The sequence below is a fragment of the Dermacentor albipictus genome, chromosome 5, assembly GCF_038994185.2.
Source record: "Dermacentor albipictus isolate Rhodes 1998 colony chromosome 5, USDA_Dalb.pri_finalv2, whole genome shotgun sequence".
NCBI classification, from domain to species: Eukaryota; Metazoa; Arthropoda; class Arachnida; order Ixodida; family Ixodidae; genus Dermacentor; species Dermacentor albipictus.
Window position 1 is genome coordinate 128332220 of NC_091825.1, and position 72089 is coordinate 128404308.

General features: G+C 47.4%; 1 protein-coding gene across 2 annotated transcripts; it reads left to right on the forward strand.

Moving 5' to 3' along the window:
* The first annotated feature begins 8479 nt into the window (after nt 1–8479).
* Nucleotides 8480–19985, forward strand: LOC135906411 (neprilysin-2-like). 2 transcript variants are annotated; one of them, XM_065437795.2, is made up of 3 exons: nt 8480–8864; nt 15032–15639; nt 17302–19985. In XM_065437795.2, exons 1-3 carry the CDS (start codon nt 8669–8671, stop codon nt 19378–19380), a joined length of 2883 nt encoding a protein of 960 aa, XP_065293867.2. In that variant the 5' UTR covers nt 8480–8668; the 3' UTR covers nt 19381–19985. The 2 variants fall into 2 exon arrangements, with proteins under 2 accessions (XP_065293867.2, XP_070394986.1); XM_070538885.1 differs by lacking the exon at nt 15032–15639 and having other exon boundaries at nt 8829–9570; nt 17302–19984.
* The last annotated feature ends 52104 nt before the right edge of the window (nt 19986–72089 follow it).

Sequence of the window (72089 nt, forward strand, 5' to 3'; positions counted from 1 at the left end):
TGCGTCGTACTAGAGGAAGCTGTTACACTGGGCCAACATCGACGCGACCTATTTAATTGCGTGAAAAACGCAGAAACGTGTTTATAAGACAACCGCTGGAACAATTTCAGCGAAAATTGTTGGAAACGGGGGAGAAAGTGAAGTTATGTAGTGAATGTAGAAGCAGAATTTTGATCTGGGCCATGAAATTTTCTGTACGGAAATTCCCGGAAATTTGTAAGTTGAAGAAAAAATGACGCACGAAGTTTACAAATCCGCACTTAATTTGCTGAGAACAAATGCAGCAGTTCTGTAAAGTGCGTTCGTTAGAGCGTATAAAGCGGACAAACTTGGTGATGAATGCGCGCGAAATCGTTAGTGTGTTTGTGAGGGTTTTGCAAAAGTCCGACTCACAAATTAGTGACATATTACAGAGCGGTGTCCACATGAGTTTTCTCCTCTGTATGTGCATTATTCCGATAGCAATTATATGGAGATTCCATGCGCATTTCTGCCGTCGGCGTCGCTGTGATGTTCCGTATGAGTGAAAGCGCGTAAGGGTGAGCCGGCGAACGCGCTTCAATCTCGCGTGCGCGAGCGAGGAACGCGGCCCGGAGAGAGAGAGAAAGAGATTCTTGATGGGAAGGAAAGGTTGGGGTAAAGTGCAGCGCAGTAACTGTCTCTCAGCAGACGACACCTCAACCGCGCTGCACAGGGCGGTTGAGGTGTCCTCTGCTGAGAGACAGTTGCGTGCCCTCTCCTGTGGCGCGCGAGGCAAGGGGGTCAGGCGAGGGAGGAGGGGCGTTCTTCTCCGGCGGCTGCTAGGGTTCCTGGATGCCCTCTTCGCCCGCCGTTCCGTGCAGAGCGGAGACAACCGCGGCGTCTACCACGGTGATGGCCACGCGAATCGCGGACGCCGTAGTAGTTGCAGAAGAGTACGCATTTGGGCTGGTTGGTTCATGATTACGAGCAATAAAAACAGCGCTATATATCCTGAAGACGCCTTATATCCGAAGCTTTCCACATTCACGTTAGTGGCGAAGCATGTGTAAGCCTGCCGTCCATTTCCCTCCTTCCGAAGGAGATTGCCTTCTTATCACATTAATTGCGATTCCCCCTGCGCATGCCCAATTCTGTAGATTCTGTGGTTTCAGATAGCGGCGGAGCATATATATACTGACTGAAGGAATAAAGACACTTTGGTTGTTAGTCAGCGCTGTTGTCTGTGTCCCTTCACTCGTCCCATCGTTTAGCGCTGTTTTTATTGCTCGTAATAGTTGGTTCTTTATTCTATGGTAGGCGCCTTTGGCGGACGCCGTAGGGACACGTTGCCGGCGCTCGGGTGTCTTGAAAGCGATCTGCGACGGGGTGAAAGTACGCGCCCGCGCGGGCCTCATCTTCAAAGCGATCTGCGATGTTTTTACAGAGTGCGCGGAGTGCCGATAGCTTCGTATGCGCTGTGCTTTCGACGTTTCGTTCGCGTTGAAGTGACATATGCATGGAGGTCAATTGGCTCGCGGCTGCACCCACGATTCCCAACTCCAGCGTTGTCGCAGACAGTTTCCGCTGTCATCGAGCGAGATGTGTTGGTGTTTACCATTGCGCGCGTGACACCGTGCTGGTTAAATTAGCTAAAACACGTTGACGGGCTAGTTGGTTTGAATCCAAGATAGAATGTGTAAGCGCGACTGAACAAGGACGTAGAAACAAGCAGACAGAGAAAGACGGCGCTGTGCCCGTGTGTCTGTTTCTTTCTACTTCCTCGTTGAGTCACGTTTACATATTCTATCATTGTTCATTTAGTTAGTAGGCGAATGTTTACAAGTTTATGCGGCCAATAATACCACTATCTTTACTTCTTGCAGCTATCTACTGATTTGCTGTCGCAATCGGTGCTTTGCCTTTCGGGCGGAACTGCGAACTTTTATTAGGTGCAGTTGACATAACTGTGTTATCAGGTTTTATTGGTGATTTCTAGAGTTGTAAACTTCATAGTTTCAGTTCCTAAATTTCTTTTTCAATTTCCAGCAAGTTTCGGAAAATGTTTAACCACCTTAATCAAAAATGCGCTCTAACCTAATCAAATTTTTTATGAAATTCGGTGCAGTGGTTGACAAGAAAAACAATTTCTCCGTATCTACGCATTCATATATGAAACCATCTTGTTGCAAGCTTGCGCTTGCTTTGTCGGCCATAAAAGAAAGATAGCGACGACGCATGCGCCTTGTTTGAATTACGCCTCTGGGTAATTGTGCGACGTGTAATTGTGTCTTCGATTATTTAGCTGGCACTTCTCCTCCAGGTGATACGGTATTTTCTTTATGCATAACAGTGTCTAGAAATTATGCACGGGTCATGTATATAGATAGCTTTGTATGCTGTAAGTAGCACGAGAACATTATAGGTGTTTCGTGTCCTTTTCTGTGCTGCATGTTTCGAGCAGATAAATTATAATGGCCACGGGTATGACCTACAGCTAATGCGCTGCATTTAGATGGGGACACCTTAAAGAACTCCGTAGTCAAATCTAACTCAAAGTGCTCCAACTATGGCGCCCCTCATGCATAAGTAATGACCCACTGTGTTGCTTCGGGACAATTTAACATCGTGTACTGACACAGTGAGGCTTTTTAGTCCCCGAAACAACAGCTTTAATGGCTACGGCAGCAGCGCAGGGAAGATGAGGACCCAAGTACGCGAAAAAACAGACGCCATGAGCGCGGTTGTTCGCGCTTAAATTGACATAAAACATGCACTAGGGAATCAAGATCACATATGAATTATAAGTTCGGATACCGTTTGTGTCCTTTGTTCCGAATGATTTCGAAGCGTCAGCGTGGATGCCCTTGTTTTATTTTAGGAAGTGCGTGTTTTACTTCGAGTTCGATGGTTTCTTCTACGGCAGACGGGATTCCGTCGCGAACTGGACTATATGTACGTGCTTCTTCATTACAAATTCTAGGTATCACTCTGCTATGATCTCTGCCGTGAATATTGCCGTCTCTTTAGGCGCAACATGTGTTACAAACATAATATGGGCAAAAGCTGCGAGTCCGTACGTGGTGCAATATCAAAATACGCGTGCGCACACGAGCACGTGCGCATGTGTACATGTGCACATAAACGCGCATGAACGCACATAAACACACGCGCACATAAACGCACATGAAGACACACGCACATAAACGCACATGAACGCACAGAAAGACGCATGCACGTAATCGCGCATACACACAAAAGGAAAATACACATGCCTACGTGTGACGTACGCCTGCGTCGGATTGCCACAGGTGGGTTGCGCCTTGCGCAAAAAAAAAAAAAAAAAATGACAAGAGGGCTGACGGCGCGACGCCTGCACTAACATGAGAGGCTGAGCCGATGCCGTACGCCGCGATCACTGGCGATGCGCCTGATGGACGATAATTAATTCCGGTAGTCGGCGGTGCAACCGGCAAAAAAAAAAAAAAGAAAGAAAGCAACTGGAGGTCGTGCCATGCGCGCCATGCGCTCGATCAGGGCAGGTTCATACGGAGTGAGCGCACCGTACGCCGGGGGATGAGGTACCTGAAATCGAGACCCGTCCGTATATAAATCATTGCGTTAATTTCACTGCCCTTCACGGAACACTGGGTTACTGATGACGTGTAGAGCAGTATAGCAACGTTCGTGGCGAGATCTCGCGACGCTCTACCGAAACACAACGTGTCTTTTTGTTACTCCTATATTTTAATTTATTCAGTTATAAAGATCAGTGTAGATCTCGGGAATAGCAAACATAATGCATAGCTTAGATAATGGGGTTGGTCCGTAGCTGTCACGAAATGGAGCTGGCAGGCAGCGTATTCGCAAGGACAGCCAATTAATTACGTGCGCTGCTGAAATGAAAATTCAGCGCTGGACAGTGGCTTCATAACACGTAGAACAGCTGCAAGATGTTTGGCCGAAGCAGGGTCGGTATTCTGGACATTCCGTAATTTTCTTTGAGGCGTGACATATTAATACGCCTCATGGGAGCATCACGAAGCCGTGACAAACGTAAGCAAGCTCGCAATTCGCTTTCGTAATCTGACGTAACCTTCCCGTTTTTTCACAATCGACTGCGATTCAAGCGCGTAATCTAAGGCTCTCGATCAAGTGAAATCGTCTACGTCCTCAGCTCTAAATGATAAAAGAAAGAAAAAATAGCTCCCGGTCTAAGGCGTAACGTAAGGTGCGTAAGGTTCGTTAATCAAAAAAGTTGTGATTTCGCCGACACCGCGAAGCAGTCAACCGATAGATGGCGCAGCAATAATGCAAAATAAGTCTTGGGCTATTGCGTTTCTTATCGGTTAGAGTAAATAGCACTAGATGCGCACGAGCGATCTCGTAGAAAAAAAAAAGTTTTATTTAGTGGCACACCCCGGTGGTCGAGAAGCGAGATACACGATCCGTTTTTCTTCGTCGTTTCTATCTCGCCCTTATATTTAAGAAAATTCTGGAGATTCACGTCCCAAAACCTAGATCATGCCGTTTTACGTGCCAAAACCGCGATTTGATCGAGGCGCGCCGTAGTGGGAGACTCCAGAATAATTTGGACCATCAGGGGGTTCTTTAACGTGCTCTTAAATCCAAGCACACGGATGTTTTCGCATTTCGCCCCCATCTAAATGCTGCCGCCGTGGCCGGGATTCGATCTCGCGACCTCGTGGTTAGTAGTGATACGATGTCGACCGGGTGAAGTGGGTCATCACCGCAAGAAGCAGGAAACGATGACGAAGCCGGGCATCGTGATGATGAAAAAAAAAGTAAGAACTAATGTATTCACTTTATTGCTACATGGTTGCAAACCTTATCCGAGTCTCTAACGCTTCTGATTACCAAGGGGCACAAGGCGGCTTTAAATGATCCCTTGCGGTCCTGTGGTCGTCGACGTCTTCTCGGGTAGCCTGTGGAAGTATTAGTGCTTTCGTCAGCTTCTGCCGTCGACGAGCTCCTGCCCTTAAGATTTTCTTCCCTTCGCCCTTTTCTTTGTGTCTGTTCAAGGAATAAAGGTGTGACGCTTTTCGGGGAAGAGGGCAATTATGTCGACATGAGACGGCCGCTTGAACGCTTCTCACAAATGGCAGGTCGATGTCCAGGCCTTATTGTAACAGCCTTTTCTGGGACGAGGCAAATCATCTCGCCATGGGAACGTACGCCTGAATGTCTCTCACACTTGACAGGTCGATCGTAACAACTGTGCAAAAACCTCGATACGATTAAGAGGCGCACCTGAATGGGCAGACTCCGGATTAATTTAGACCACCAGGGACTCTTTAATGTGCAGTCAAGCCATCGCCATCTCATAAAACGCTCGTAACTATAAGCTTGCCGAGAAGTGGCCAGACTTCACCGATCCCGATAGGCGCGCTCCGCGAATTGCGTGGACGTTAAATAACCCCACGTGGTCAAAATGAAACCGGAATCCTCCACTACGGCGTGCCTCATAATAGTATAATGGGTTTGACACGAAAAATGTCACAATTATATTCGTAATTTTATTAGTGACACACGCGCTGAGGCACCCGCCTGCACGACGCAAGTGCCAAAGCGCGGCCTCCCAGATGACCGTGGAACACCTTGTTGTCGTGCCGTTGAAATGGCCAACTTCAAGTCCTCGCGTATATAGCTATTTACGAATTGAAATAACGGCGCTTGTTACGGTTCCTACGAAGATTAACTAACCTTCATTACAATACGTGGGCCGCAATCAAAATTGTGAAAATTCACAACAGGTTAGCAGTGTTCGACAGCTGCTAATACACAGATGAAAAACATCTTTTAAAAGAAACGTTTACTTAAAATGCACCTGAGAACACCTATCTGAAAGCGATGCGCAGGCTGCACAAGAGAACTTCACGTACGAAAACAACGATCAAAATGCCAAGCACTTGCCTTTTGGCTGCAACGGCATGTAGATGGCCGCCCATTAGAATTTCTTGCGTTTCTCGTCGCGCCACAAGCAGGAAGCACAAACTTTGTATGCCGCCCATTGGTCGTGTCAGATCGCGTCACAACTAACGTCACGCAATGATCGTCACAATGATCCTCACACGATCAGCGCCAGTTCCTCCCCTGGCTGTGGACGGCGTAACTATTAAGTCACAAACCTAACGAAGGTGGCGGTGAAGTCGCGTTCGCCGTCTCTTCGCCTTATCTTCCTTCGCCGGTCGCTCAGCCTGCATGGCTGCGACCGGCGAAGGAAGATAAGGCGAAAGACTCATAGTTACGAGCGTTTTATGAGATGGCGATGGCTTGGGTGCACATTAAAGAATCCCTGGTGGTCTAAATTAATCCGGAGTTCGGCCATTAAAGTGCGCCTCTTAATCGTATAAGACTTCACATACGCACACACATGGTTCATGAGCCAATCGCACCAATAATGCTTTTGCTTTGCGTTGATGTCAAGCGGAGCAGAGTCTGCTTCTTTTTTTTTTCTCGTTTGTTTATTTTTTTTGAAAGTTGCGTTACACGGAGCGATGGCGTCTGCGTGTTATTCATGCAGCGTCTCAGCGAAGGCGGGCTTTCTTTGAAAGCCGAAAAAAAAAAAGAAAAATCACCGCGCATCATGTACATTGCCACCAAAAAAAAAATGAAATGGGTTGGTCGTTTCTGAATCCCCTCTACAACGTAACGAAACGCACATGGCCGTGAAATGAATATTGAACATCTTGTATAATTGATCTCAACTAATTACGCGGAGAATAAAGAATACTCTAAGGAACATGACGGCAAACCTTTTTGTCGTTGGTTTCATTCAGCTGCGGTTAACCACTTTCTTAAAATCCTTGTTCAAGTTACATGAAACACCCCGTATATAGGAAGTACTGCATGTAAATATGTGGTTATGATATGCAGCCTGTCTGTAATTCACTGCAAATAAGATCGTTTCTTCGTATGACATGCTGCCGTTTAATACGCGTGCTAATATTTTGAACTCGAAAAGCACTTCACATACGCACACACATGGTTCATGAGCCAATCGCACCAATAATGCTTTTGCTTTACGTCGATGTCAACCGGAGCAGAGCCAGCGTTTTCTTTTTTGCTCGTTTGTTTTTGTTTTTTGTTTTTTTAGTTACGTACCACTCAATTACCCGTAACTCGACATCTTCACGCTTGTTTTCCGGATTTCCGTTACTCCGAAGGAACAAAAAAAGAAGATTGGCGGCAGAAACCAACCTCGACAGTTATTTAAGTGAAAGTGGTTCGTTAATTTCTCCCTTGCTCGTAGCGCCAAGCCCGAATTAACTCACCGACTCTTGGGGAAACGCTCACTCGGGGACCGCCACATATGCGCGCTCGGCGACGCGCTGGTGACGTATACCATCGGAACCAGAGACGGTTCCAGACGTGGTGCGCCGCACTAAATTCCCGCTTCGACAAAAGTGCTTGTTGAAAGTACGCGTCTTCTTCACGCAAGTGGTGGTCCTCCTATCGGTGCAACTTGGTCCCGGGGGGGGGGGGGGGGGTGCTGTTAGCTTGTCGTGACACTGCTCTGCGCGAAGCTCTCATAGAAGCCCACACGTCAAGGAAATGGCGGCTCGTTGCAACCGTCGCCATCTACGCGTATCCGGGAACAACTAACAGCAAGCAAAAAAAAAGAAAGAAAGTGACGTCACAAGCGGAAATTACGGTGACGTCAAGATCTTGTGCCGCTAGGCGCGAATGTTTGAATTTCTTTAGCGTTCGGAGTTTCGACCGCTATGCCAGCAGTTATTTTCGTTTGAGGCTGAGGCGAGGTTCCGACTCGCCTCAGATGAAGCGCCAGCATGTCAATAAACTATAGGAGTGGCGTATATATCCTAATGTGATCATAATTAGGTTGCTCCAATAGGTTCCTTTGGAAGGTGAGCAAACAAGATGGAAATAAATGAAATAGCCCCAGAGATTTCGAAAGCAACTTCACTTTTATTCGTCTAGAATAATTGCAACCTATATAACTGGATAAACCAAACATGTTTAAATGGATGAAAGGTACTATGGCCAGCACACATTTGTAAGGTATAGGAACATATGTGAAACTTTTTCACAAGATTATTCGCAATTCCGTGTGACACCATGTATTCATATCCAACGGGCATCAGACACGGTATCTACCAACGTTATCATATAGTAAACATCCGACTTACTAATTTTGCTGCACGTCGGACACTCAGAGCCTGTGTTCGTTGAATCTAACGAACATAGCACAACGTTTCTTCACATTTATCGTCGCGACGAGGCACAGCGCATCGGATGCCGCAGCTTGAACTTGCACGATAACAAAAAGCCTGCACTCACGCCTTTCGCCAATGAATGCCGTGCGCTAAGTGGCGCGCACGGCATGAAAAATAACGGACTACTTACTCGTATGACAGTATTCTGATTTAGAATTATTTTTCACATAGGTTTTCTAGTTTCAGTGTTGGTTTCCTCTCTCTCTCACACACACACGCACGCACGCGCACACACACACAATTTTTTAAAGTTCAACATAGATTAAGATGTAACGGTACAGCCGTAAAGTAAACAAAGGCCAACATATAATATGGAACATGCCATGTCCAAAGCAATAAGAAGAATAAACAATAATGTTGACAAAATGCGAGCCTGTAGCGACTGCTTGGCAACTGCGGAATCGATGTCGTCCAACAGCTAAAACGAGGACAGAAGGAAAGCGATAAAGATCATGCAAATCAACGAATACGTTTGTTATGATGATTTTCTAGCTACGTCAAATAATGTGCACCTACCGGCCGGATTCATCGGGGTGTGCGGCTTACAATTGAACGCCTCTGCAAAATGTGGGAAGTTTCTAGCCGGCACGTTGCACTCGTCTAGCTCCCTTCTTGGGTGGTTTCTTGGCGCACTGTACGTAGCAGAAGGTGAGAAATAGTACCTGCTCGTCGTTGTACTCTTCCAAGTGTGGGATCCTGAAGTCCACCAGATCGCGAAAGTCGTTGGCCTTTAAAGTCTTTAGTCTTTAGTCTTTAAAGTCTAAAGTCTTTAAAGGCGGCGTAAGACACCTCGAGAGCGGCAACGGCCGGAATCAGGGCCACGGGCTCCCCATCGGTGGGGCCCGTTGTGGTGCCAAGCTTGCAGCTAGTCTTCTCAACGTACCCGGCAGCGGACCGCGACGAGGAGGCACCCGTCATCCACTTAACCTCGCTGCCGTTGTGCGCAACGCCAATTCCCTTTGCGTCAAGCACCTTCATTATCTCCCGTGCTGCGAGCGAGCCCCACGCGCCGTACATAATCGCTATGGAAGCCCCCACGTAGAACAACGGCGGGTACAGGCTGGCCACTGCGATCTGCAACCTGTTCGGAAGGTACAGGTACCTGCTGAGCCCGTAGCGTGGAAAGAAGCGCACGCTGTAGGTATCTGCGAAGCGTGAGTCGTTTCGCAGCATGCGGCGAACCACCGAAGTGCTGACCAAGTTCGCCACGAAATTCTTAGCGATCGCGTCGGTGAACGAGGCGTACAGGTGCTGCTCGCTCTTTTCGCGAAAGAACTCGGGCGGCGGCGGCACAATGCGGGTCATGTGGTCCATCTTGAGCCAGACCTCCTCCTTGACGGCCTGGTCTGGCCAGGTGAGGTTTTTGACCAGCTCCTTCGACTTTTCTTTGATCTCATTCCCTAATACATGCAAATCCGCAATCATGCCCGTCTACTTCGAAGTAGCACCGTTATACCGAAGGCGCGCAGTCGCATCCAGACACAAATCCCCGCTGGACTTCTTTAACACCGCGCACGGAGCGCCGGGCAATAATTGGCATTCAAAGCCGTGTTCATGCGGTGTGTTTATGACCGCACGTAGAACGCGGCGACCCTACGCGGTGTAGGAGCACGACCGCAGCTTGCGCGTCGTCCCGTGGCACGGATCAGACCGGCGGCAGCTCGCTAATTGAAAAGCTCTCCGCGTGCGACCGCTCACAAACCGTGTGCCCGTGTATAGTACGCGAATCGTGCCTCGCGCACACCAGGTACGCGCATATACGCGCCGCGGGAGCTGCGGAAACGAGATCACGTCGTGCCGACGGAGCCGCCCCGTACGTGAACGACGGATGAGCGTGCGAGCATCCGTCCCGCCCGTGTAATTTGAGCCTTCCGGGGCAGTAGTCTCGTGTACGAGCACGGGGCGCTTCCTGCCGAACCAGTGCCCGTGCTCGCCGAGTTCCTTAGCATATGCCACCGGACAACAGATGGCGAACGTGCTGGAGAGCATATTACGGGCAGCGTCATAATGCGGTCGGTCGTGACTGGTGCCGTTACAAGGCTTGTCCTTCCTGGCCTCCTTCCTGGGGGGCGACGTGCTGTTGAGACCCTCAAGGTTATCCCCGGGAGCAAGTTGAAGAAAGGCGGTAGCCACGAGGTGATCGTGGGGTTTATATTCGTCGGCTCTAAATCTCCTCCTGGCCGGCAATAAAAGCGTCTTTTCGAACTCTAGGCATGTTAGGTGAAGCGGGTACATCTGCGTGTTGGAAAATACGATAAAACGTGACAACGTCATTCGCGGCGCAGTCATAAACGCAGCCATAAGTTGTTCGTTAGAGCACAGTCCTGTGAATCATGATATTGGACAAATTATTAACTAAGGCGTCCGCCTATATAATGGCGAACAGATTTTGCAGTGTGGCGTCTAAGTATAGTTTGACTGGCACCGTCGTTCTTCCTATTAACCTTGACACATTTCACAACACAGATAATGCTTGTTATTCCAAGGATAGCCGACTGCGGCTGACACTGAAAATATAGCCGTTGAAGCGGGCGCCTGATTTTGTTTAGGGTCTAGCACACTATGACTTTCGTTCCACGAATTATCTGAAAGATAGGCATAACTGCCTTCGAGGCGTGTGATTCCGAGTGGCCTGTGGACATGATAGGCGCTTTCATGTAACTCTCCGACGGCCGGCCGCTCGTTTTGCAGGAGTAACTTCTCTCCTCATATTCAACTTTATTCTCGGCAGTTCTTGTGCTTCCCAATGCAGCACACGTTCGCGCTGTGTAAACATAATTTTCCTTTCCAACGTAAATTCAAATTCTCTTCCTCCTTATCGTCATCTTCATCATCATTAACACTTGTATCAGGGTTAGATCGCCACTCCCCCCATCCGAGGAATTTTCCAGGACGGAATTCGTGCATACATCACCGCGTCGCACTTCGTCCTACCGTAGAGCATTGTCATCGAAACTGCGGTCTAAATTATGTCTACTTGTATGAACGCCCTAGGCCTACACACTACTGAGGCGGGTCAGCGTTCTGATTGAGAACGCCGAAGCAAAGGCGCAGCGAAACTCAACAACTGCAGACTCGACGTGTTCGCATGCACAAAATCGCCAAACGGCTCTTTTCTAAACTCATTTCACGTCCTTGGCGCCGTTAATCTTTCTCTCCAAAAGATCGCCTCCCCCCACCCACCCACCTCCCTTTCTTGCTTAGGTCGCCCCATTTGCCACCGTTGTTATTCAGGGAGCAGAGCTCGATTAGCATATAACCGACGCTCTTGCGCCATTTCTGTGGAGAAATCAAAACACAGCCGGCCCCCGCGCTGCAGATCCCTGTATAAAGAAATTACGCCGATAAATTTTTTTTCCCTTTCCTTGCATTTCCTTCCATCGCAGTGAAGAGCGATCCGAGCACGGCCGGAACCATTAGCGGAGCTCCGTAGAAACAATGGAAGCGGACTGCACATTCCATTTCCGCCCCAACCTTGTGTTCGTATATTTTTTTTTTATTATTTGCACCGCACGGCGTTCCATTCTCCTGCGCTATAATCTCGAAGCGGTGTTGACTTGACCGCGCGCCCCGGGCACTTTGATTAAAGATCGTTCAACCCTCCTTCCTTGGACGAAAGTTGAAAACGTAAACATTGACGTCTGTGGCGGTTACACCGCAGGGCTCGCCCCTGGTGAAGCACATGATAGGTGATACCGTACAGCTCGCTTTCTGGCGCGGAGAACGGAGGCCGATTTTAATTTTCAGCGAAGCGCAGAGACCACTCTTCGAAATTATGTAGCGGAAATTTCTGTTGGACAGAACGTGCGGCGAGATGACTAACGATAACCAAAAAAAAAAAGAGAAGTTAACTTTGAGTAGCTCGAGTGGCAGCTCGCCGAAGGTGTAAGTACAACTCTTCAGTTAATGAGAACATCTTGACAACCAAAAAAGAAATATTAACTTTGAGTAGCTCGGGTGGCAGTTCGCCGAAGGTGTAAGTACAACTCTTCAGTTAATGAGAAGCTCTTAATAAACGTCAATCCCCCCCTCTCTCTCGCTCTCTCTCTCTCTTTCTTTCTTTCTTTCTTTCTCTCTCTCTCACGCGAAGTAATATGTACGAGAAGCACGACTAATGGGACAGGAGGTTGCCGGCTCATGTAGAAATCCGTGAAAAGGACTGGAGACGTTTCTGCGTGGGGCTCAGGAGTAGAACGAGCGCGACGCTGAGAGGTGGAAAAAGAGCAGCATGCACTTTTAATGAATAGCAAGAGAAAGATATTGCGACTGAGAGTAAAAGGAAGAAGTGCTTTTGAATGAACGAAAAAGCTTACTTTTAGATAGGACTTGGGGACTGCGCCTTACGTGAGGAGCTGGGTTATTGAAATGGACAACTCAACGTATCGTGCAGGCACTTGTAAACAATGACGAGAATACGCGATGATCTTAATAAACAGCAAATTATATACTGAGTACTTTTGAGAAATAATAAAACTCGGTGACGAGAAAGAAAATCAGTTTTAGCAAGGGGCTGATAAGAAAGGCTTTATCTTGAATTCATAGGGACTTCAGCTATTCCTCATTTTAAATTTATTTCTGATTTTAATTTGTTCTTTTTTTCTCCCATACTTATGCTCTTTGGCCAATCTCTCGTAAGGAGTAAAGGCCGACAAGAAGAAGAACACTGCTTCGAGACGAGCTTCATTTTTTTTTCTTAAAATATGTTTCGCAAGAATGTCTAAATATCTATAGATTCTCTTAGTGCATACATTTCTTTTTGGTCTCACTAGTAACTATGCGGACATATTCCATATAGTATTCCAAGTTTTAATTAGTTTTTTATATAAGTAGCTAAGTGAATATTGAAACCTGCTTCTTGGCCGATTCCCCTTATACAGTGGGCAAGCACATGTGCTTGGTTATAAGAACACCAGAAGAAGAGCCTGGTGGTTATATTGGTCCTACGAAAAGTGGCCTCATCAATCTCGGAAGTTGTTATAGTAACGGATTCTTTATATCTTTATGTCCAGCTCTCACTGCAAATAGTGGTTCACATATTTCACGTACATTTCATTGTCTAATACCCTCAAAGTTAATTCACACTGATTAGATTGGCATAGGTACCCGGTCACAAAAGGACTAGTTATGAATGAAATAGCAGACAGCTTGACGAAAGTGGCCCTTAGTAGTCCTATTATCTCGATCCTTCCTGTGTCAGCTTTCATAACAGCTGCAAACATGCAAACGTGGGATAAGATAACATGCAAACTTGGGATAAATTTCCGCGCAGTAGAAAATATTGTATTCGAGAGATCTTGAGCACCTTGAGTGCTTTTTGCCTGAGTTTTGTAGCGGAAGAGAGGTCCGATAATCACTAAGACGTGAAATATATATTTCTCTCCGATACTGCAGTCTCTCAGGGCTTCTGGACTTGGACACTCACACAGGAATGCATGCATCGTCATGAATAAATTCATTGTTAGTAGTGTTAATCGCTGCATTCTTCCCTCATTGTCTCATTTATATATATATACACATATTTTCTTTCATTTTCTTAGTTTTATTAGAATTACTGTTTACTGAATCGTCTTGTAGGTCACTCGCTTGAACTTTTTCGCCAGAATTACTGATATGTAAGTTTATTCCGTTAACACATATCCAAAATCTGCCCGACCCTTGGTCAAATCACCCTGAATGAGTGTGTGCCAATGTCTTTAAGGACGTCGTCATTATCATATATTACGAGGCTGCGCTGTCGCACACCAGAAGAACTTCAGTTTGGCCTAGTTGGTATTTACTGCAAATCATATTGACCGCAAAAAAGACGGGGACGTATATATGCCTATATATGCCCACTGGCTGCTATGAATAAAACAGTTGAAAGTTACCGCCTGTGCTGTTTATGTGTTTTCTTCCTATGTCCCCGTCTTTTTTGCGGTCAATATGATTTGTCGCACACCAACGCCGAATTTCGATGTAAGCAGGTTACATGTTTCCCTCAGAACTATGGACATTCTGAATATGAAAGGGGGGAAAAGAAACCGTGAGCATTACGATTTTTTTTTCAACTGCAAAGATTTCATTTCCGAGAAAGCCATATGGTTTTCTGAGTGCTACATTCGGTTGGAGGACGGTTGGAGGACAGAACTGATCTGCGACATGCTCATTATGGGGTGAGGCAGAAATAATAGATCATTTCTTGATGTCCCGCAGACCGTTTCTCTGCAATAAGAAATGAATATTACAAACACTGCTCCGCAGTCTTGGACTAGATTTATTTCCATGTGTAATTCTGCCTTTCGGAGCATCCATTCATGCGCTGTTTTTGCTTACAATCCAAAATTGACTCACTGAATACAATTGGTTACCCTGCTAGACTTATTCCTATCTTTTCTCTTCAATTCAGCGTTTCGTGTAGATTTTAATTAGTTCTGCCTTTTCCTGCACACTTGAATTTTTTTTATCTCTAAGCGGCAATTTTCGGGATTCAGGATAATAACTTCTGCTAGTACTGTAGGTACGCGACTCATTACTACTTTTTATCTTAAGTTATCTCATCTCAAAATTATTAACAATAGATATATTTGTTTTAATATCTAAATCTCATTTCTATACTCCCGCACTGTACTATTGAAATTTAGGTTTGTTTTAATTCTAAACATGCTGGAAACCACCTGCTTCTTGGCGAATCCCCCGTAGTGGGTATGCACCATTATTGGAAACAAGACAAGACAAGGCACGTGCCATATCTTTGGGAGAATACGAAGAAGAAGCTCGATGATTGCGCGCTACCGTCGTGACGCCCTGTCCTCAAAGTCGACGTCCCGTTCTTCCAGCACTGCGAGAAGAGGAACACTGGAGAAGCATGCAGCGTTCCGCTAGAAGTTCTCCTCCTGGTTGCTGCCAGCAGAGCCCGCCAAAGCAAGACGTCGCGACAGAACAGGAGCCTCGGAATCGAGAGAGAAACAATCAAGCGTCCCGCGAGCAATACTTGCCCGACGAGGCCCTGCACCTTCAGGTCTCCTCTAAGGACAAACTACCCAAACCGAAAGCGCGCAGCAAGGACTCGGTTCGTCGACAGTCATCCCGGCGAAGCTTCGCCAACGAATGCTTGCCACACGAAAACGTACCCGTCCAAGTCGCGTCCGAGCCTTTCGCAGCGTTTCAACACCGGCACCGCCGAGGTGTGTCTCCTGAAGGTCAAGAACAGGACACCGGGTGTCGTCACGCTGTTTCCGAGGGTCGTCTACCGGGTTCCTCGTCCCAGGCCTCGACACGCCAAAACTTCGCCAACGAGGGCTTGCCCCGCGAACAGCAGCTACCCGCAGGAGTCATGCATCAGGATACTGTGCGCGATCGGTCCACGCCTCCTCGACACCGGCAAATTGAAGGCGCGTCTCCTCAACGCCAAGCATCGGACACGGGGTGTCACACTGTTTCCGAGGTGAAACTACACACGAATCTTCTTAAAACTTATTGTGCATAAACAAACAGAGACGAAGAATAGAAGAAACACAAGGACGTCCTTGTGTTTCTTCTACTCTTCGTCCCTGTTTGTTTGCGCACAGTAAGTTTTAAGATGAATCTGTTCCAACTAGGCCGACTCGCAGTCTTGACACAAATCTTTATGCGAGAAAGAGTAGCGACAGACCATTTTTGTTGATGCGTAGTATAGTCGACAAATGCAAACTAATTACGCTCCACCCTCCGACAGCGCGTTTCATATTACTGGCGAGTGTTGAAGCTATTGACGGGAAAGTTTGTTCCATTGCTTCAATTGTTCCCAGATTATAACGTTACTTGTGTCCAAATTATGTTGCTTATTTCGAATCGACGGGCATGGAAGTCGTCGGCACCCAATTCCTGCCACGGCACTTCGTGATCGTGTTAAATGCATGGACAAATATGTGCATATTTTTTTTTTTCGCAACAAGAATGAGCCACGTACGAAATGTGCTGTGTTGACCGTGAAGTCCACATGTATTCTACTTTTTTTTTGGGCTGCCAGTGATGTGGCATAATAGTTCCTGAAAGGTTTCCAACGCTACGTAAGACTTGCTTCATGACGAAATTGGTCATCAAAAGCGTACTTACCATGTTTCTTGATGTCATGTGCGTGCCCTAATCGAACTGACTAAACTCTGTGGTTTTACGCGCCAGAACCATGATATGATTACGAGGCAGGCCGCTGTGGGCTGACTGCTAATCAATTTTGACACCTTGGTTTCTTTACCGTGCACTCAGTGCACGGTCACCGACGTTTTTGCATTTCGCCCTAATCGAAATTCGGCCGCCACCGCCGGGATTTGATCCCACGCCCTCGGGCTTATCAAAGGGCAACACCAAAGCCACTGCGCCATTATGGCGGGCGTGTTCAGGCCTGCAAGTCTAACGAGTAATCACTGACAGCGGAAAGGCGACTATCTCGAAAGAGTGGCAAGGTTTCTCAATCGAAATTCTAGCCGATATCATTTAGCTAGACTGGAAATGCGGGTCTGCTCCTCACAAAGTGGCAAACCGACTATAATCATTAGATGGGGGACGACCAGTAATAATTTCTGGTAAATGAACACAGCGCTGAAACAAAAACATATTTCTGCGCCTTGCTTCACCATATTTCTCCTAGAAACCTGAATGTTCTTCACGTACTAGCTGTTTGCGGTGTGCGGAACGAGTTATTGTACTTCCTGGACTTGAGTTATGGTTGCTGTCATGTAATGATGTTGCTCATATTTCACCGGTTTCTTTCTTTCTTTCTTTCTTTCTTTCTTTCTTTCTTTCTTTCTTTCTTTCTTTCTTTCTTTCTTTCTTTCTTTCTTTCCTTATTTCTTTCTTTCTATCTTGTTCCTACTCTCTCGTGCTTGTCTATTTTTTGCTCAATATCTTTTTCCGAAGCATTATGGACCAACTAGCCCAACAACTTTCATCCAGTGCCGTTCGGTATATTTGTCATGTTCGAGCAAACACACGTGACAAGCAGTTTGACCACACGTCATCGCTCGTCACAATTTCGGCCACACGCTGCTCGTTTAGGTTGTCGCGATCACTTCGTACCCGACTGTGTGCAAACGTCAAGAGTAATCATTCGTTTTGCTCTCTGTTGCAGGAAGAACACGAGCCATGCAGCCTAGACAACCGAGATGGACATATGAGCACAATATCGTTGCTTGCGCTGTTCACGATAGCTATCGTGGTTATTGGCATCCTACTATATATCGCCGCTCGGAGAACCACCGCAAGGCCAAGGTCAGGGAAAGTGCGCGTCAAGGCCTGCACCAACGCAGATTGTTTACGTCACGCCGCTGCCATCAAGATGGCGTGGAACACTTCGGTTCACCCCTGCGATGACTTTTACTCTTTCGTCTGCGGCTCTTGGGCAGCGGAAAAAAGCCACCGGCGGATGGATGACCTCACCGTGGCTGCTAAACAGATCGCTTTCGCAGAGCTTCTATCCCACAGACCAGCGCCGGGAAAAGCGAGAAAGTTTTTCTTATCCTGCATCAATGCCGCTGCAGACGTCCAGTCAAACTTGGATGTGTTAAAGACGTGGGCCTCATCCATGGGCATGATTCAGCCACGAGCTCAATCGCAAGCACAAGCTGTGAACCGGCACCCGTTGGACCTTCTGCTCGACCTGGCCATCAACTGGCGAATGGGACCACTGAGCGTGCAGGCCACAGTGCATCCCGGTAGAAACCAATGGGTCCTCATCCTCAAGCCTGTTCTTGGTGTATGGCGCGCGCTGCTTGATGGAGAGGACTTCATGTTTCTAGTGGACCAGCATGTTACGCTTCTCGATGCACAACGTCCTAGTAGCTGGCTTCAGTGGAATGAGACCGTGGCGGCCCTTCGCGCAGCCACCTCTGGTACCATTGTAACGAGTGCGTCGGATGAAGTGGCATGCGTTGTTGCTGGTTTGGACGACCTGACGCGGTGGCTCCCCAGAGGCGTGTGGCTTGACTTTATCAATGCCCACTTCAGACCCGAACTGACATTCGACGAGAGCGATCCAGTTATCGTGTACGAGACGCCGGCAATGGTGAATATCGGGAACGTCTTCAAGCCGAGACGTTTAAATACTCTTTCGGAGGTGTTCTCCTGGCTTGTCCTGGAGACGTACCTCGGCGTCATCGTTACGCAATATAAGGCGCGCGATACAGTGGACAAGGCGTGGTCGACCGAGCACAATTGTCTGTCGCACACAAGCTCGTCTTTGGGACTGCTTAGTGTTCGACGGTACCTCCAGCGGAAGTTTCCCTCGTGGAGACGGCAATCTGTAGACACGTTTCTTAAACATGTACGCACTACGTGGGCTTTGAATGTGGAAGACGCTCCTTGGATTGACGAAGATTCAACGCGTTCAACACTGAAGAAGGTACGAGCGCTTAAGACGATACTCTGGCCTGGCGATGAATTTTTTGACAGACAGTCCAGTGAAGCTCTGTACGGCATCTTTCCTGACATGGACAAGCCGTTTGCGGCTAACCTGATTGAAACCGCGCTTGCGCTGCGACGACTTGTTAATAACTCACTCTACGCAGACGTATACACGAAGCAATTCGCTGACGGGTCCGACGCCGTCGCGTACAAGTACCACCTCAACGAAGCCCACATCGCACTGGCAGCGCTTAACCCTCCGGTCTACTACGACGTAGAAATGTTCGCAATGGCGTACGGAGGCCTGGGTTCGCTTTACGCCAAGGAAGTGTCAAAGATGTACGACTCTATCGGAAGATCTTTGGATGCGAACGGAGAGCTGCGGGCTGGCGCGTTCAACGAGGAGTTGCCCGAGTACAAGGAGAAATTTCGCTGCAACATTACGAGCCGGTTCCCGTTTTACGAATATTTCATTCACATTTCCGGTCTGGAGACGGCTTTCGAGTCGTACAACGTCGCCGTATCGAGGGACTCGTGGAACTACGACTACAGGTTGGAGACCCTAGGAGAGTACAGCAGCGACCAGGTTTTTTTCATGACTTACTGCCACATTCTGTGCGCGCCTCGAACCGATTATTCCGCTGAGCAATATTGCAACGTCCCGCTTGGCAACTTTAAACCATTCGCGGAAGCCTTTCGTTGTCCCGTGGGTTCGTACATGAACCCCGAAAAGAAGTGCCCCTTGTTTGTCGCGGAAAAGGGGCATGACGGTGGAGACTCGTGGCTGCATTCTGGTAGCATACTTTGAACGCGTTTGATTATGCGGTGTGTCTCTCTATGCCATGTGGGTCGATTTCTCGATCAGATTTAAGTGTTGTTGTATATAAAGCTTCTTCATCTGATTTGTGCGAAGATTCTTAGAGAAGCCTCGGTCGCTCCCGTTTTATTAGACAGTTGTCTTGAACGTCGTGGTTCTCTTCATAGCTTATATACAAAATTTTGCAAACGCTCTTCTCTCCGCAACGTTCGTTTGACGTAACCTATAGATGGTGAACCTCACGCGATATTTAAGTAGTTAAAATTATCTGGCTGCAGTGACTGCACGTAAGCTCCCAATATTCCTGCAGCCACCCTTTCCAGAGTTGTTAGAACGCTAGAGCTCCCACAGCGACACGACGATGAACCAAGTATCTTTGATGGCACGAGTTTATTATATCTAAATAAGCTAGCTTGCGGAATTTCGCCCGACATCTGTCAAGAAAGTTTCAGAGAACACGATTTCAACCGTTGTTAAAAAAGTGTTTAGTCGCATTTCATGGACGACTTCCGCGTGATGCGTATGTGAACCAAGCTCGCCAAATGTTTTTTTTTTTTCGGCTGGCTAACAATATTTTTCTTCTAAAAGTAAATAGTTGAATTATTCAGGAAAGTTAGTCTCACTGATGCGTTGTTTGTGTTTCTCTACAATACATCTAGACCACGAAGACAAATGTTCCAGAAGAAGCTTTGCGTGTTGTCTGTGTCCGTGTTCTTCCTTTACAGTTGCAACACCGCGAATATGTGCAGCTGGTTGTTACATCACTCGGGAAACGGTGCTAAGTACGGGATAAAGAAGAATACAAGACAGCGAACGGTCTTGTTTGTTCTTGTTTAGACCATTGTTTGTCTTGCAAGTAATTTCTAGTCTTTATGTCCATTGTTCTAGCGACAACGTATCGACCATCGCAAATCATACGAGCGCACTTTCACTACCACCACTGCACCGCAATTCCAAGCCTGGCGCGGTAACAATGACAGTGCAAAGGCAGACGACACGGGGCCTTTTTGGCTCGTGAAAAAGTGGCCAATGTCCCAGCGCCTTTGCCGCCAATTAGCATCCCGTCGCGGCACGTACTGTAGATATTAATCGAGTCGTCCTTGCGAGACTGGAGCGAGAAACCGGACTCTCCTCGCCAACGGGCACGTGCACGGTTAGATCGTTCGGTCCAATTTCTCTCGCAGGGAATTCCTATCTTCGCCGTCGTGATCGTCGCCGCAAGAAATATCAACGACAATGTTTCTCTTCTTCTTCTTTCTTTTGCGTGCAGGACGGAGCCTACCACAAACGATATACCCGATAAATTAGGAGGCCCAGTTTCACACGGTCGTTAGTGCGCAGTAAGACTCGTCGATGTCGCATCGTGATGCAGAAGCTGGTAAAATGGAAGGTGTATACCCTGCTCGGCTTACGAACTAAAAGTGTTATCATTCGGGGCACAGAGTAGCGACAACACCTGAGCATCGGGATGGTGAGTTCGTTTCCCGAGTGTTGGGGCATTCTAAGAAGTAGACATCAGCATGCTGTGTGTTCTCAACAGTAACTGGAAGAGGTTTCAGTGGCACATTCTGCAGGAAGCGAAACGCACATGCGCTCGTACACATAGATTTAGTTAAAGAAACGCAGAGAGAGAGAGAGAGAGAGAGATTTTAATTAGAGAAAAGTGCAGGTCAGGTTGAGTGATGTGACTCTAGCTTGCTGCTCCACGCTGGAAGAAAATTTTGTAGGAGTGACAGAGATAGGGTAGGAAGATGAAGGTGGTATGGGAAAGATGATGATAGCCGCTGCACAGTCTGTTCGCGTGCAACCTGCAGGTTACGCTTCACGGGAAGTGGCATGATTAATTTGGAACACCCCGCAACTGCGTTTCTCTGAGTGTAAGTGTTGCTCTGCGATTCTAAACTCAATCAAATAATGAATGTAATACTTTTGTCTAAGATCAGCCCAACGGCAAAAAGAAAAGAAATGAAAGACGGCACCATCCGTTACATATTTGCGTAATATACTCGTCAAACGCGGACGCGACCAGATGTTCTAGGCATCGAAATAACCGAAAGGTTCCTCATGCAACAGTGCACTTAAACCGGCTACTTACTTTTATACCGGAGACCACATCGTCATCGGACACTGTGAGAAGTCACGACATGCACTGATACATTTTGGAACGTATACTCTCGCAGCGAAGCGTCCCTCTGGCTTCCCTAGTGTGGCGACTGTCACGTGCATGCTGGGCTACGCAATTTCCGCTTCACTGCACAGAACTAAGGGACGCCTCCGAAAGAAACGTAGAGCAAGACCCTCGCGGTCCGCGGAAAGAAATTAATGCGGTCTCGAAAAACGCAAGAGGTAAGCGAACCCGGCATCGAAAAGAGTCGTCCTCTATCGCCGCTTCTACAGAGCGCGCCGAACGCTTTTCAACGCGCGTCCAGTCCACCCGCCGTCCCTCCCCCTTCTCGGTCAGTCAGTCGGCGGGCAATCGCCACCGGGTCGCTACAGGAAAGGGCGACAGCGTATAGCTAGACTAATGACTGGGGACGCTCGGGCCACTGGCAGTATATAAATGCCATCCCGGGCAAGGCGAGGGCCAAGGCCTACCAACCTGCCTACCTACCTGGCCCCCCCGCTCAGCTTAAACGATATCTCCACTCGCAACAAGAGACCGCGCACGGCGGAGCCGAAGAAATATGACGGGTTGTCATAACCGGACCCGGGTGACAGCTTTACTTGGGCTAATCCGGCTGAAAAATCGGGGCCGGCAGTTGAGCATGCGATGCAATCGTTGAAGACCTATTTCCTCGCCGCCGCACTGCGCGGACGATGTCTTCGCTTTTGTTTCTAACCCCACTTTCTCTGTTTGCTTCCGACATTCCGCGAACTTTCCTCCTCACTTTCTCGAGCAGTGGCGAGGCATGCGGCGCACATAGTACGCTGGCTGCACACGTCGAAGGTGTACGACCCTCTTAGCGTGACCCGAGGCGACCTATGTGGCAGTGGGCTAGACATCGAAGCGGATGGAAAAGAAAGAAAGAAAGAAAAAAACCTAGTTCGTGTCTTCTTCTTCCTCGAGCCGGTATTCTTCAACTTTTATAGCTCCACGAGATGCCTCATGATTCATTGAGATTGAGGTACGGGTGGCGGAGACCAGAATGGAAGGAGGGCGGGGAGGCCACCTCTGCTGCCCTGTGTTGTCCAAGGGAAGAGGAGTGCAACGGAGGCAGAGCGCGACTCAGTTTCCAATGGTTTCCAAGCTTACAATCGGAGCTGACAAGCTCAGCTGGTTCACGCGCGTGGTTTCGAGGAAAAATTCCGACAGGGAGTACTTGGTGGCCACTTCACGGGCCCGCTGGACGGCCCATTGCTGGTCGGCGAGTAGCGAGCCTCTGCGGGAGTTCTCCCATGCACTTGTCCGAGGTAGAGACGGGAAGGGTCCGCATCGTACGTACATGACATTCATAGTAAACAAAAACACATTGCATTTCAAGGAACGGCTTTTATTAGCTTTCTTAGCCCTTTAAGGACGGAAACGCGACTGACGTCGAGCCCAAACTAGCAAAAAAGACGGGACGAGAGCAGCTCGTGCAACACTTTTTTGGTCTTTCGTAGACGCCTGAAGACGATCTGAGCTCCTGTACCACTCTGCGCCTCATTCAGATGGCGGGCTTTATTTCGTGCTTGTCGTAAATAACATCAGATGGTGCACCGAACTGTTGAAGTGTGAAGTTTGGAGCATAGACTCACTTGTGTGCAGTGACGCCCACCTCTGTTACAGTGTGGAAACTCTTCTTCTTAGTAAATTTCACCATTCTGACAAAATTTCTTTGCATCGTCTTGCTTTATATTTCGATCAGAATCGTTTGAACGTGATGTTAGGGAGGTACACTAACTTGGTGCGCAGAGAAGTCCACTTTTGTTACAATGTAAAAACAAAACAAAAAAGAATTATTTCCTAGTAAAATACACCATTCTGGTAGCACATCTTCGCATGGTCTTGCTTTACATTCCTGAGGTCAAAGGCGCGTAGACGATGACACACATAAGAGAGGTACACACACACCCTGTGTGTCTACCTCTCTTACGTGTGTCGTCGTCTAAGAGCCTTTCAACTCAGAATATGCTAAAATAACACGCCCAGTTTTCCATCCTAACGTCAAATGATTTACATGATCATCGAAATCATCTGCACGGGGAATAAAATTCCATCTGTTTTGCAAGTTCTCGTTTTTCTTTTTTTTTTTATCGTCCTTAGTGAGTTAAAGACGGTTCGGCTCCTCCTTAAGGGACACTAAAGAGAAAATCTCAGTCGACTTAATTTGATAAAGTAGTATTTAAATACTCTACTTTCGTTGATTTAGCAGTAATAGATTCATTACTATAGGAGAAATTAGGATGGTTTAGAAGTAACTTACCTAAGCGACATTGCGCACGCAGGAACCCGAACTCCTTTGTAGGCCCTGTGGGTTCTTTTGTATTTTCTTTGCGTTCTTTCGTAATGTCAGTGGTTTACGCCCCCTAGCTTTGAGTATGCATTATCTAAAGCTCTCTAATGATAGTCAAAGTTTCAATGTTGAATTTCGCGCCGAAACCCCAGGGCCAACTCGTCATAGTGACGTCAAGAATGACAGTATTTTCTTATTTCTCGAGCTCAAGCTCAGCTCAAGGGGTTACACTCAGAATGCTACAGACAGACACATACCCCACTCAAAACAGATTACACCATTACATGCCCGAGCTCTACGACAAGTCTCATTGCACCAATTGCAATACATCCCTTAACGTACATCATTTACTCTGGCCGTGCTCGCAAGCTCACGTAAACTACGACCAGGACAAGCGCAAGTTTGAAGAGGCAATCCGGAGTGAAGAACTCGCTCTCCAACTCTGGGCCGTGCAGCAGGTCCACGACGCCGCCAGGAAACTCAACCTCCCGGTTCCGTCGTGGGAGACGCCCACTCCATGAGAGCCCAAAGCTCTCGTGGCCTGCAGGACCTGAATAAAGTTGATTTCCTTCCTTCCTTCCTTTCTTATTTCTCTTTTCTTTTTGCATTTCAGCCATTGTGATTTAGTAAAAATTCTTAAAACTGCCTAAGTTCAATGTTTGGCCCTTTCGGAATACAATGTCATTCATCTTTGCCCATAAAAATTTAGCTATGCTCGAGGAAACGACGTTAAAATTTGTTACGTCATGTCTAGCTTGTGCGGAAATTTCAGACAGCGCGGCGACCCTTCTTTCATTTTTGCGTCTTTTCTGGCTTACCAAGCGTCTTCTCGCGGTCATGGTGATGTTCTTGGTATATTTGAAGGGTAGTTTACGAACACAGCTGAATATTTCTTTCTCTCTTTATTGTCCCTGTAAAGCCTTGTTCGTAATAAAATCTAACAGCGAAGAACGCACGGTTAAGTGCAGTTAGAAGCAGGTGTGGAAAAGTCCGTTTCGCTCGTAAAAACGGCCGGAAAGTATGAAAACGCTTGTTGCAGTTAGCACAGCTTTAGCGATAACAACAAATAACTGCAGCTTTCTTTTTTATTTATTTCCTTCTCTACGGAGTAGCGATCTGCAAATTGCCATCAACGATTGCGCAACCTGATTGCTTTAGGACGCTTCCGTGGTCTTCGAAATTTGCCACCAATTCGACGTCTACGTGCGCACGGAGGTACGGGAACGGAGACAACGGCATGATGCCCGTGGCGCCATCTGAAGGCGAAGGAGCGCACCACGGCGCAAATAGCAGAGCGATCGTTCTGCGCTTGTAATAGCTCGCGGCACGGAAACTCAATTAGGCAACGCTCCGAAGCACCATTTGAGTTTATTGTCAGATGACGTCATGAAATAGATTTCGCAAATATAATATGTGTGTGCGTGTGTGGGGGAGGTCACACAGGGACTCCACAGGTGTATATAACGAAGGCGGAGGGGAGGGGGGAACTTTCGCTTTTTCAACGTGGGCACCCGTAGCCAGCACACTGTCGAGTAAAACAAAACAGATGAGGCCAATAAAGCTTTTTTATTATGAATCGCCTGCTTCTGTAATGAGGATTGTTTTGCGCAGAGTTACTGTACATGCTACCAAAGGTAGCATTCGTACCATATACAGTAACTCTAGTCTTTCGTGCTTCGCAGAGACGTCACTTGCGTTTCATGCAAAAACGATGATGGTACCTTGGTCTGAGTGTCGAAAGTGCAAATTGCCTGGGGCCGTCTAACGATGTTTGAAAACACTAAAGCTGCATTGCTATATTTAACTTATGGTATGGAAAGAGGTTCGAATAAACAAGCCTAATTTAACCGATGCGTTATGGTTCACAACTTATAACTGATAATCAGGTATGGTAAATATAGCAACTGCTGCCGCTGACGCTTATTCAAGCACTTCAATTCAATGCAATGGCAATCCGAAATGCTCAAAATTATATACAGGTTCCTTCGTTTTCTGGTAAAAACAGATAATTCCCGATTTTGCACCCCGAACAAGATTTATGAAAGTTGGGTTAAACTAGATTTCTCGACGAAGTTTGCTGTTTCGTACAGGATAATAACAATGAATGAAGGGAAAAACAGACATCCACCCATTCGTAGCTATTGCTACAAAGGAAACCCATACGGGTTCCTCGAGAAAAAAGCCTCAGGGTTGAAGAAAAATTCGTCCTGGTCCGGGACTCGAACACGGGATCACCGCCTTTCCGGGGCAGCCGCTCTACCATCTGAACTAAGCAGGCGGCTAGCAGATGGCAGGGCGAAGTCGAATTTGTCGACAACACGAAGCAAAGGCAAGTGTTTGACGTAGTAGTTCTGCGGAAACCCGCAAGGTGGAGAGAAGTAATGAATAAAGGGAAAATCAGACATCCACCCGTTCGTAGCAATTGCTACGAACGGGTGGATCATTGTAGCTCTGACGTTGGTCGGCATTTCGAAAGGTAGCTGTGATGTTGAAAAGACGTTTACTCAACTACGTCACATTCAGGCAGGGGTAGCTTAATCGTCTAGTTGGTGTTCTACTATTGTTGTTGCAAGCGCGTATATCTGGAACCAGTAAAACAGGACGACAACAGACAAGTATTAAAGCCGGCATGTCTACGATGGACGTAGAAATGCTCCCTGTGCATATTTTCCCAACGCGTTTGATCGTGTGCACATTGCCGCCTCATATCAAAATTATCTGCACGAAAATTAGACTCGTGTACATTGACATGGATACGTAACTTTCTATCTAATCGAGAGCAATTAACTTCTGTTAATGCCTTCAATTCCCCCAAGTCTAACGTTACTTCTGGTGTGCCACAAGGAAGCGTCCTTGGGCCTCTATTGTTTCTAATCTATATAAATGATCTGCCTAACAACATATCGTCTTGCATACGAATATTCGTCGATGATTGCATAGTCTACCGTCCAGTAACTAATAGTGATGATCATATAGCGCTCCAACGGGACCTAGAGATAGTGAACCAGTGGTGTACAACTTGGCTCATGACAATAAACGTGTCAAAATGTAAAACAATGTCTTTCACCCGTAAAACTGTTAATTCGCAGTTTATCTACCACATTAACAATAGTATTATATCCCCGTCTACAAAATATAAATATCTTGGCGTGCACCTTACGCCTAACCTATCATGGTCTAAGCACATTACGTGTGTCTGTGCCAATATTGGTCAAATAGGAAAACTTTAAAAATTGCATCCTTCCTATTTAAAAGCCTAAATTTACCCGCCATGTCACGCGTAAAAATTAGTATCAGGTCCACTCGGACATTTCATATTTATTTTTATCCTTTTTTTTCTCCCACTCTCTTCTGGAATCATTTAATCCCATTCCCCATCCCTATACAGAGTAGCATGCCAGCGGTTATATACGCGCCGGCAAAATTCTCTGTTTTTATAATAAAGAGCCCTCTCTCTCTCTCTCTGTGCCAATGCATCTAAATCATTGGGTTTTTTGCGCTGGAACTGGCGCAGCGTTCCATCTGCCTTTCGCAAAATGGCTTACTTAACGTTCGTTCGACTACAGCTTGAGTACGCGTCTCCCATTTGGCCTGCACACCAGCATTACTTAATTGAAGCGCTGGAAATCATACAGAATAGGACAAGTCGTTTCACTATTCATAATCACAGCGCCCAGTCTATGTAACGCATAACGCAGATCACAGCCGAACTATTATTGCAGTCTTTGAGCACTCGCCGTGATATTGCATTGCCATCATTATTCCATAAATTCATTCACTCTGACGGATTATCCCTGCCATACTCGAAACATCACGTCTTCATGTCGCACAGGCTGCACAATAATGTCAGCTATGTGCGCGTATATGGAGGGACACAAGCATTTAACTTTTCACCACTGCCTCGCGCTATCCGTCTCTGGAACAGCCTTCCGGGTAGAAATCATGATGCATTTTGCAGTAATTTGGTCAAACATTTCTCTCCACACTGTGCGTCAGGTTGAGTTAGTACACGGGTACTTATCAATCCCATTACGTTTGCGTTTTCGATGTATTGGCACACGTTATACCATATGCTTGTTTTCTGTTTTTTTTTTACATTACGCTGTGTATAACGTCCTAACGGAAAGTATCTTGCAGCTTTTATGTAATATTTCTTGTTGTTGTTCTTTTTTTTTTGCAATGCTTATCTGTTCGTTCATTTCTTTCATTTGTTTTTGACATCTTTCTGTACATATGTAAATTTCATCGTTTTGTGCCAATGTTTGAATCCCTTCATGCATCGGTATCTTTTTACCGATTCTATGTTGTGATAAACTGTACCATATGCCCCCTTCACGGTGTTCTTCGTAGGCCTGTTAGATCTTTCTAAATAAATAAATAAATAAATAAATAAATAAATAATGTACACCAACAAGGGCTCGTAAGACGAGAAAAAACACTACAACTCCTGCGAATCATGCCCTTGTACACTACAGTTTGTGCTTTCTTTTTTTGTTTACTTGTTTAAGAACGTGCAAAGAACAAACTAAAGAATGGATACCCAAATTCATGTCTATTTGTTGTTTTTGTTAATGAAGTTTCTTTTAAATGTATTATTAATGTATGATAACGAGGAATCGTTGAGATGAGTTCGTCACATGATTTGCCCGGACAGCTCTCTTCGTAATTACGCCTTCCTGTGAGTGATTTCGCTTGTTCAAAAAGAACATGTGTGTAAAAAAAGGAGACCATTGCTTGTGTTGTTTGTTTCTAAATGTGACCAGAAATATCCCGAACTTTCTTTCGGCTATCACACAACGAAGCCTCCGATTTCTTCTCGATTTTCGTGCGGGAGAACAAAATCCTTGATTTCTCCCCAGGCATGGCATGGCATGGCAAGAACTTTATTTTAGTCCAGAGAAACTAGGGTCCGAGGGCACAAGCCCCCGGGCTATGTTGGTGGCTCCGCCCACGTAGGCACCGGTAGGCCAAAGGCTTTCCCGATGTCGTGAGCTCTCCGGACGGCCAGGAGTTGATCTTGGAGGACATCGCTGGATATGCGCCGACTCCAGTCCTCCTCGCTGTTGAGATCCGAAGCCCTTTGGTTGGGGCACAGCCAGAACATATGATCAAATAGACACGGAGTGTGTCCGCAACTTTTACATTCCGCGGGAAAGTCCCGGTCAATTTTGTTAAGCACATAAGGTGTGGGATAAGATTTAGTTTGAATCATTCTTAATGTGACTGCCTGAGCTCGGTTGAGCTTCTGATGGGGGGGAGGAAAAAATCTCCTGCCGTCCCTATAATGTGAGGTGATCTCGTGAAAAGTAGTAAGTGGGTCTTTGTAGGAGCCGCAGTCATCCTGGAGCAGTTCCTGATCTGATGCGCGGCATGTGAGATCTCGCACAGCAGAGTGAGCTTGCTCGTTAGGATTGCAGCCACTGGGGCTGACCGAGTGGCCCTGATGAGCCGGAAACCAGACTAGGTGTGAGCTATCCAGTTGGTCGTAATTATCAGTATTAATACTGTGTTTAAGTAACTTGTGTGCTTCAGCTGAGATGAAGCCGGCTGAGTAATTCCTAATAGCTGTACGGGAATCGGAGAAAATTGTGGAGCCTCTCCTCATTGTAATTGCAAGTGCTATGCTTGCTTCTTCGGCGGCATGAATGGAGCTCGTTCTTAGTGACGCCGCACTTATTAATTTACCGCTCTCATCGACCACGGCAATAGCGTAGCGGTTGCCCGATCCATAACGAGTCGCATCGACAAAAAGAGCTGAGCTGTGTTGTTGGTGCAGTTTACCCAGAATGCATTTGGCCCTGGCGTCCCTTCTGCCTTTGTTGTACACAGGATGAATATTTCTAGGTATGGGGTCCACAACTAATTGTGTGTCCACCTCCTTGGGTATTTTGAGCTTAGAGACGTCTCCTCCTCGAGGCAGTATTCCGACTTCATCTAGAATTTTACACCCTGACTTAGTGTTGGAGAGTCTTGCAATTTGTGACATCGAATGCGCCTCAATGAGCTCATCTATAGTGTTATGTAGTCCTAACTTGTTGAGGAGTTCGGTACTCGTTCCGTGCGGGAGTCCCAGAGCCCTTTTGAGTCCGGAGCGTATAAGTGCGTTTAGCTTAGCCTTCTCTCCTTTTCCCCAGTTCAGGTATGATGCAATGTACGTCACATGACTGATAAAAAATGCATGATATGCTCTGATGAGATTGTCCTCCTTGAGGCCTGCATTTCGGTTTGAAACCCTGCCCAGGAGCTTTAAAGTACTGTTGGCCTGACCTGTGAGACGGTTCAGGGCTGTAGCGTTACAGCTCCTTGCGTCAATGAGAAGACCCAGAATTTTTATTTGCTCTACTCTGGGTATGACCCGTCCTGTGTTGTCTGTGATTTTTATTGGCAGAGTTTCTAAAGGCACAAGGTTTCTAACACCTTGTCTCCCCTGTCTAAAAAGCAGCAGCTCAGATTTACTAGGTGATAGCCTGAGTCCGGTGCCCTTAAGGAAGGATTCTGTGGTGTCTACCGCTGCCTGTAGTGTCTGCTCTACTGCTGCGAGTGACCCCCTTGGGACCCACACTGTGATATCGTCAGCGTATATGACGTGCCCCAAGCTCGGAATTTTGGACAATTCCTCCGAGAGCCTGTGCATGGCAATGTTAAAGAGGAGTGGGGACAATACTGAACCTTGTGGTGTGCCGTTGTTGCCTAAATTGTATGGACCACCTGTGACTATCCCGAGTTTGACCCGAGCTGTCCGATTAGCTAGAAAGGACCTCACATAATTGTAAAAATTGCTTCCCAGGTTCAAGGTTGAGATTTCATGTAGGATATGTTTATGTGCAACCGTATCAAATGCTTTGTTAAGATCCAGACCCAGGATGCCCTTTACGTCCCTGCTAGGGTCGTCAATAATAGCCCGTTTGATCATGAGCATGGCGTCCTGTGTGGATAATGCCTTCCGAAAGCCTATGAGATTGTGCCTGAAAAGCTCCTGGTTTTCTATGTGTTCTATTATCCTGTTATGAATAGCATGTTCGGCTACTTTGCCAATACAGGATGTAAGTGATATGGGCCTGAGGTTCTCCTTTGTTAGTGGTTTCCCGGGTTTCGGTATAAACGTCACCTTGGCCTCCCTCCATTCCGGTGGGACAGTGCCGGATCTCCAGTGACTATTAATTTTGACCGTGATTATGTCTATGGCATCATCATCCAGGTTTCGCAAAAGTTTATTTGTGATGCCATCCAGACCCGGGGCAGATCTCCCATTTAAATTAAAAAGTACATGCCTTACCTCAGCTGCAGAGAAGTCACTGTCCAAGTCCGGTTGCGATATTCCGGAGTAAGGTTCGCTTACTTCTTCTTCGTTTTCATATTCATCTTTAAGTGGCAGGTACATGTGTGCGAGGTCGTTTGCGACCTCTCTTGCTGTCCGCCCTATAGCTATCTGTTTATTGACGAGTCTGTTTATGGCGAGGTTTGTAGTACCTCTGGAGAGCTTGTCATTAAGTAGGCTCTTCAATAGATTCCATTTGCCTCCTCTGCGCAATCTGCCGTCTGTTTCTGAGCAAGTTTCGTCCCATTGTTGACATGAAAGCTGAGCCGCGTATGTCTCGATATCACGATTAACTTGGGCAACCTTGGCTCTAAGTCTTCTATTGAGTCTGTGACTCTTCCATCTGGTTAGGAGAGAATTTTTCGCTTCCAGCATGTGAGCTAGCTTGGAGTCCATTTTTGGGACTTCGATTTCTGTTGAGACTGCTTTAGTAGCTTTCTTAATCGTTGCCTTTAGTTGATCTAAGAGCTCCTCATAAGATTCGTCATCTATGCTGGTTTCCTTACGCAACTTTTTCTCCCCAGCATTGTCTTAAAATACCGATCAATTTTTACCCTCTGAATTGCAACGAAGTATAGGATTCGTAAACGAAGGACCTTAAATTGAACTCTGTGTGATTTGCAATCGCACTCTAGGTGAAGGCCGGACCCCGGCTGAAACATCGAAATGAATTGTTTGTTCTTGCCTTTTTACGTGCGTCTACACTTTTCTTTATGTATTAAACACGGATCCGGTGATCTACTTCCTTCACACACACATATATATATATATATGGAAAGAGAGAGGGTCAGTGATATCCCCTATACTCCCCCCCCCATCGAGCATTAGTACTAGTTGGTACGCCACTGCGGCACAGAAGGTTCTGTGATTGGTCTAGCCGGTACACATTGAAGTGCTTGAACAAATGGAATAAAAGGATCAGGGAAATACTCCCCTACTCCGGAGTCATAGCTACATTTATACTAAGCAGGATGGAGATCACACCCCAGCTTGCACGGTATAAACTTCGAGTGTTTCTCCAGCGCTGTGGTGTCGTACTCTTCATTTTGAGCCGTGTTCTGCTGGTCTAGCTTCTCAATCTGTATGTGTGCGTACGTGTGTGTTTTCGGCTTTTGGTTACTGATAGCGCAATTAACTGCTCCTTGGAATAGGGAGTGCTACCTGCTAGAATCAGTGTTCCTTCAGAAGACGCCTAAGCAGTACGCGCCATATGTACCTCGTCTACTTCTCATTTAACCGAAGTTAAGTCTTAGTACATCAAGTACTACAACATTGCCGGATACGAATGTCCCGTTTCACTGCTTCGTAATGTACAGTCGACCAAAAAAGTTTACGGACCATGGGATCTCAGTAAATTCAAAATATACGAGCAGCCTTTAAAAGCAGCCAGTAAAATTGTGCATCACAATGTTGTTCGCATATGCCACAAAAGGCTAAAAATGGGAATACCAGGCTGTGTTTTGAGACTGAGGAGACATTCAGCTTTGTGTCAGATCTCTTGGCCCGTGAACTTTTTTGGTTGACTGTACACAGCGAGGTCTAGCAAACAGCACACATGTTGTCGAGAAAATAGCAGAAAATACCGTGAAGTGAAAAAAAAAAGCGCATGAGCCTTCTCGTCGAATTATGCCCCACTACGTCAAACTATAATTGACAAGTGTGGTGCGTATTCTGTCAAGTGCGCTTCTGCTATATATTGTATATTCTAGAAGCAAACGAAACCCATATACTGGCACAAGTAAGAAGAAGGCGTAGCCTTTCGTGAAACTTACCCCTCAGAAGTGCTTTGGAAAGGCTTCCAAGATGCAAAAGCAGCATTCTCGTCACGTTGCCATATGGTTAACTACATACTAATGCGTACACGGTCAAGCATCTTGCATTATATAAGCACGAGTAAAATTTCTCCTAAGATCTCTTAAGAAATCTATTAAGGTGTTTTGTCTCTCTTAATTGCGGTCCTGCCTTTCCGAGGTGTGTGTCCCTTCCCAACAGAAAATAAGCGTGGAATCTTTCCTTTTCTCTTGCTGAGAGTAGATGACAGAGGCCAAGTAAAAAGCAACCCCAACAAACACATGCGATAAACTCTGACGCGTTTCCGCAGAGGCGACTTGGCCGCCTCGACTTTGAAAGGCGAGGTGACTCGCGGTCTGTCACTCATACTGCACAGTGCCCCCCACACTTTATCAGCTAGCGGTCCCGGACGCTTTTGGTCAAGGGTGGCTCGGCTTGAGGGGAAAACAGCATTTATTCGGCCGGCACCTGATCGGGTCTGCTATCGGCTCGAGAGGGACTGACTCCCAGCTGGACTCCGGCGTGAACTTTTTATCTGCGCGCGCGCGAAACGCCGCGCCGTTTGAGTGACGGGACCGGCGATTTCCGGAAGCAAAGTAGCATACTGGATATCGCGTATCCTACCCCGCCGTTCTGTACTTCTACGCTATATATCAACCTCGCATCTGGGCCGGGTTACCACTGTGGTTTATCGAGAAGTTCGACGGGGCTATAGTTCTGCAGAACATATATATATATATATATATATATATATATATATATATATATATATATATATATATATATATATATATATATATATATATATATATATATGGAGGTGCAGTACCAGCTTCTTCTTCAGATGATAAGCAACGCATGGTTTCATTTGGCACCCACCGAAGGAGAATTGTAATGGATTCGCTACGTCAGCTTCTTATGTTCAAGAGTATATGACAGTGGAATACCGATGCGTCAAGCGTTCTCCGAGTCTCATTTGAAACAATTAATGCCGCAAACCAAGGGGTTAAGGCACTGAACACGGTACCCTAAGGTAAGAAAATAAATTATTGGACCAAACGCTCATCAAAGGGCTTCTAAACATCACCACGTTCCACCGTCCGCCAGGGGCACGTGAGTGCCTGTCGCAAAGAGGAGCGCCTTTCTTGGAAACATAGACGATCGTCGATGGGCGACCAATAGCAAAACCTTTATCTAAATAAATGTGTTTATAAAGTGGGCGGTTTAGTTTATGTTTGATCGAAGCAGCGTTGTGTTGTGTGAATTCAAGGTAGCTCTCAACAGAAAACGCAATTGAAGAAAGGACTCCCGGAATGAGACGCCTATAAAGATGTGTGAAACGTGTGGAACCTTGTCCTTCTTTACATATTTCCTAAATTTTGATTGCATTTCAAGGACTGATAACACCCGCCTTATCCATGTCTTTATCCATCGACACTAGTTATCCTCTACAACAATGACATGGTTTGTGCATTCCTAAATTCAATCGTTCTCTTCATTTCTATCTCGTCAATGCCCGTTTAGCGCCAGACTGCAAGCGAGAACCGTCAAGCCTTTTAAACTTACAAACAGGCGACCCGCAGCTGCCAAATGGGCGACCCGCTGCCAAATGGCTTCCGAATTGCCACTGAAAATGCATTATGCAGTTATCCTTTCCCACACCTTCATTACCCTCCCGCCTTTTTTTTTTATTTTAGAACAATAGCACCGCGTACACGGAGACAAGCAATCACGCAGTGGCGTTCAGATTTCTAAGTGCAGCGCACTTGGCGTATTCAACGGCGATGGTTCCCGTGAGACTCGCGCCGGCCTCGCAACCCGTAGCTACCCATAGCAACCGCCGCGTGACAGGGTTTGACGTGAGCAGACAGAGCTGCGACAGCAGGCCGCGGCCATATATGTCCCTGCATATAGAAACCGCACAAAAGCCGCAGCGAAGAGACGCAGTCGCTCATATTCGCATAACAATGGAAAAGAACGCGCTCCTTCTCTTTCCGTTCGCGAAGCATCGAAAAGCACGGCGCACAACCGAGCGCGGACATCAGCTCGATACCGCCGTCACGCCGATAACGAAGCGGCGGTCCAGCGTTTAGCTAAAGGACGGCTAAAAAATTAAGACAAAAAACATACAGCGATGCGTATGCAGATAAGGAACATGGGTTGCGCAGCCAACGAGAAATTGCAAAGTCACACGCGACGTCACGGAAGAAAAGAAACACAGAACTGAAAACGCCTGATTTCATACGGACGCTCCGTTGGAAAAAGGGGGGGCGGATTGGAGGCACTCTTCGCAAACCTCCCCTTCGTTAGCGCCGAATTGTCCCGACAGTCCGTAGTGAAGTCCCCCTTCACCCACCACCACTCACTACCACCGGGATCCGTCTCCCTTTCTGTCTTTCTATCCTTGTTTTCCTTCATTTTTACGTTTTTTCCCTTGAAATTTGTTTCTCTCCACGCATGAGCTGGCCCACATGGCAGACCGCTACTCAAAAAAGTGAGGCTCAAGCGACAGCAAGGGAGAGAGAGACATTACAAAGTCCCCGAGTGTCCCGGGGGAGTGCTTCTCGGGGCCACTTCCTCTCTCAATGAACGGTCGGAAAACGACGGCGGCGGTTTTTTGAAACGAGTCCTCAGGGAACAAACCGAAGCTAAGTGGTATACCGGCGTTTCGGGTCACGCCCTCTAATTGTGAATTCGGAAATGGGAGGGGAGCAGTGGGCGCGCGGAAGCGATCGGAGCGAGAGGTGTACTATATCGAGAGGCACGGATGGATGCGGTGAAGAACGCGAGCGTTCGAAAACGACGCGCTAAAAAAAAAAAGAAAAAGCACGAAACGGTATAGGGGAATGTCAACGCCGCTTCTATGAAGAGGCCAAGCCGGCGTCGTGTCCTATTTATCTTTTTATTTTTTTCCCTCGCGGAAGAAGTCATGCGAGTGCCTTTCTAGGCCCCCTTCCGTTAAAACTAGGTTTAACCGCGACGGGGGAGAGCTTTCTCGTTCAGAAGAGGCAAAAGAGGGAAAAGAGGAGCGTCAATGGCACAATGAAGTATAGCAGACGCGCACGGCCTGCCCTCTGTCGGCGAAAAGACGTGAAGACAGCTCTATAGTGAACCGGCTACTTGTAGTTCACTTCTTGGGCAGCAGGGAGCGCGCCAGGCGCATTCCCCACAAACGGCTGTGAAGCGGCCGCTCGCTGTTGTCATATGCAGGAACGCCGAGCGACAGTTTCCTGCATTTTTTTTTCTCTTTCTCTTCTGTGCTTGAGCTGTGCATGTCTGTCAACAGAAACGAAGGGTCATCCGTATCTCAAGGGGGCGTATCACGCCCCACCTTCTCCACGCGTGACTGCAAGCTGTCAGCTCTGGACAGCTGCACGCCGTGTCGTTACAGCGACTTGCTGGAGAAAGCGCAGTACTCAACGCAGAGTCGTATTGGTGTTTGAGGCCGCAGATGTAGCAGTACGGTAACTTTTGAGTGCTCGCCGCCTAGTCGATCTATACAACGAAATGAATGGACAGGAGGAATAAGCGGCACGCAAATAACTATTTCAAGGCACTGTGTGTACAACACACAAAGTGCCTGAATTGTTCGTATGCACACCAAGATAACACAGCGAGGTCGGAATTGCCCATCGAAAATTATTCGCATTGAAGGCGTGCTGCACATATGTTGGGGCGCTTATGATTGGATCTATTCTGCAAGAAATATACGCGAAGTATGATGAAGAAACACCGTAACACAGGCCTCTGAGTGTTTTCTTTGTGGCACCTGTACGTGGTGATGTGGTGTATTCCCTTCTGTCGTTTTTGCCTTCTTTAGAGTAATGATTTCCGTCAACCAAATTTATCAAGTGGATGGCTCAGTTGGAATTCTCTTGCATGCTTGTGAGGTAAGGCTTAGCGCTCACATTTGTGGTCACAACCATCCCCACAGAAAATGTTTCTGAATTTTAGTCTGCTCGTCTGCGGTACGCGCTTTTATTGATGCTGAAAATCTAAGAGAAGCAATAAAATAATATTTTTCACAGACATAATTAGCTTCTGAATGGAATAGAGAAAAGAGACAAAGTGCGTGTCTCTCGATGCCCTAATAATTAAAGAGGCACTAAAGGAATAAATTAAGTCGAGCTAGATCAATAAAGTATTCATCCAGAAGTCTATCATTGTTTTCTGTGTCTTATATATCCCTTCGTTGCGTAGAAAATTGCCACCGAAAAGCTTGCTACGGCTCCTCAATTCCAATTTAAATCACCCGCGCCAACCCGAAGGAGTTGACGCATCTCCGCGTGACCTCCCTCTATACCACTCTCTACAAGTCAGCCAGTGCTGACGTCACACGAGAGGCTCCATACTCCACAACCAGCTGACGCCTCTCTGATTTCCCATTATCGTCATGTGCTCGCTTACGAAACCTTCATTCTCTCTACGAAGGACCAATTCGTGATTACAGAAGCCAAATCTTAAAACCTTGCTCCACATAATAATTTCCTTTAATGTCCCTCGGTGTCAAGCGCACGACCAAATTTAGCGTCCAGGTCCAATGGTGCCCAGCAGAATTCGTCATGGTTAAATATGCTAAACTGACAAAGAGCAAAAATAAATAAATAAATAAATAAAAAAATAAATAAGAAGGTCTGTGTAGACGTTTACAACTTGACAAGTCTGTGCTATATAAGCAAATGTGTAGAATTATTATTATTATTTGTTTTGAACACATATACAATTAACAGGAAAGGTAAAGCGAGGAGCAGGCTGGCAACTGCCACCGGAAGGGGCAAAACCCCTGCCTACTTTTCAGAAGCGAGGCGACAGCAACACAGAAATGGAAGATGGGAAGGAGGGGAGGAAAGAGGAAAGGAAGAGCAACAGGACAAATCTAAAGAATAAAGTAGAAAAAAATTTAATTATGGGGATTTACGTGCCAAAACCACTTTCAGATTATGAGGCACGCCGTAGTGGAGGACTCCGAAAATTTCGACCACCTGGGGTTCTTTAACGTGCACCTAAATCTAAGTACACGAGCGTTTTCGCATTTCGCCCCCATCGAAATGCGGCCGCCGTTGCCGGGATTTGATCCCGCAACCTCGTGCTCAGCAGCCCAAGAATAAAGTAGAACACAGTGCAGATCACACACGGTAGGGCCGGTCATTAAGGTCACGCTACTACAGAATCTTGAATAGAATATTTTCGACGCTACAAATGTGAACCTAAGTTAGTTCTCTCTAGAAAAGTAAGTAGAGCGCGATGAGCCTGATCCCGTTTAGACGCACAACCACTGGGGTATAAACATTCCTCGAGTGTCGCACACCGCAGGCCAAGGAGATGATAGTCTCTCACTAGGGACATGCGCTGCGCACTGAAAGCGGGACACTCAAATATAAGGTGCTGCAGTTTCTCACAGCAGCCACAAGACGTGCACGATGGACTTGCCACATGTCCTTGTCTGTATAAACGTTCGTGCACGTTCACGCAACCAACCCTCAGCTTGAGCAGTTGTGCTCTAGCGCAAAGAGGCAAGCCTCGACCGCGAACACGGGGCGGGCGTTCCATTTGCGACGCGCTGGTCTGGATGCTGCTTGAGTAGGTGTCGACGAATCAGCAGACGAGCGTCATCAAGCTTGCACACACATTCTGGGCAGTCACAGTTGTTATGAGCGCAAGTTGAAGCGAGCCGATCAGCCTCTCCATTTCCGATGATTCCTACGTGTGAAGGTATCCATTGCGCAACCAGAGATACCCCACGTGATGTAATTTTGCTCGCAGAGTCAGTAATGCTGCGCACAAGTGCACAATCAATCTCACTGCTTTGTAACCTGCTAAGGGCAGCACGGGAGTCCGTAAAGATGGCAACCTTCGATGTAGTTAACTACTCTTGCACGTATTTCAGTGCAACATTAATCGCTGCTAGCTCCGCAGTTGTTGACGAAGTTGGATGAGGTATTTGAAAGATACGCCGGTACTTGAGTTGAAGGGCAGCAAAAAGCTGCAGAGGCACCTTGAACGTCGTTGTGTACAGATGCATCTGTGAATACTTGAAGATAATCTGGAAACTTTTCGAACATGTGAGACTGAGTCAATTGGAATATTGCCGATGCAGGCATATCAGACTTTTTGTGCATGTCAGGGATTGTGAGGTAAATGAGGAATACGTGTTTCGTGACATCTTTTGGAGGCGGAGGCGTAACTGAAGCAGCATGTTCAGAAATGTCAGTGATATTCATAAATAATGCAGCCATTTTTCCCATGCCAGATAACGGGCCGTGAATGAGACGATCAAGAAGCGATTGACCACTCGATGCGCTGTGCAGACGCTCAATATGATACAGAGCTCTCTGGTCCGCTTGCAGCCTCAGGGGTAACTGATGCGCTTCAGTGAGTATTGCAACAGATTGCGCCTCACGAGGTAATCCAAGCATTAGTCGAAGGGCAACGCGATGATCTCGCTCCAGTTGGGCCATCAAACTAGGCGGTATGTTCAAAACTGGTAATGCGTACATCATGCCTGAGAGTACAGATGACTGGTACACCTGAAGAGCCGTTGTTTGGTCGCAACCAGCACCTTGAGCAGTCAAGGCGGCCACACACTTAAGGAGGCAGTGCGGTTTGCGTCGTACAGATTTAACGGCAGGACGCCAAGAGATGCGATCAGCCACAATTAACCCCAAATAACGGTGTTCGCACCCAGTTTATATTATTATTATTATTTGTTTTGAACACATATACACATATACACAGTTAACATGAAAGGGAAAGCGAAGAGCAGGCTGGCAACTGCCACCAGAACGGGCACAACGCCTGCCTCCTCTTCTGAAGGGAGGTGACAGCAGCACAGAAATGGAAGATAGGAAGGAGGGGAGGAAAGAGGAAAGGAAGAGCAACAAGACAAATCTAAAGACTAAAATAGAACACAGTACACTACGCACGTTGTTCTGCCAAGTTTCGACTATGCAGCCGGAATTAAAGTGACGCCGCGTCGAACAGCCTCCGCAATTATGAACCACATCCATGGCTAGTTCGCTATGCGGCTAATTGTGCTCTCCACGATGTGACGCCAAGTACAGCTGCACGCAACGGAAAACACGCATAAATATTGCCATGATACTGGCAAGGGTACAGGTGAGATTGACCCAAGCAGTCCGAAGGATTCGACAAAATGTCCGTACATATGGCACCTAGATTCGATACGATTTTATATATATGCACTGCTAGAGAAGAAAGCAGGAAAAAAATTTTTTTGGGGACTATGCTAGTATCCGCATGCAGTAAAAACACACTGAGCAATAATAATCCGTGGTTGCAACCGTTCAGTTTCTTCGAGAGAGTTGGCGGGAAACTCGCCCAACTGTCATATTGCAAATTGCAGCGCTCACGGAAATCTCGGGAAGGTGATGAGAAGCAACACTGCATTACTTCACGATTTATTTCCTTATATTTATTTACCTGGCATCAGCCTCCGCGTCTGGCAAGTCGCCAACGCCCAACCATGCATAAAATAAAACTCAAAACCGCGACGCACCAAAAAAAAAAAAAGAAAATGTATAGATTCTCGACAGCCGGTGTACGTACTATATAGTTCCAAGCCGCTGGACCGTTGCGTAGCGACCTACCGATGCATGTTTCCGATAAAGCAGCAGCTTTTTAACATTCGCGCCGCCAACCAAAAACACAGGCAAAGAGGAACCGGGAAAACGAAAAGCGCCGAAGCCTCAAATGAAGAGAGGATCGAAGGCGAGAGAATGCGCATAGTGAGCGACGGGGGCGGCGATTTTAATTTCCAGAGTTCAGCCAAAGGCGTACACCATAGCTTATATAGTATATGCCCTCGCCGCGCAGCTGAGGCGCAAGCCTTCGGTATCGATCGCGCGCATCGCACAAATTACCGTAATTATCGCGCGTCGAGCAGCCAGACGCACCGGATGAGCAGCGGACTAGAATTAACGTCCCAACGCGTCTAACGCTTCTTCGACTGCTTCCTCTCCACTTCCTCTTATTTTTTTTTGTAAACGTTTTGTGTTTCTTTACGAGGGTGCACTCTTCAATTCCGCGTTATGCTGCAGCTTCCGAGCGTGTCAGGGCTTACACTCTGTGTATGACTGTCTTCTCCGGGGCTTCGGCTTCGCGCGTCATTACTCCGCAGACGTCGAGGCTATCTGATCCGATCAGGCTTGAAGTGCGCGCGCACTTTCCTCGTCGATGAGAAGGAAGAAAGAAAATAAAGAAGATGAAGGAGAGATAGGCAAAGTCAGGAAGGAAAGGAGCTGATAAGAGAAGTTGAGGGGGGGTTGACGAGAGTGACGGTGGATGTACGTGAGACGCGGACTCGGGTGAAAATGTTTGAGTGTGTGTGTGTGTGTGCGCGCGCACAAGACTGGCGCGTGGACTCGCAGGAACGGAGATAAAGGCGAGACCTGATTGCTCGGGGCTCACGCTTGCGGAATGTGGAAGTGACAGGCCTTTGCACGTTTGGGGATGCGCGGTGTCTCTCCGCCAGGAGAAGGCAGGGAAGGATGGAGAGGGGGAGTGAAAGCAAGTGTGATTTGGGGTGGGCGCAGACACGTCCGCTGATGCGACCGCGAGATTAACATGTCACGCTTACGGAACGTCCACTACCGCGAGCCCGCGGTGCCACAGAGGTGCCGCTTGTGCTTGTGCGAAGCCGGAAAAGACGTCTTAATTTTAACTTGTCTTCCGGTTTTAAGACGCGTATACAGTCGGGGTGACGGCTAACGTGGGCGGGAATCGGCGCTCGTGTTCTGCGGCTTCGCATCGACTAAATGTCTCGTCGCAAGGAAGCGCTGGAAGCTCACGGTAAACCGGGTTCTGGCAACGCTTTACTTGAGCCTCCGTTTCGCAAACAAAAAGTATGCAGAAAATCATCTAAAAATCATCAAAATTTCTGAGGAGTATCACTTAATTGTGCATATGCGTGAGGTGGCCGTAGGTAGAGCGTGCCTAAGTAATGTCAAAGCTTGATGCGTGACGTCACGTTATTTAGAATTGATAACAAAGAGATCATAGCGATTTTCCTTGAGGCTGATCTGCGAAAGCTTTACCAGGTTCTTGGCTCAATAAAGGAAAGGTCGTTTCGTGGCTTAAAGGGATACTAAAGGCAAATATTAAGTCAAGATAAAGTTTTAGATTAGTGCTCGAGAATCTCTAAGGCGTCAATATTATTGCGAACAGAACCTTAATAATCGAGATACTGAGGTAAATGCAGGACATGATTAGGGACTCCCACGGGGCATTCAAGTACTTGCCCGATGACGAAAGCACTCCTCAGTTAAATTGTCACTAGTACTCAACCACTTGTTGCATAAGCATGATTGTATTGTACTATAAGATGAAATAAAATGGTACATGTACAGTTCTGTTTCATTTTTAGAAAAAAAGAACTCATTTTAATTACCCTCGACAATGGCGCGGAACGTCGAAAGGTTTCGTTATCGCTCTATTCTGCACCGCCCATGCTTTCACGTTTCAGCAGTTTCGTTATCGCGTAGTGCTGCGCTGGTTTTGCTCGCTCGCAAAACTCGCACAAACTGCCAGCATTGCAGGGTATTCAAGTTCCTTGTTATGTCGCGGGATGCCCGAACGGTCTACGCCACTTGACAAAAAAGCAGCTGAAGTGGCGAATCCACCGCTCTTTCTTGGCTCGGTGCCGCCGTCTGTCGGGCGCCGTTTCACTCACCGACGGCAGCAAAGGGTGGTGATGGTGTTTGCAACGTCACCACTCCCCCCTGGTTAGATGGCGGGAGATTTGAATTTCGAAAAAGGTATTCGGACTCTTCAGATGCAATCTTCTCGTAAACTAAGTCCTTTCTTGGCACGAAACAAGCGTTGCGAGGTTTCTTGAACGGTTGTTATTTATTGGCACGATATAATAGGAGAGGTGGCATCGGTGCCACCTTTAGGTGGCAGCGACTACTCTTGTCGCTTGGCAAAGAAAAATGTTATCACAAAGTTTGTCAAACAATGTGTCACAAATGCATCTCAAAATACAGTCAGTATGAACACAACGTTACATGAGCCCAGGAATCCACACAGAGGAAACATGTAGACAGTCGCATATGTAAACACATTAAACACAAGTACTTCGAATTGTCCGAAAACACATGCCGAAGTCCACAGTTTCGCAGACGTGTGTACAAAACATATGCACACATACGATATATACTATACAACACTAATAGGCAACACAAGCTCAGACTTTCTCTTTCAGAGGACCACTAAAATTTAATATGCAGCATGGATATTGATATTTTTATTGCGTTCATCCAACCCATAAGCACATTTACTGTGACGTTATTACTAGAAACCGGTTACAACAAAACTTCAGCGGGCGAGATTTGTTTAGCCGTATTGCCCTCCCTTTCTTTCTGGAGAGCGCTGCCCCTAAAGGCCGAGAAAGAATGGCCTTTCCTTACCGTGATGATTCTGTACACCGTACATATCGCGAAATTTGTTAAAACAGCCGAAGCAGTAAAAAAAAAAAAAGTGTTGTGCATGTCGACAGAATTTCCAGAATGGAATTTTCTGTCTACTTGTAAGGAATGCACGCTAGCTTTTCCAATCATCGCGCCGCACATTAAATTTAGAAATTTGAAGAATAAACGAGCCGATTTCGCAATGAAATAAACGTTCATGTACGTGACATTCTCAGGTGAGTGAGGCTATGATAAGTGAATCGTTACCATTCATGCTTTCCTTATTTGATCATACTTCCAGTTCGTAATCCCTTCCCGTTCCGCGAACTTCTCTCAAAGTGAAAGAATAAACGATAAAATCCGACAAGATTTACGGCGCTCTTCTTTCTTCTTCTACATTTGTCAAGCTAAAATCTGAAGCCACCCAAAGCCGAGACGGCACAAGGTGCATCGAGAAAGTTTGAACCCTACGCTCACAGAGTTTTCTAGGTGAGGTTTTCCAGTGAAGGGATAGCAGGAAGAGGGAGGGGGGGGGGGCAATTTATCTTTCTAAACTCCAAGTTCCTCCTCAGTGAGAGGGAAAAAGTCTTCAAGCAGGCTTTTCTTTTTGCAGCTCTCTCTCTCTCTCTCTGTACTCGATGGCGTATGAAGATGGGAACCGAAGATAGCACATACGATATAACGCTAACCCTATAGCTGCCAAAAGGGGTTTTGAAGGAGCACGGAAAAGCGCGGAGGAGGCGAGAATCGTCAGGAAATGACGTGGAAGACCAAAAAAAAAAAAACTGCAACAATATTTGGAGAGCCGCCGTAGAAGGAGCGAGTATGAAAGCCGTTCGGAAAGAATCAAGACAGATATGCAGCCTTACAGGAGCGCGGTGTATTAAGAAACACGAAAAAAAAAAGAACACACACGCACAAACAAGCACATTTCACTTTCTTCAGAGCCTGGACAGGAGCCAGAAGATAAAATCACCTCTTTCTATTTTCGTTTCTTTTACTCGAATACAGGTCGCAATGCGTGTCTAATAGGCGCACAGCTTATGCGCAGAAGTATTTATTAGAAGAACGATACAGAAAGTGAATCTTGATTTTGTCCCTGCGCAAGATTCCAACAGTTTGCAACAGTCGAGACAATAGCGATTGATATTGCTAATCAATAGGAGAGAATCCATGACTTGAAACGACAGGCGTACAAAACAAGGACACGAAAGAAACTTTCATCTTGTGGCTGCGCTCAGTGCAGCTGTCTTTTCAAACCACGAATCCCTTTGCCCAACCTGCCCGGCGTACAGTTCTAAAAAACGAGATAAACCTTAGCGTCAGATGAAAAATGACGGCACATGGTATGCCAATGATCCCAAGCTATCTGCCTTCCTTTAAGCCTGTAACTTCGCGTGCACTTTTGAGTGAGGTCAGTGTATGAGCAGTTTCGTTAAGTTAATGGGATTTGCTAAGTGAAAGCTCATGCTTGCAATCGCGAGAGATATGGCAGCTTACAGCGTATAATATGCTATTCTAGTGAGCTGTACAGCTAGATGATTAAAGCTGTATGTATGGTAGCCACATTTCTGTGTGTTTCAAATCATATGGGCCAGTCTGGCCTGCAGTATTGCGAAATGAATAAATTTAAAGAAGGAATGTCACTCTGGTGAGTCTGAAGTGGTAATTGTTTATGAATGCTTCAAAGTTCGGTCGCGGTCAAGCAAAAATTCGGACGTTTCATTGATTCTATAATGTCTGAGCGGAAAGCACGTGCAGGGCGCATAGAAAATCTTGCAACTTTTACGTCTCTCGTTTCTGCGGATGTTTAGCGTCAGTTAAAAAAATATATATATTATACTTCGTCACATTAGCAGGAATGAGGCATTGAAGCCGGCCCAGTACGCTCATTACACTTTCTCTAGTTCGCTTCATATGTCTGCACTTCTCGTTTTTTTTTTCTTTCATGAAAAAAAAAAGACAACGAAACAAAATTGACGAAGACAAACCCAATTAACTCTGGGCGAAAGAGCCGCTATTCCATGAAGTTCAATCGACTGTAAATTGATTTTGACTCCTCTCGCGCCGCTGAATTGTGCAGCTATACAGAGTATAACGCCGAAGGAGAAAAGGCGACACACACACGCAAAAAGAAAATTCCCCAGAGGGGCTTCCTCCGATATGAACTTGAAGGGAACCGAAGCACGATAAATGCGGGAGAGACCTTAAAAGAGCGCCGTAGTAGAAAGTAAGGACAGGAACTGAAGAACAGCAAGAAAAGTGAATGAAAGAAACAAGTGTCGGGAAAGTAAGGCTTGAGGGAAGACTGAAAAGAGGGCTGGTTTTAGTGGCAGTAGGAAGGGAGGTGGGTGGTGGGGAAGCATGGGGAGAAGTGTGACGCCTACGGCTGAATAGATTGCGCGCCCCCTGCGCGATATCGAAATTGAGGTGGTCGAACTGCTCAATCGACCGAATTGTCCGTTCTTTTCGGAGGGTCCTATAGGGAAAGGAGGGAACGACAGAGTAGTTGGCGACAGAGGGAGGTGGGGAAAAAGGGGGAAGCAGCGGCTGCCGGAAGGAAGGTGGATGAGCGCGATAGCGACGAGATACGACGCTCCATATGAAGCCGAAAGGGAACGCGGGGATTCCCGAATTACACACTGCGGCGTCGAGCAAAATGAACTCACTCGAAAGCCAGCTTGCGTGGGGAGGATAAGGGATAAATAAGGGACAAATAGACGGCAAATGAAAAAAAAAGCAGGACTCGCGCTCACTGTTGGGGACTATCTCCGCCACATATGTGATCTCTACAGAGGAGACGATAGAAGTACCCGGTCTTGCCTAGCTTTATTGCTCATAAGAGATGATAATAAAAAGAGATTAGGAAACGCGACGTCACAAGTGACACCTTTGCTGGGAAGCACATCTGCCTTCTCTTTCATGATAACGCAATAATTTGTCTTCTTCCTAATGCCAATAGTTGCCCGACTGTCTGAAATATTCTAATTACACTGCCTAAAAAATCAAGACTATTTCATGGTTGAGTTCCAAGGAACGCGCTCATGCGATGTTCCTTAAGATATAATTATTTCTTTCTTCAACTTTCGCCGCATATACGTTTGATTTCAATGTAATGTGTTCTAGTGAGTTCCCTCATGCTGTGTTGCAGGGACAAGCTTAGGCCAGGCATTATATTCGCATGGTGGCTTAATTCTACGTTGGGTATAGGATAACGGCAAGATAAGACAACTTCTTCCATCAGCTCAGTTTAATATTATTATAGTGTCTCAGTTCTTGGTAGGTGCTTCCTTTTGACCCCACATTACTTATCACTCGTTCCTAATTAAGCTTTTCTCATCAAGAACACTTACTCCGTGATCAAAATCTACCGCGTCAGCCTGCTGCCGCGTCCAACCCCGATGCCATTTCATCATACGACCAGGATCGACTTTCACTGAGTTCTCACCGACGCAGCACCCCTCACTTCTCATTAAGTGCCCAAAGCACGTCAGTTTTCCCCCGTTTTGGTATTAGTCATTATGACCTTATCTAAGGTCATTCTCCTGTTCATTACAATTTCAGTTACCACCAAGTCTCTCAGGATATGACACAACGCTAATATGTCGGCTGTGGGTCGAAGTAGCCATAAATGTTTCGCACATCAATATCGTGTCGGAATGTCTAACTCGGCCATGTGCGCTCAGTGCTGATGTGAAGAGACTGTCGATCACCTGTTCTGCCACTGTTTTCGCTTCGACGGCCAACTTCAGTTTCCTGGTGAATGAAAAAAAGCGGCGAGAGAGAAGAGAGCGCGCAGAGAGGAGCGGAGGAGGAGGCTATGGCGAAAGCGTGAGATTTACGCGCACGAGGAGCTTTGCAGCGACGACGGCTACGAGATGGCGCCAGAGTAGCGCGTGTCGTCTGCATGGAAACAAAGCGTTGCAGGACACAGTGTTGCCAGGTTTGGCTATATATAGCCAAATTGGGCTACAGAAAAAAAAAATTTGGCGTCGACTTGTGAGAGTTGGCTATCTGGCTATATTTGGACTGCTGAAAATCTGCGACTTTGCTTTGCCTGGTCTATAAGGGGCATCCTAATACCCGCTCCTGAGATGGCTCTCATCGAGTAGAAACAACTCTTAGGCGTCAGCGCGGCTGTGCGTGTGTGCGTGCGCGAAATCCGCCCCCCCCCTACCCCTCCACTCAGTACGCCGTTCTTTGAGCCGATGGCTTTGATCTTTGATGCACTTAAGTGTGCACCGCGCTTCTACCGTGCTAACATTTGCTCCAGCAACATCGTCTCACCTTCGTCTCATCCGGACACCCGATCGCAGGGCATCGGGATGAGATATGCTCAGTAACGGAGGGCAATAACATTGGGTGGGCCGATCGTGGCGCCGGCATAAAAGAAGTGAAGCACGGGTAGACGACACGCTCCAGTGTGTTCACGGCCAAGGCTTCTGGTTGAAGTATCACGCCGTGCACAACTTTCGACCTACTCCGCGTTTCTCGCGGTAAGCTTTACTGACATTTTCCATCGCGTGCGAGATGAATTTTAACGCGACAGCGTTAAGGGCCCCGTGTCGCAGAATATCCGGTGACGGCGCCGTTGTCCGTACGAGAAAAATGATCCACGCGCTGCCACTCGCGGTCTCCCGATTAGCGAGGCAGTCGCGGCACACTTCGCTCCATTTGAAATGCATCCCACGAGACGGATTGTCCGCGCCAGCCCATATATCGCGGAATGAAAACGCGTGTACAGCTGCGCTCAAATTTCGCATTAGGGAGTATCGTAATCATCGTTGAATTTAACTAGTGTCTAAATTTAAGTACATGAAGGTCTCTTGCATTGAGCCTCTATCCGAATGCGGTCGCCACGGTCGGTAATCGAACTCGCCACCCTCTTGCGTCAGCAGGACGCCGTAGCCGCTGAGAAACTGTTCCAGGTAACAGAATTGCGTGGTGTGAAATAACTTCGCCTATAACGACAGCCAACCTCATTCACTGCGCCCACGCGGTCACTGCTTCCGAGCAAAGCTTGCTTTCCACCGCATTCCTCCTTTCGGATGCTTCGCAGCGCGAGTATAGGCGTGACCAGACGAATGCCAGAGGTATGCGGTCAACCCGAAATCCAGAGCACAGAGGGAAACCTCAGCTGCAACGGCAGGTCAAGGCGCTGTTTCTTCGCCATCTCCATCGTTCAGGGTCTCCAACCCTTTGGGCCGGACAGCGTGCCGTCGCTGCAGGCCCTGCTCGGCAAAGACCGAAGTTTATTGCGACTCCCCACCATCAACGGAGTCGCCCGCTGTGCTTACGAAAGTGGATCGGGGACGACTTCAGGGGGGATCGGTATGTGGCAAGAGCCGCGCGACGCACCTTGGCAGCGCGCATCACATTCGTCTTGGATACGCCCGTTCCAGTGGGTACACCAGACACTCCTGCGGCAGGCCATCGTGGAGCTTCTATTAGCGAGCACCGCCCGGCGCAATGCGCTTGCTCTTCGAATCCTCTTGCTTATAGCATGCCTGCGCAATTTCATTCGCCTCAAGGTCACGGTCGAGCCTCCGACCGACTCAGAGTAGCTAACTAGTATAAGCGCAAGCATCAGGCTCACGCTTGTTGTCGGTTCCGTAGAATGCGCAGATGAATGGATACATTGGCCAAGCATTAAACATCTCAGATAACCTTGCTATAACGCCATGCCTGGAAGCAGGAGACATATCGTAAGCTGGCAGTACCATTTATCGCAAGTTTCTAATGGCAAATTATCTCGAGATGCACCCTTCCTTATCGCCCGAGGCGGCGCGCTTCTTGGCTTCTCAGAGGGTTTATTTGTATGTCAAATCTCTAAGTGCAGCACAGGAACACAATGTTACAAAGGGAGGCCTGAATTCATAATAGGTGTCGTTAGCTTCGTGGAATACGGCTATCATCGTCGCCAAGAAAAGCACTCGCACGATTCCCTGCCTTACAGTGAAGCGTGAAGAAACTTTTCTTTTCCCCGCAGAAGTATAAAATTACATGTATAGTTATACAGCCGCGACCACACGCCACATGAGACAAGTGGGGAGAATCGCAGTCGGAGTTACATATCGCGGGAACGCGACAAAGTGTCTCCATTCTCGCGGCAGTTCATCGTTGACCTTGCTGTAACCGAGAGCCGATCCATCATCGTCTCCATCACATTGGCCGACACATATTCCTCAATGGAGAACAGGTCAGCGAGCCTTATTCGCATCTATCTCGCTCTTACCGTCGAGCCCGATGTGGCTCGTATCGCGTTTACTGCGTAGCCCCACGAAGTCATGTACCTCGTCTCTCGGTGTTTCAGAAATCGATCGCGTTCTATCTATGGCCATGGACGTCCCCCTTTTTTTTTGTCTGTTTTGTAATGCGAATGAAACAGCGAGAACCAGAAAAACATGAGAAAGCGAAAACCACCTCAACCCACGACATGGCTCGGGGCAGAGCCGTGCGCGGTTGGTATCGCCACTTGCAGAGTCGACACTTTCCCATCGCTCGTGAGTGTAGCCAGAGACATTCAGCTACTATGCACTCGAAAAAAAAAGCAATCTGCCGAGAGTCAGGAGACGAAGGGAGGGGATCGCGCCCACTTTGAGAGACGAAATAAACAAACAAACGGCGAGCGAGAAATATAAAAAAAAAATGCTTTCAAAACGTTCAGACATCGGGCGGATATCGCGGTTTGCCGGCGTGAAACACGGAAAAACCATCAGCGCGACCTCGCGGGCTGCGGTGAAACGCATCAACGAGTCGGCCCGCGGACCTGATCGGCTTCTCGCGCTGGAGCTTCCAAGCTGCGCTATAGTATACGCATCTACGGTACCACGACGGCAAGCGACGATAGTCGAGTTGTGTACTATGTACACTTGAACCTCGCCAGGCGACGCCATGTTCTGCCGCGCTTGTTGAGATGGGTCGCATGCTGTAGCGGCATGGCGGCGTGCAATAGCATGTGCAGGACTACCAGGCGCTGAAAACACGTGGAATGTTTGTCCGGTGTTGACAATCTTCCCAAGGCTGGCTGGGCCATGGCAGCAGGTATGCAGCGCCCAGGCCATGTCCCTCCGGGAGTGTGTGGCGGTGACCGTTTTGAAGAAGACGTATCGCGTGCCCCCTCTCGGGGCCGTGTTGTTTCTTCGCCGCGGGTAGTCTTATTTTTTGCCTAGTTGACTGCAGCATTGCCGATGCGTACTAGTCACAGGCGCTTCATTTTTTTTTACCTCTCCGCAACAGGAAACAGTTCCACACGGCGCTTTAATGCCGACCCTTCTCTCAGTTGCTCGTAATAGGTGTTGGATTGGTTCAAAGTGCCGCCATCCCTTTCAGCAGTCTGTATCCGCATTCATTGCTTAAAACTTAGCCCCCGTTTCCACATTTCGTGGGGAAAACAAAAGAAAGAAGGTCGACACTCCTACCTCTCCGGTATCATGGGAGAATAACGTAGTGGGAACACGGAAAACAATGACATAGCCCATGAGACGACGCACTAAATTTTATAGCACTTTTGCACTACGACTTATGTGTTTTCATTGCGCGGTGCTCTAATGCCATCGCAGTCATGCACTAACAAGCTGAAATTGCAATTGTGACTGAAATTCGCCAGCAAAGAGTGTAGTCAAGCGCATTGTATGTTCAGCCTCGCTTCGTACGAGTAGCTCATTTCCTGCTGTGTATGTGTAATCTGTAGGCCCTAGGCCCCCCGGGGGCAGCCTGCAAACCGCAATGTTTTGATTTACCCCAATCAGTATAGTGTATGTTTCCACCACAGATATTTCCACTTAGTACAGCTCTACTTCTTTGGTGTGAAGCTACTTAGGGTGCCGAATACGACAGGGGCTGTGAAAAGCACCGGTGGAGTACACAGGACTAACTCTGACCCACGTTGTCATACAATGCGTACAAAGTTATAATCATGATACGAAAGGAAACATGTCATTTGTGTTCTTTTAATATGTGTTCGATTAGCGATTCCTCCAGTCATGTAAGATCTAATACCGATTTCTAGAATCTTCAGCCCAGTTTTCGTCATGAAGAATCTAATTAATTTAGGTTTTCTCAATTAAGCTCAAAAGCGAAACAGGCTACGGCCGTTGAACGCAAATGTGTTATTCCCTGTTGTATTAGCGCAACGTCTATACACTTCTATCTAATCGCACGGACATGTCCTTCTTCCTTTCTTTTTTTATTTTTTTAATTTTTTTTTTTTTTTTTTAGCCTTCCGACCCACTCGGTATCCGGCCTCATGTCGCCGACGGGATTCGAGCCGCCGACTTCGCACCCAACCAACAGCAAGACCATAACTTCTCAGCCACAGCGGTCGGCGAGTCACCGCCGCCATGTGTCTTTAGCCAAAGGATGCGCTCGGGGACGGCTTCGATATCGTGCACGGAATGATACAACTATAGCCCGAGCGGCGCTCGCTTCTTTCCGCCAGGCGAAATCACCGTCCTCACCCCATTTGTGTACATAAGGGACGCTGCGCGGATTTATCGTCGGTGCGCCGGGGAAGTGGTGAAGCCGCGTTTTTGGGGAAGGAGGCGCGGAGACTGCCCGCACGCGTGCGGGCATGGCGGCCGCGGTATCTCCGATCTGTTATGTGTCCTCTGCTTTTCATTCCGTCGCACCCCAGGGGTGGAGAAGCAGCAGCAGCAGCAACCCCGCTGCCTGCGACCTGCCGGTCGGTCTCCTCCTCCTTCTCCTCCTCCACACATTCGTCGGGACGCAGGAGGCGACTCAATGAAGCGCCGCTTGTAATGTAAACCCGGGGCCTGTTGAGATCACCGCGCTACTAAATAGGAGGGGAGGAGGGGAAGCGAGACGACAGTATCGCAGAAATGAAAACACCTCGAGTCGAAACTGAAGGAAGCCGGCGTAGCGGAGAGAGAGAGAGAGAGAGAGAGAGAGAGAGAGAGAGAGAGAGGAGGGTGCATGCTACCGCTGAGAGCTGATGGTGAGCGAGAACATGTTTTAAAGAGAAGTTTGAAAAAAGAGGGGGAAGGAGTTGGGGAGGGGGGGGGGGCGAAGGTTTTATGGGCGTCGGCGCTCCTGCGCGGCAGTTGTCCCGCCATACATCCCAGTCCGAAAGCAATTAGCGTTCGTCTCTTGAAACAGACGGAAGACGGGGGATAATAAAGTAACAAAAATACGCAATGAAAGAAGAAAGAAACCAACAACGACTGAAAGCAAGCGCAAACGCTCGCTCGTTGCTTCGTTTTCGTTCTGGTTTGAACAAGAAAAAGAAGCCAAGAGCGGGGATCCGGAAAGAAGCGGAATATTCTCATTTCTTTGTTTGGTTTTCGCGTTCGCTAAAACGAGGATTACGAGTCGAAATTACGCCTTGCTTGGAAGCCGCGTACTTCTTCCGATGCACGCAAACGCGTGCATAAGCTATTCCAATCTGAGCTTCAAAAATAAATGTAGATAGAAAGAATGGCGTAAAGAGCAGACAAAGAGAACGTGAAGAAACAGTTCGGTTCCGCTGTTCTTATCTCGTTCGCGTGTCGCGGTTTGTTTGTTACACCGCTTTTTGGAAGATTAATTATCATCAAGCAGAGAGCAGCGACTGCCCACAATCTTACCACGAGATCGTTTAATCGAATCAAAGTAAAAAAAAAAAGCACATACACATCGTAAGAATTTCGCGGACAATTAGAATCACTCAAAACACCAGAAGCACCCCAAACACCTAGGTGAGTTCCTTTGTTTTTACGGAAGACACTTAAGAGCTATGGAATAGCAAAAGTAAAGGACAATGCAATGGAACACGATTCTTTCAATATACAGGTGATGTAGAAGTGGTAAATCCTTAACAGAAAGCAATGTCGTAACGTTTGTTCCGGCGTGTTACAGTTAACGAGCTGGAGGTTTCAAGGAAACAGTGCGCAGAGCAACCGTGTACGACGTTGAAAATACTCGGACTCAATCTTTGATATGAAGGCTTGGATCTCAAAATCTTATAATGTGCAACACTCACGTCTCTAAAATAACGGAATGGTAAAAAAAAAAGAAACTAATCGCCACACGTCTACTACGCGCATACCTGACGGAAAGCAACGCAAAAGCAAGAAAAAGTGCATTTTAAAGCTCATGAGCTAGGAAACATGAACTATTCATTTTCCACCTGCCGCGACGTTTATCTTTCTTTCTTTCTTTCTTTCTTTCTTTCTTTCTTTCTTTCTTTCTTTCTTTCTTTCTTTCTTTCTTTCTTTCTTTCTTACTTTCTTTCTTTCGTTCATTTACCATACGCATTGCCACACCCGTTAGGACATTCTGCGTAATGGAATGGGTGACAGAAACGCACACGAGCAAAACCCTGTCCTTCCGAGAGCTTGATCGTTATTTTTCTATATATCAGGGCGAAGAATTCATATCAAGCTCATCCGACCCAAGGATGTTCTTTCTTTTTTCGCGTTTTCATCATCAAAACCCTTCCCCCACTTTTTGCACGCATGGGCGCGCACTCGTAAAAACACGCGCATAACGAGAACACTGAACGTACATGGGGGAGGGGGGGGAGGGGGGGACGCGTCGGAATTGCGCGCGCAAAATAAGCGCGAGCTCGCAAGAAAACTATAACGACGAGCGGGCGCAACGCACGCGAAGGAGGCCCAGCAGCGCGATCCCATAAACACGGCGAATCAACGCAACGTGGGGGCCAGGCCCGTTTCTCTCTTTTTCCGTCTCCCTGTCCAACGAAAATGCACGCGCCCGACAATCCGACCCAACGAACGAGAGAGCACGGCCGAGGCATGTACCGTATCTATGGCTACTTTGCTCGCTTTGCATTTTGAGCATGAAGGACGCAATGTACCGCGAATATCGACGTACAATACGAGATTCTTGTATCCGCGGATTGTGGCATTTTGAATATGCTTCTACTGTAATGAGGAGTACCAAAGGTTTCGGTGGCTCGAACTGGGCCATTTTAACCGTGAAGCGGCTGTAAACCTGATTGGTTTGTCATTTCCCCCCTTTTATTGGTGCGAAAATACGTGCTTGTAGGTTTCTCGTTTGTTTCTCTGCCGTTGTGTAGCCTTAGCCCTCGCGTTTGCCACAACTTCTTTCGAACCACTAAATGTGATGAATTCGCCTTGTATCGGTATATTTCCCAAGTATAATACTGCACTCGCTGCAATTACTACGCTAAAGAAGAAAAAGAAAGAGAGAGAAAGAAAAAGAGAGGGAGAAATAGAAATGCCGTAAAGCCCGGCATAACCCGAAGTAGTTCTCTTTTTTTTTTGCTTCCTTTGATGGATTTCTTCTTTTTCTCCTGTGATAAGCGGGTCTTGGGGGTAGGGAGCTAGGAAAGGAATTAAATGACAAGAAACTGAAGTGGTTTTAGCCGTATAATATACGCGTCTAAATTCACTCTCACCTTTTCTATAGCGAGGTCCAATGTGGACCCTCATAATTAGTAACTTCAGCTTCCAAACAAGATGAGAGCTAGCTGACAGCAAGATTCTGACAGGAAGGTTGGTTGTACTTACATATGTTAGTTTAAAGCCGCTAGTAGCCGATCACTATGGGTCTAACCAGTGTGATCCATTTTCATGTGTTGTAATCAAATGAACGTGTAATAAATTAATTGATTAATCAAAAATGAAAAAAAAATGAAAGAAAGATGAAATTTGAAACGATCACCAACGAAGTCGTGTCTAGAGCCAACTAGTTTCTAGAACCAACTCTTTAAGTTGGGGGAGGTGCGGTTCCAGATCCTTTGCGCACCGTGTACGTACTGTACACGACAGTTATTTTCATTCCGCCTGCATCGAAGCGCATCCGCCGCGGCAGGGGGTCGAGCCCGCCACATCGTGTTCAGTGGCAGAACGCCACGGTGAGTGAGCTACTGGGACGGGTTGACGAACGCAAGTCCCTTAGTCAAAACCTTGGCGGCAAAGGCACTACTTATAGGTTCATTTCTGCATTACAAGGGGTAAATCACGGTATACGCACGCACGTATCTGCGCGCAGAACGAAAGAAATGTGGAACGAAAGCAAGGAAGACTTATCTAAGGTAATAACGTGGCATCAAAACAAAAAGAAAATGGGGTGGGGGGGGGGCGGCAAAAAGAACAGCAGGCTCCCTCTCGCGGTGCATCTCTTGCGTACGGAGCGACCCCCGCGGCGAGAAATATTTGATTGTGTGTGCGCGTGCGCGGGCTCCAGGGTCCAGTGTTTCCGGACTCATTATCCAAATGAAGCCACTGCGAGCACCGCGGCGTTGCCCGACAGCGCCCGCGATAAGGAAGGAAGGAAGGAGGCCGAAGGAGGGGGGAGGGTGAAGGGGCGAGACGCAACAAGAAGGATGACTCGGGATCGGCTGCGGACACCTGCGGCGGCGCGCCGTGGCAAAGCCTCGGCGACAAAAAAAGCGAGTCAGCCAATGGGGTGCGCCCGCGCGCGCCTCCCCTTTCCTACACACTTCCTCTTCGTCTCGTTTCTGTTTCGACTTCTACGCTACGTCTCTCGGAGACACACACAAAAAACCGCGATAGTCTATACGGGAAAAAGGCACGCTCCGGTCCGCGTCCTGGGAGGAGCGGACCCCCGCGGAGTTTGGCTTGATCGGTACACTATAGCTTTCCCGTATAAGTTGATAGAGTCCAGCAGTGAGTGAGCGAGGGAGGGTGGTGCCGCGATCCGGCCTGTCCTGAAGGAGGAGCCGGCCCCTTTGGAAGTGGGCATAGACAACGGGGGACTTTCTCATTAGAAAACTTTTGCCCCCGACAAAGTGGAATAAAAAAGCTGTATTTTCCAAGCATCGCTGCGTTTATGGGTATGGGCAATTTAGCGGATTAAAGGGAAGGAAGAAAAATAGAATAGTAGATCAGCGTGTGTGGCCACAGAATTTGGTCATCTACAGGCATCGTGCTCAAGGAGGCCGCCTTGATTAACGCGTTGATTAAAGAGAGAAACCTGCCACACATGCATGAGAGAGAAAATATAAGCATGTATATATATATTAGGTTAACTAGAAGTCGTTCTGGTTTGATACAGTCCGCGAAGGAGAGAAGAGAGAGAAGGAAACGTTCATTATTGGAAACAGTGCATCCCGAGCGAGGCCCGGTTTCACCCAAAGGTGCTAAGCCTCCTTAGTCCAGGAACCCTCTGGCTTCGACTGCCTTCTTGGCCCTGGCGACGAGTTGTCGTTGGTCTTCCAGCTCCCTGAGGGTGAGCTTGGCCTCCACGAAGGAGGAAAATAAAGAAAAGGATAGAAAGATAGACGCACGAAGGCACTCAAGACACGCGCACAATCCAGGGGAAGCGCGCAACGTTATGAATATTCTATCCGAAACTGGAGACAGAAAAGCGTATACATTTAAATTGCCATCTCAGGATAGAACAGTGAACATTTAGCTTCCGCGCCAAATCCAATTGGGGACCCGCCGTGGTTGCTCAGTGGCTATGGTGTTGGGCTGCTGAGCACGAGGTCGCGGGATCGAATCCCGGCCATGGCGGCCGCATTTCGATGGGGGCGAAATGCGAAAACACCCGTGTACTTAGATTTTGGTGCACGTTAAAGAACCCCAGGAGGTCAAAATTTCCGGAGTCCCCCACTACGGCGTGCCTCATAATCAGAAAGTGGTTTTGGCACGTAAAACCCCATAATTTAAATCCATTTGGGGTCACTGGGCTGATAATCTTTTGTTCTGATGACGGACAACTGTCCTGTCTGTCAAGCACGATGCACAGCGCTTGCATCTGTGCACTAGAATGCGTGTTGAGATAAAGGAATGTGACAGTCTCATCACAGCTATACAGGAGGCCTACTGGGCTGTCGAACATTCGCGATAAAAGGATCGCGAATTGGTAAAGACAGCGCCCAGCCAGGTGCGGCACGATATAATCTGTCCACGTAGTTCTACACTATAGAGAGCAGACGTATGCTTGTAACTCAGGGGACAGCGGACGCAGATGAGAAATGTATAAACACGGATATTAACGCATGACATCTACGAGCTTTACTGACTGTAAAAGAAATGTCGATGGATTTACACATATGATCTGCCAATTTCTGTTTACGGTTCACTATTGTGTTTCTTCTTCAGAGATGAAATCTGATACCACAGGAGATATGGGAAAAGAAGTCCATGCCTTGCTCCGAACCATACAAAAGGCAGTACGGACCTGCGCAGAGCTCAACAAGTTGAAACGTCTTTATCTACATTGGTTGACGCTAGAAAGACTGCAAACTCGACTGGAAACAGCACCATAGGAGTGGGGCGCGGCGCAAGAATGTTCGAAGAAGCCCATCGAAGACGAATAAACAGACGAAAAATTTTCATCTGGTAACTTTTGCATTCGTCATGAGTATGAGAACAAATAACTTTTCCTTTTGATAATGAGACAATGACAGGTTACTTGGATGAGCATGCTCAAGGCAGACAAGGTCGTTTGTCCAGGCATACAGGACGAGTAAAAGTCGAGCAAGATGATAAGAATTGATGTTACTCTAAGCCAAGTGTTTAAACAAGGACATAAGAAGGAAGAAGAGGAAAACACAAGACACCCACTATCAATTCGAAGCTCGGTCAGCGGCGGAAAACAAGGAAGACGCAAAACTTACTCGCGCAGGCTCGATAAGAGGCGGCGCCGACCTGGCACTGATGGAGACGTGCGGCAGCACGCGAGAGATAACTGTTTCGGTGTGAGTACCTTTCTGCATATTAACCGAGGACTGATCTACGCTCGTGAAACCACTAATAATGATATGCCGTGCCTCGAATACCATATAAGGCGGACTTCTTCGATCGTTCTTATATCTAAACAGAACGAAACTGTCCGCAGATTCCGGAGTACGCTCCCAGTCGCGACAATATAATGAAAGGTGAGACGGTGTTCAGAGTCACCGAATGCCGGCGTACTTTACCCGTCATTCGTCCTATACTGTGAGCGCTGCACAAACTTCAACGGGGTCACTCTTCCTCTGCACGACGGTACACGTCTTTCCTAAGTTGTCGTCAGCCGTGAACACAACGCTGAGAGCGCATATATCTTAACTTTCTTCATTGTATGTGACTGAGAGTCAATGTACCGTACGTTTACCCACTATACTATTTTCTTCTTACTTTCAACTATTTCGGCAACAATTTATATATGAACTGTAAGACGCAACATATATTTCCAAGCGACTTTGGTATTTTTTCTTTAATTCTGGGCTTTTACGAGTGTTAGAGTTATTGACAGGAAAATTTTCTGCGTTGATTCAATTGTTCCCAGATTATGAGGTTACTTATGGCCAAGTAGTGTTCCTTATTTCGATATCACTGGGTATGGAAGCCGTTGTAAACCAATTTACGCTACTGCATTTCGTGATTGTGTTAAATATTGGCAAATCTGTGCATATGTTTTCGCAATAATGCGCCACGTATGAAATGCGCTGTGGTGGGCGTCAGATTTACCTATATGCTATTTTTTTTACGGCAGTCATGGAACATAAATGTTGCTAAAATGTTTCGAATGCTGCGTTATACTTGCGTCATGACGTAATTGGTCTTCAAAAACGCACTTGTCTTGAATAACCACGACATGGTTATTCCGTTTCTAACAACTTTAGAATGCTTAGAGGGAAAGTTCAACAAGGGGTTGAATATTCTCGGAAAAGCATATGCGATCATCCAGAAAAGTTGACGGAATGTCCAGAAATCGAATGCCGTTTAGCAAACGCAATTCTTTATTGACCACAATTCAGGATTTATGGTTAAGTTCTGCTATACTTGTGATCAGCGAATGCGTTACCGGGAACTGGCAAGCTTTTATGCAGTGACGAAGTGGGAAAAGCTTTTTTCTTACATGGCAGGAACTCTTCCAACTTCATCCTCCTTGGAATCTTAGTATGGTGGTCAGCGATCCATCACCATTCGGCGTACCAACGGTTCTAGGGGCGAACGTCTTCCTAGAGGCCAACAGGGCGTTCCATCATTCAGCGATTCATTGAAGCAGGAATGCTCGTTGACCGGCGGGATGCCATGTAATAGATATAACGTCGCAAATTTAAATGTATACTACAAAGTTTGCAGACAGCTGTTACACAGTTCTGCTCAGACGTAAGAACAAAGAAGTAGGCATTATGGTCGAGGCAGGGCATTTCATTAATAGCGGCAGCACGTGCCCATGTCGGCTCTCGATTATCTTGCACACAGAAGAAAATTTTCATGCCTAAACATTTCGCGAGCGCCTGCACGTGTCCGTGATCGACGAGTTGGCGCTGCCTTCCATCGAGCGTTCTCGCAGATAAGCTTTGTATTTTACTTATTCTTCAGCCAACTGTCTTCAATCAATCAACGAACCCATCTTTATTTAGCATTCATTAATTAAAAAAGACTGTGCGACCTTCTAGTTGACACTCGGCGTTTGTGCTGTCTTGCCCGTTATTCTTGCGTTAGCTTTTGCACGCCTGCCTTCTCCAGGCGTCGCACCATCGGGGAGATCGCCGTTCGTCGTTCAGCGCGGAGAGCGCAACGGTTTCTGCGATCTGCGGTGTTTTCAGTGCGCTTGACTGTGTTTTTGTAATGTCATAGGCTGCATAGAATACGAAAAATGCAGCCCACTTTGGTTCGTCCAAGTTTTAGCTTCTCTGCCACTCGGACAACGCGCGCGAGACGTCACAATCAAGCGACCACAGCTAGAACATCAGCTCGCTCAAATTTTCTATAGCGAGCGCACTGTAAGCACACTGTAAAATAATTTGCACCCTTAAAATCGAATAAGGCTGTAAATATGGCTCTAGCTGAAAACCCTTACAGCCAAAAGATGGTGTAAGGGGTTAAAGACGAAAACATTGTGCAAGGGTTTAAAAAGGTTAAAAGGTGTGAGTTACAGACACATTTACACCCTTATTCCCATTTAAAGGTTTCATTTTTATTACAGTGCAGATTTCTGCTGGAACTTTGTTTTCGAGCCCCCCATCTGATGTACTAAACTTATTCTAGTTCTCGCAGTTTTCAGCGCCAGCGACAAAGGGGTGGATGCGGTGGGAGATAGAAGGGGATGGGGAGAAGAAGAGTGGGCTGCGCTGGCCTACTGGAATTTCGGCTGACAATGAAGCAACGAAGAAGTTGAGCGAGAGCAAACAAATAAATATAAGCACTGCCAGGAACGCATTATACTCCGCGAATAGTACGCCCAGTGCCCGTCTCGCAAAGCCACGCCGAGACGAGGCAAGACGAGCCGAGCCGGCGTGAGCGGACCTTCCCCAGTCATCAACTGTCCCCTAATAGCGTCATCCATCTCCGTCGGCCCCTACCAAACGATATCGCCCCCGGTCGCCTTCAGCTAGGCCAACGCTGCCTGTTCCAACCCATATAAAAGCGCGGCTGTCAGAAGCCGATCAGCAGGCAGAAGAATGAAGAAGCCATAGACGGCCGAGCCGAGCCTAGATGAGCCGAGCCGGCCCATGCAAAGCGTGCATGAGATGTCCAGATTATGAGATGTGGTGGCGGGTGCTGCGCTTTTTTTGTCTGCTGGCCTGCACGGGCGGTGAACTTCGAGTTCGCGATGCCGAAGCGGAGCGCATTCGACAGCGGCATGCACGACGCTAAGGGTGTGTTCACGCTTGTGGGATATCAGCCCGTATATCCGTTACAGCCCCGTCTTCTCGCGCTACCTTTTTGACTGAAACGCGAGGGGGAGAAAGAGAGGGGGCAGGGGTATTGCCTGTTGTTGATAGCATCGGGCTGCGGTAGCTATCATCGCCTCTGGAGAGATTGGTGCGCGTGTTCTGCTCGTTTACAACCGCTGGAGCGTCAGTACACAAGAGTCTGAGGGGTTTCGCACTGTTGCGCGTAATTGTGCATATAGTACTACGCTATACGGCTACACCCAGCCGTGAATCTCGCCTAAAGTTCAAGGTCTCATCACGCACGCTCTGATCTAAATATATCCTGTTACTAAGATTTCAGTCGTTGTAGCAGCGATACCATGGCTCTAGTGTTCATCGCGGAGTTTAGAAATAGCGGACGCAGACATCTTACAGCGCTAAAAAGAGCTTGGTGTATCCAGAAAATAGTAGCTACCTAGTAGCTATGCTTATAGCGTAGAGGCTAGGATGTTGGGCTACTAAGCCCGAAAGCGGGGGACCGAATCATGACCGTGGCGGCCGCATTTCTATGGGGGGGAGAGAGAGGGAAACAGGGAAGGCAGGTATGTTAACCTGTCAGGAGTCCGGTTGGCTACCCTACACTGGGGGAAGGGAGAAGGGGAAGCGAGAGAAGGGAGATAGGGCATATATATAAAGACGTGCACGGACAGTACTTGAGCCAAAGCCACTTGAAAGCACAATAATGCCGTCACTGCCTTCTGAGCCGATGAACGATGGGGACAGTGTTCTAGTACTGTCTGTTCACTCAGAGAGCGATCATCTAGTTTCCTCAATATGTTGGACAAAGCTTGTCTTTGTGCTTGAAATTGAGGACAGTGGCGCAATAAGTAGTCAATGTCAAAGAAGTGCCAGCGCACCGTGCATTGGGTGCACGTTAAAGAACACCAGGTGGCCAAAATTAATTCGGAGTCCCTCACTACGGCGTGCCTCATAATCAGTTCCTGGTTTGGCACGTAAAACCATGGAATTTAATTAAGATAAGATTGATAAGGAGAGCACAGGGCGATAAAGAGAATAGGTTTGCTTACGTGTTTTTTTTAACTGATCGTGAACTGTTAGACCTTTATATTAAAACGTGTATATTGTTGCGCATCTGGCCGGTGACTATTTTTCGACAGGTTGTCGTTCTTATCTGGTTATCGCTCGAAGTAAGGTGCACCTGCCGTTGCCAGGATTGGGGGCTCAATCCCATCGCTTGTGGTCCTTTGCCAAGATTGGAGTACGGCATGAATTCGAAGGTAGCTGGCCCATGCCGTCGTCCAACTTATTTACGCTGAGGTCGTTGATGAAGTGAAGAACAGTTTCTCATCGAGAACGAGGAAAAAGGGTTTATTTACAGAAATTGAATCAGTCTAACATGACTGCTTGAGAAAAAGAGTATCAGTCAAACATGACTGCATGAGAGAAGTGACTCAGTCTAACATGACTGCTCAAGAGAAGTGTATCCAGCATTCGCACAACAACAGTTTTTATACACTCGGTCCGCCGGCCATACGAGGCGGCGACTGTTCGTTTACTCATCACCAACTCGCCGCTGCTCCACAGATCAGTTTACGTACACAAAGGCAACCGCGTTCTGATGCCCGACGACGGCGTTGGAGGGGTGCCGTTCCGGGAAGTATCGGCGCCCATCGAGGGTAGCTCGTTGTCTTGCGTCTGGACGAGCATGAGAAGCACCAAAATACGGCTTCCCCACGGCAGCTTGTCCATGCGTGTCATATCAGGTCCACGTTGGGGAACTCCGAAACCATTGTTCACACACCGAACTCGTCCCGTCACAATGTCGATGGGGCTGGTGGAAGGCGGCGGTTTTCAGCACAAAGGCCGCTTCTTCGAACGCCTCCTAGGTGCAGCGACGGTGAGGCGGAGATGCGCGTCGTGTCGCCCTGTCGTAACAGGGTGACAATCTTGCTTTGCAGCTCGCCATTCTTAACAGCGCAAAGGCCGCTTCTTCGAACGCCTCCTAGCTGTAGCGACGGAGAGTGCGGAATGCGCGTCTTGCCCCCTTGTCGTAATTGGGTGGCAATTTTGCCTTGTAGCTCGCCATTCTTAACACCGTATGCAAAATTTATGGAATGTTGTCGTCCACTCTCTATCGCAAGAGTTTTGTCTGATCAAACTACGCTTGCGGTACCAATAGTGTACATTCTCGAATGCAGGTGAGCACCGTTGACTACTCTGGAACATTCAGTGATGCAGGCACGTACCCAGGATTTTTTTTCGGGGGGGGGGGGGGGGGGGGCCCACCACCTCCACCATCATCATCATCATCATCATTGTCGTCATCATCGTCATCATCATCATCAGCCTGTTTTATGTCCACTGCAGGGCGAAGACCTCTCCCTGCGATCTCCAATTACCCCTGTCCTGCGCCAACCGATTCCAACTAGCGCCCGCGAATTTCCTAATTTCATCGCTCCACCTAGTGTTTTGTCGTCCTCGATTGCGTTTCCCTTCTCTTGGTACCCATTCTGTAACCCTAATGGTCCAACGGTTATCTAACCGGCGCATTACATGACCTGCCCAGCTACAGTTTTTTCCTCTTTATGTCAATTAGAAGATCGTCTATACCCGTTCGCTCTCTGATCCAAACCACTCTCTTTCTCTCTTAACGTTATGCCTAGCAATCTTCGTTCGATCGCTCTTTGCGCGGTCCTTAACTTGCTCTCAAGTCTCTGCCCCATATGTCAGCACTGGCAAAATGCACTGATTGCACACCTTAGTTTTCAATAATAATGGAAAGCTTCCAGTCAGGAGCTGGCAATGTCTGCCGTATGCGATCCAACCTATTTTTATTCTTCTGCGAATTTCCTTCCTATGATCAGGGTTCCCTGTGATTAATTGACCTATAGGTAAACATACTCCTTCACAGTCTCTAGTGGCCGACTGGCGATCCTGATCTCTTGTTCGTTTGCCCGGCTATTTATCATTATCTTCGTCTTCTGCATATTCATATTCAACCCCACTCTTACACTCTCTCTGTTAAGGTCTCCAATCATTTGTTGTAACTCGTCTGCATTGTTGTTGAATAGAACAATATCATCGGCAAACCGAAGGTTGCTGAGATATTTGCCGTCGATCTTTACTCCTAAGCCTTCCCAGTTTAATAGCTTGAATTCTTCTAAGCGCGCAATGAATAACTTTGGAGAAATTGTGTCTCCCTGTCTGACCCCTTTCTCTATAGGTATCTCCCAGCTTTTCTTTTGTAGAACTAAGGTAGCTGTAGAACCTCTGTAGATATTCTTTCGCGAAGGACGAGTCAGTAAGACGAGAAACTATTTACAGATTATATTTACAAAAACGTTGCAGCGCTGACCGGTTAGATCCACAGCGCGAGCCCAGTTCGTTCTTCCTCCTCTTTTCTGGAGTTATGGCGCCTACGCGCCTCGTTCAAGCAAACAAATACCACACGCATGTAGAAATATTTTCCAAGCTTTTTACGTAAGCGTTCTGTACTCCTTGATTACGTAGTGCCTCTACGATTGCTGGTATCTCTACTTAATCAAATGCATTTTCGTAATCTATATAAGCCACATAGCGAGGCTTATTGTACTCTGCAGATTTAGCGATAACCTGATTGATGACATGGATGTGATCCAGTGTAAAGTATCTCTTCCTGAAGCCAGCCTGTTCCCTTGGTTGACAAAATCCAGTGTTGCCCTTATTCTATTGGAGATTATTTTGATTAATATTTTATATAATACTGGGAGCAAGCTAATGGTCCCATAATTGTTCAATTCTTTAACGTCTCCTTTTTTTGTGGATTAGTATAATATCTGCATTCTTCCAGTTTTCTGGGACCCTTTGCAGTCGATAGACACTTCGTATAAAGAGCCGCCAGTTTTCCAAGCATTATGTCTCCTCAACCTTTGATTAAATCGACTGTTATTCCACTTTCTCCTCCCGCTCTTCATCGTTTCATGTCTTGCAGGGCCCTTCTGACCTCATCGCTAGTTATAGGAGAGTTTCTGTATCCTGTTCAATACTGTTTCTAAGTGAGCTATCGTGACTCCTCTGGGTGCTGTATACAGGTCAGCTTAGAATTTTTCCGCTGCTTTTACTATATCTTCGAGATTGCTGATGATATTATCCTTCTTATCATTTAGTGCATACATCATTGTTTGTCCTATGCCAGGTTTCTTTTTTACTGATTTCAGGCTGCATTCATTTTTTACGGCTTCTTCAGTCTTCCTCATGTTATAGTTTCGAATATCAGTTATTTGTTTCGCCTTGTTGATCAGTTTTGACAGCTCCGCGAATTGCGTAACGCTGTGCGGCCGCCAGTCCCATACAACCGCGTAGAGCGCAGGACTCTGCGATTCTAGACGTTCTGCGCTCACCGCGAAAGGTTAGAAAAACACCCACATAAGCACAGCAGAGAAGTGGCTACGTGAGGCGGTTCCAAACAAGTAATTGTTCTCCACTTCCGGCGGCGTTTTCTCTACTTCCTTTTTAAATAAAAAGATGTTGATCCATAAATATTCTCATAAACAACGGTTAACTTATTTATTATTCGCTTTTGCTTGCAGTTTGGTTGTTACCTTGGCTCTCTCCCTTAGTAGATCGCTTAATTTCTCAACTCCTTGCGATTTTTGTTTCCAGTTGCCAATTTTGCACGAAAAGTGCTATACAATTAGGGAAAAACAGACGAGGTAACGGGTGACAGTCATCTTATGGGTTTAAGGGTTATTGCAGGGTTTCATGATGGACGCTCTTTCACATTATTTTATTTCCCACCTTATCTAACCCATATCAAGTGTATATGGTTCCGGGCATCTGCCAGCGTCGCAGCGAGCCGTAACTCAAGGAAATAATGAAGCAAAGGGATAAGTTAAACGCAATTGGCGTATTCTCCGGCCGCAACTCGTTCCATGAGAGTACAGACCAGCTGAGTAACAGCCGCATCCCTCTCCTGGTCCCAGGACCAGCCTAAACAAAGAAGGTTTAACTAACAAAAGCAACAGCTATGCGCGTGACGGTTGAATAGATGGTGACAATTGAACGCATCTCGAGTTAATCGCGCGGGTGCGGAATCTATGAGAAAACTGTCCTTCACATTACAAGAGATGCCGATAACTACCGCCATCGAAAAGGAGTGAAAAAGGCAGCATAATGCTGACCGATGAACAGCTGCCAAGTCTCAACATTGATCTGGCGACGCTTTAGGAATGTGTGAGGAGTGGTGGCGTGGGCGGGGAGGGGGGGGGGGGGTATGCCACTTGATTTCGGGGGGGGCCCGGGCCCCCCCGGGCCCCCCCCCTGGGTACGTGCCTGCAGTGATGTATGTATAAGTGTGGTGAACGCATTTGATCCTCAAGTTAAATTCGGTGACCGAAGACTGTGTTATAGGCGCTAACGTTGTCATGTGAGCTTTACTTATCTTTTGGGGCCACACGTTCGTCCAATAAAGAGTTAGATTCATAGCTCATGCTTTGGCATGTGCCTGCTTCTCCGGAATAACCAACGCGGGACAAGAGCACTGTAAAGAGGCAATGAGCGCGTAGCAATACGAAGTGTATGATCGTTAACAAAATATAAAAAAATTATCCTAACGTTGAAGAGAAGACCCGGTATTGTGACGCCCACGATCATACTACGGATAGCCCGACGAACAAGCAGAAATTCGCGCACTCGTCTACGTGCTACCCATATGCGGATTACTATTAACGACCCTCGCTCTGTCTAAATACTCCTCTTTAGTTCGCTCCGGAATCTTATCGCGTTTGCCCTTGCTGATCGCGCTATTAGATGACGGTCACACCGTTCAACCTGCCGCGTTATAGTCGCCGTTGCAGCACAACAATGACGGTAATAACGACAAGAACAAGAAACAAGTAGGCAAAGACAAAAATATAAAAAAACCCTAAACACGGAATAGCCGAGGCTTCGACAGGCAGCGTACGCGTTACGGCTACCGAAGTGCCTACCCTCCCGTATTTAGGTTAGGTTACGCTTGAGTAATTGGAGCGCCGCACAGGGAACGAGAGCGTCGCTCCAATCGCTAATCTCCTGACCGTGGCTGACGGATGGAAATCGCATTGTTTGCCGGTGACTGATGATCGCGAAGGGTGCCAAGGAACAAAGGAATCAATCGTCGGGATTAACGCTGCCGAAGATAATGCGCACCGTCGTCTCTAAATAGCGCGCGATGGGCTCCTGACGCGCGCCTCGCTTCACCCTCGGATCGCGACTAAGGCTTTAGAGGCATTGTAATGTAAATCAGTGTATAGAGGGCGTTGTCCGGCGAAAACAATGACTCCGTAACTTAGCAGCCGCAGCGTTATATAGTGCAGCTTTTATAGGCAAAGCCAGATGTTCAGCAACTCGGATAGCGCCCCACGGCTTTTCCAAATGCGTTTTTTATTTATTTCGTAACTTTGCAGCACGTGCAGTGGTAACCTTGGATATCATCAGTGGAGAAAAAAAAAAAGAAAAAGGATACACGTCAAATAAAAAAAATTGCGCGGAAACCATCGACGCTAGCTGTTTGTCAATGTTAAGCGAATAGCCGTATACACTTCTTGAAAGCTAATCGCTTCAATAAAGGAACGAGGCGCTTGAAGGCATACATTCGCTGCAGTTCGCTCATTCGCATTCGCTGCATTCGCTGCATTCGCTGCAGGGAAATTTATGTTGGGTTAATAGCTTCATTGCGCAATTTCCCGGGTACTCGAGCGCCTTGTAAGCTTATGATCCTTGCACATGTGCCCCTGCCCTTGAAACTTTTTTACGAAACGATTATAATACCGGAAACCGTGGGCCAGGCACGTGACATCATCTCGCTATAGCATGGAGGTCACGCACTAAGATCAAGAAACTCACCCTTCTGTGGAGAGCCTCGTGCTTTATAGAACGTGTAATATTCGAGTTTTTTTAATAGTTTATGTATTCCGCGAACATTGAAAGGAGTGCAGTTTGCGAAGAGTATTCGTTGTCTACGAGCGTCCCGTGGCGCCCGCAGACACTTCGACGCGACACTCATGACGCCAGCCAAAAACCTTCAAAAGAGATGGGAAATGGATAATTCTTTAGGCTTGAACTACATTTGTCAAAATGTGCCTGAGGAAACTTGGCAACTCAACGCAGAGAAAGGCTTTACTACCAAGCACAGGCAGGAGTGAATGACACATAGGGTATAGTACAATGAAAGAAGGAACAAAGTTATTTTCCAGCTCGAGCGAGGTGGAAGGAACAGCTGTAGAAGTCATGAAATATGGTGTGTGGAGATCGTAGAAGATGCTTGCGAGATATGTCAATACGATTTGTTTCACCTTTTAAGCGTAGATTATTTTCCTTTTTTTTGTTTCTTTGTTAGGTCTGGCTGCGAACGGGATAAGGGCTGCTGATCATCAATCATCATTGCCTCTATATAGAGGCCATTTCACACTAGAGAGAAAGGTGGCTGACCCTGTCCACAAACAGCGCATTGCCGGTACTTATCATAATTATCGCCTCTATGTCCCATAAACGCTAAACCCTTAGCCTATCCTAACTTAATCTAATAACAACTGTTAAGGGTACACATCTTCGTCATTCATACAAACCATTCTCATTGATTTAATGGGACGGAGCCATCGCCACCTTGTTGCTCAGAGAAGCATTACCGTAAGGCTTTCCCGATGGAGCACAATTAGAGGCGCCAAGAGGTCTCATGGAAGCCGCCAATATCCTCTTGGTACTTGGCAGCAAACGTGCAAGAAAAAATACATAAATTATGGGGTTTTACGTGCCAAAACCACTTTCTGATTATGAGGCACGTCGTAGTGGGGCACTCCGGAAATTAGGGCCACCTGGGGTTCTTTAACGTGCACCTAAATCTAAGTACATGGGTATTTTCGCATTTCGCCCCGTCCAAATGCTGCCGCCATGGTCGGGATTTGATCCCGCGACCTCGTGCTCAGCAGCCCAACACCATAGCCACTAAGCAACCATGGCGGGTGCCATCTGATGAGTCTGCTCATTCCTCGCTGAGTACTGCATGTCTGTGGTACTTGTGCTGCTTGTAAATTTTATTCCCTTTAACCTTTTCTCCAGCCCAGGGTATCCAGCCTGTGCTTACACTGCCTAACCTCCCTGTCCCTCCCTCTCTTTTTTATCTTCGTTCATGCAAACATTATTTCGGTTCTATTACTACATTACACTTCTACACTACCATAAGAGGCACTGGTACCATGAGAAGAGGCTTGGTAATCCAGAATTTACGCAAGAAATGGGAGCCAAGTGGCGACACAGAATTAATTCAAGTTGCCGCACCAGCTTCTCGTGATGTCATGGATTTTGACGATGTCTCTGCAGGCATAGTTCTTATGAATTTTTTATTGCTAAAGCTCGACTGCCTTGTATTTTAAAAGAGAGAAACACTGAATTTGTCAAGTTTTAAAAGCGTTAACTGAGCCACGCAGGCCCAAAAATGAAATAGATACATTAAATTTCGTGACGTCAGACTGATGTATACCAGCACTGGTGTTTCGGCGCGAACTTCGCGGAACGGAAATTTGGTCTTCATTTTATCTTCTAATTACCAGCCTGTTTCCGTGAATTTGGCGAAAAGTGCATTTTGATGAAATGATATGCGTTGAGTGATGGTGGTGAGATGAACGAGATGACGATTATGATGAGAATGATGAGCAATATGTGATTAAAGAGTATTTCATCAGCCTAAAATGATTCAGTGTTTCTCACTGGCGACCCTTTAAGGGAGGAGGTATACGGGAGTCTTATAAAAGTTCGGAATGTGGTATAAAGGCACCACGCGCGCTTCGCCATTTACGGTCCAGTGTTCAATAAAACCTCGTGACGGTAAAACCAAAGTTGCTGACGGGGAACCGCATTTAGGCCGCTCGTGTCTGTAGCCTCAGCTGACACCCGCTTCACTCCATCGCCGTAGCTTACAGAAAAACAACACATATACACACGCATAGAGGCACGCGAATACACTCACAGGCGCACGCGGGTGCACGCAGGCAATCTTCAAGGGCGATGACAGCGGAGACACCGTTTCCAGTGGGCGCTCGAAAATTAAGACGGATCTCTCGCTTCCCAGCCGGGTTCGATGTTGCTCAGGGTAGTGGCTTCCTTTGCAACTGTTCGCACAGCAAGCTGCCTATATGCGCCCGAGAACGCTTTCATCCATCCATCGCTGCTCCTCCGGACGTGGCGGACAAGTCGGCTTGCGCTTCCCTGAACTGCGCAGAAGCACGTCACTCCACTTCGCTATAGCTCGTCCTTGAAACTGTGGCGGCGAGCCTTTCTTTGCTTCAAAAAACTGTACTTTGTGCTGTGTTCTGATCTCGTAGACTCACTTAGGCGGTTGACAGCGAAGCGCCGGGCTCAAGTCCTCTATACTCGCTGTGACGGCGGCGCGTCAGAGAGAGAGAGAGAGACAAAGAGGAGGAAAGACAGGGAGGATTGGATTACACTTTCACAGCCGGTGATGCCGTTTCGGAACCCGTGCTGGTAGAAGTGAGCCTGCTGAGAGCTGCAACTCCTGCGGCAACCGAGGCCGATGACCTTTGCTTCCGTTACAGTCCCTTTACATCATTTTCTCGTCGCGGTGTTCTTAACCCGCGAATTTGCGACGCCTTAACTCAGCGGGGCACATTTGCCCTCGCAGCGGGTGACTACATTTTCTGGGGCCTCCGTGGCACAGCCACGGCTTCGAAAAGTTTCACACCGTTTCGCGGAGGCTGTGATGCAGCCGCTAACAGCCGTGCCCTGGCCGCTCTGAGTCAGCGAAAGGCGCCGGAGTTGGGGGAAGCATTATGCGCTGGGCACAAAGAAGTAATCCATCTGGTGTGCCGCCAATAAAGGGGACGATGATGAAGGGCCACCGGACGGCAGAACCAGGGAACGAAAGAAGGGTGAAGGTGGACGTCTTTCGGTGCCGACAGACGCACCCGAGCTTCTTCGACGCAGTTGCGTGCAGCGCCAGCCAAGCTCAACCTTCCCCTGGCATGCGCCCAGCCCAAGGATGCGAAAGCTTTCCTTTTCAGCAGTTGTTCTACTTTGCTCACGGAAGTATAAGCGGGCGACAAGGAACAGCCATGGCCAGCTCTGTGTGATGAGAAACACCCATGTAGTGATAGTGAGATCAGCAAGTTTTAGTAGGAAGTATATCAGGTTGCAAGCCGATCGAACGGGTATTTAAATGCTCAGTCGCTTTGCTTAGCGCTGTAGCTTGTCAGCCGCAAGATTGGCTATGTACATTCGGTGACGAAGTGGAGCTAGCATGCTTCCTCGTGATAACACAGACTCCTAGACATAAAGATACATCATCGATATCATCGACAGAGCACCTGTTCATGTAGCTCATATGAGAGAAGACATTTGCTTATGTTCAAATGTGAAGCAAGGAATCTAGAGGATTAAGTGAAAGAAACTGTGAGCGTTTTTGTGGCACACAACAAACTATTGAGAAACTACCTATTCCGGCCGTCCCTTTAATCCTTGACCTTCGGGCAAAGCTGACCCTTTTGCCACTAATCAGAAGGTTAGCTGATATTAGGGTGCACGAGGTAGCTTACAGCCGGCAACTATGAGACGGTGCCATGAACATGTGTTCTGCCAACAGTTTCCAAGTGCCAGAGAGAGCCAAGGAACAGCGCAGAGAGGGCACGGCTGTGCACGGCAAAAAGCTTTAATCGAATACACCTTAGCTCACTAAAAAAATATATCGCAGGCGAGTCAAAAGGGACGTAAGGTGCAAAGCGGAGCATTTCGCTCAGGTCAGGCCAGGTTAGCTTAAGCTTCCTCAAACTCGCGTTTCTTACACTCGTCGTGCCAGCGAATGCTGCAAAGCGAGTCATTGTGTCCCAGGTCAGGACAGGTCAGACAAGGTTAGGTTTGCTACAGGGCTCGAGCCCAGCGAGCGCTGCTACACCATGCGCCGACAGCGCTGCACGCAACAAGACGCACAGTAACGCGTTTCTCGACTCCCACGCCGACGCCTCCTGGCCGCAAACGGGCGGCGTTTGGGTTCCCCCGCATGTACGAGCGAACAGAGTCGGCGCGCGAGCGCGCTCACAAAAGGAGCAGCGCCCTCGCGCCCGCCTGCCTCCCCCCCCCCCTCCCCCTCTTCTTATTTCCCATCAACCCAACTCCCACCTTGGAGCCTTTCTTCCCTCTGT

Coding starts and splice junctions, on each gene's coding strand:
- LOC135906411 (XM_065437795.2), top strand. CDS start 8,669: ATGCAAATCAACGAATACGTTTGTTATGATGATTTTCTAGCTACGTCA. Junction 8,865..15,031: donor CGCACTGTACGTAGCAGAAG/GTGAGAAATAGT, acceptor CCGTTCTTCCAG/CACTGCGAGAAGAGGAACAC. Junction 15,640..17,301: donor GGTGTCACACTGTTTCCGAG/GTGAAACTACAC, acceptor TCTCTGTTGCAG/GAAGAACACGAGCCATGCAG.